The sequence below is a fragment of the Zeugodacus cucurbitae genome, chromosome 3, assembly GCF_028554725.1.
Source record: "Zeugodacus cucurbitae isolate PBARC_wt_2022May chromosome 3, idZeuCucr1.2, whole genome shotgun sequence".
NCBI classification, from domain to species: Eukaryota; Metazoa; Arthropoda; class Insecta; order Diptera; family Tephritidae; genus Zeugodacus; species Zeugodacus cucurbitae.
Genome location: NC_071668.1, coordinates 36,617,753 through 36,689,841, shown reverse-complemented (window position 1 = coordinate 36,689,841; position 72,089 = coordinate 36,617,753). Strand labels below are relative to the sequence as shown.

The 72,089-nt window shown below is 38.5% G+C and overlaps 1 pseudogene; it reads left to right on the top strand.

Moving 5' to 3' along the window:
• Positions 1–43,016: 43,016 nt before the first annotated feature.
• On the top strand, positions 43,017–44,949 carry LOC128920128 (uncharacterized; annotated as a pseudogene).
• Positions 44,950–72,089: the final 27,140 nt, after the last annotated feature.

Here is a 72,089-nt window from a genome sequence, read left to right as displayed (position 1 = left end):
TCGAGGCTGACATTGTTCGTGTTGTTGATGCTGGTTCCCAGGTATACGAAATTATCTACGACCTCGAAGTTATGACTGTCAACAGTGACGTGGGAGCCAAGACGCGAATGCGCCGACTGTTTGTTTGATGACAGGAGATATTTCGTCTTGTCCTCATTCACCTCCAGACCCATTCGCTTCGCCTCCTTATCCATGCGGGAAAAAGCAGAACAAACGGCGCGGTTGTTGCTTCCGATGATATCAATATCATCGGCGTACGCCAGGAGCTGTACACTCTTGTAGAAGATTGTACCTTCTCGGTTTAGCTCTGCAGCTCTTATAATTTTTTCCAGCATCAGGTTAAAGAAGTCGCACGATAGTGAGTCACCTTGTCTGAAATCTCGTTTGGTATCGAACGGCTCGGAGAGGTCCTTTCCAATCATGACGGAGCTTTTGGTGTTGCTCAACGTCAATTTACACAGCCGTATTAGTTTTGCGGGGATGCCAAATTCAGACATCGCGGCGTAAAGGCAACTCCTTTTCGTGCTGTCGAAAGCAGCTTTAAAATCGACAAAAAGGTGGTGTGTGTCGATCCTCTTTTCTCGGGTCTTTTCCAAGATTTGGCGCATGGTGAATATCTGGTCAGTTGTCGATTTTCCAGGTCTAAAGCCACACTGATAAGGTCCAATCAGTTTGTTGACGGTGGGCTTTAGTCTTTCACACAATACGCTCGATAGAACCTTGTATGCGATATTTAGGAGGCTGATCCCACGGTAATTGGCGCAGATTGTGGGATCTCCCTTTTTATGGATTGGGCAGAGCACACTGAGATTCCAATCGTCAGGCATGCTTTCTTCCGACCATATTCTGCAAAGAAGCTGATGCATGCACCTTATCAGTTCTTCGCCGCCGTATTTGAATTATATGAGGTACATCCGATAAATACAGTATTTGTTCAAAGTTCTGGTATACTGGAAGTAGGTGCGTTTTTAAATCTATTTGGCCTCTTTACATAAATATCATTGGGATAGCACGAAAATATTGTGAACCGACTTTCATTGAAATTGGTCGAGAAGTTTCGGAGATATGGTTTTTAGGCATAAGTGATTGGACCACGCCCATTAATTTCGAGTGCTGCCTTCTGTGCCATCTTTATAATGAGATTTAATGTTTCTGGTGTTTTTCCTTACGGAATTAAAGAATTTTTATTAATTTTCAACCTAACCTTTGTATGGGAGGTAGGCGTGGTTATAAACTATTCTCCTCCATTTATGAACCTTTTAAGGTAAAATCTAAAAGAAACGACTGTAAGAGTTTGGTTGATATGATTTTACTTCCATAGCTTTAATTATGTATTTACACACACACAAATTTCATGTCACGTTGTTTGTCCGGGATTGGCGCCTATATATCCTGACACCCTGATGACACGTATGGAAAATGGGTGAAATCGGTTCACAACCACGACTACTTTCCATTTACCTCAATTTTGTATTCCATCTCATTCCTTCACTTTATAATATATACATAACGAACCAATGAAAATAGTGTAATTAAACTTTACACAACTACTGTATGTGATCAGTATCAGATCATAACTTTTGAAAAAAATTTAGAAATCGGACTATAACTTTTCGATGCCCGAATATTGAATATGAAGAATTCAGTGTCTTAGGTTAATTTTTTACCGAAAATATCGGTAAATCTCTCAGATATCTTATTTTAATTCAGAGGGAATATTTTTCTTCTAATAATGTGTCTCTGTACCAAAAATGGTTAAAATCGGTTCCTAACTTCCCCTAGCTTGTATATACCTAATTATAGGGGTTTCAAAAATACGATGGGCCTAATAGTGAAATCGGTTCAGGAATTACCTCAGCCCTGATTTTCGTTATTTCATTGGACTTTATGCCGAATATAAAGCTATAGGCAAGCGTATTAAATGTTCGGTTGCACCCGAACTTAGCCTTTCCTTACATGTTATGTAAATATTTTAATTGTATATTTGTATGTATAATCTTATTTGATATGAATATGGAGAGAGAATATGTATGGGAAATGAGAAGAGCATGAAGGTGAGTAAGATTGCGGTATATTTTAAGTAGCGCGAGAGATATGATAATATTTAAGGGAATATATGTACATACATAAATTTCTTTAAGCACTGTATTTTTATACTCTCGCAACAAATGTTGCTAAAGAGAGTATTATAGTTTTGTTCACATAACGGTTGTTTGTAACACCCAAAACTAAACTAGTTAGATATAGGGTTATATATACCAAAGTGATCAGGGTGAAGAGTGGAGTCCAAATCCGAATGTCTGTCTGTCCGTCCGTCCGTCCGTCTGTGCAAGCTGTAACTTGAGTAAAAATTAAGATATCTTGATGAAACTTGGCACACTTATTTCTTGGCACCATAGGAAGGTTGCTTTCGAAAATGAGCAAACCCGGACCACTGCCACGCCCACAAAATGGCGAAAACCGAAAACACATAAAGTGCCATAACTAAGCCATAAATAAAGCTATGGAAATAAAATTTGGTATGAAGGGGCATATTTGGATGTAATTTTTTTGGGGAAGTGAGCGTGGCCCCGCCCCCTACTAAGTTTTTTGAACATATCTCGCAAACCAATAGAGCTATATAAACCAAACTTTCTGCAGTCGTTTTTTTAGCCACTTCCTAATGCAGTCCAAAAATGAAAGAAATCGGATCATAACCACGCCCACCTCCCATACAAAAGTTAGGTTGAAAATTACTAAAAGTGAGTTAACTCAGTAACGAAAAACGCCAGAAACATTAAATTTCACATAAGAAATGGCAGATGAAAGCTGCACTCAGATTTTTTTCCAAAGTGGAAAATGGGCGTGGCGTTGCCCACTTATGGGCCAAAAACCATATCTCAGGAACTACTCGACCGATTTCAATGAAACTTGGTTTGTAATAGTTTCCTAACATCCCAATGATATGTTGTGAAAATAGGCCAAATCGCTTCACAACCGCGCCTACTTCCTATATACCAGAACTTAGAAGACTATCTGAATCGTTTACTTTACAATATATAAAGTAAGTACTAGTGAAGATATCGGTGCAGAACTTTGCACAAATACTATGTTAATAGTGTGGCAGACCCATTCTAAAAATCGCCAAACCGGACCATAGGTTTTTAAAGCCCCATATATCGAACACGAGGACCTCTGTGCTTCTAACCTAATATTATGGTTCCCAACTTTCAATGGACTTTATACAATATATATGACGAATATGTGGGTCAAATTGTGAAGTATATAATATAAATAAAGTTAAATAAATAAATTGCGAGAGTATTAAATGTTCGGTTACACCCGAACTTAGCCCTTCCTTACTTGTTTTTATTCCTTTTTTCTTCTGCATTTGCTTAGTATTATAATACCGGTGACACACATGTGGTAAAAATACTATGATAAAAGTATTATGGTATTGTGTTTACTACGTACATTGACACACATCGATTTGTAGTAAACTGAAATACCAACTTTGTTTCACAGACATCAGATATTTAAAAAAATGTAAACAACTAAAAATTTATATATATGTAATGTAGAAAGCAATTTCTAACATTACAAAATAATGGCAAAAATATGTATTTCCTGCGTAAAAAAGAAGTAGTTGAATGTATATTAAAAGCCGGTCACATCCGGCCATAAAAATACTGCGATACATGACTGGCGGTTTGAAAAAAAAAACTTGTGAAATTTTTTTATTTTCCATTTTATTTATTTATTTTTGAAAAGTCATTTTGACAAAATATTTTAAAAAGTTTTTGTATATTAGCTCTCACCTAGGTTTCTTACCCATTTTTAGCAGTGTTCAGTGAAATCTTCTTCTTCTTGACTGGCGTAGACACCGCTTACGTGGTTATAGCCGAGTCCACAACAGCGCACCACGCATCTCTCCTTTTGGCAGTTTGGCGCCAATTAGTAATACCAAGTGGTAACCACCTGGTCCTTCCATCGGAGTGGAGGTCTCCCTCTTCCTCGGCTTCCACCAGCGGGTACTGCATCGAAAACTTTCAGAGCTGGGGCACTTTCGTCCATTCGAAAGCGTAGCCGCAGTCTTTTTATTCACTGGACTATGTCTATGTCGTCGAACAACACATACAGCTCATCATTCTGCGGTATTCACCGTTGCCAATGTTTAAGGGACCATAAATCTTCCGCAAAATCTTTCTCTCGAAAACTCCTAGTGCCGTCTCATCGGATGTTGACACCGTCCACGCTTCTGCACCATAAAGTAGGACGGGAATGATGAGAGACTTGTAGAGTTTAGTTTTTGTTCGTCGAGAGAGGACTTTACTTTTCAATTGCCTACTGAGTCCATAGTAGCGCCTGTTGGCAAGAGTGATTCTGCCTTGGGCTTTCAAGGCTGACATTATTATCGGTCTTGATGCTGGTGCCTAGGTATACGAAATTATCTACAACTTCAAAGTTATGACTGTCAACAGTGACGTGGGAGCCAAGACGCGAATGCGCTGATTGTTTGTTTGATGACAGGAGATATTTCGTCTTGCCCTCGTTCCCCACCAGACCCATTCGCTTCGCTTCCTTACCCAGACGGGAAAAAGCAGAACTAACGGCGCGGGTGTTGTTTCCAACGATATCGATATCATCGGCGTACGCCAGTAGCTGTACACTCTTATAGAAGATTGTACCTTCTCTATTTAGCCCTGCGGCTCGAACTATTTTTTCCAGCATCAGGTTAAAGAAATCACACGATAGCGATTCACCTTGCCTGAAACCTCGTTTGGTATCGAACGGCTCGGAGAGGTCCTTCCCGATCCTGACGGAGATTTTGGTGTTGCTCAACGTCAGCTTACACAGCCGTATTAGTTTTTCGGGGATACCAAATTCAGACATCGCGGCATAAAGGCAGCTCCTTTTCGTGCTGTCGAAAGCAGCTTTAAAGTCGACAAAGAGATGGTGTGTCGATCCTATTTTCACGGGTCTTCTCCAAAATTTGGCGCATGGTGAATATCTGGTCTGTTGTTGATTTTCCAGGTCTAAAGCCACGCTGATAATGTCCAATCAGTTATTTGACGGTGGGCTGCAGTCTTTCATACAGTACTCTCGATAGAACCTTATAGGCGATATTTAGAAGACTTATCCCACGGCACAGATTGTGAGATCTCCTTTTTTATGGATTGGGCAGAGCACAAGGGATTCCAATCGTCAGGCACGCGAGGTAGGCAGTCTGTTTTCGCTCCACTGTGAGACGACGATCCTCATCATACCAGCTGTTTTTTTGACTTTTCCGAAAGCCAATGGTTTCGTTTGCTGCTGTACGTAAAGAGTTTCATATGCCGTCCCACAGCTCCCTTATACCGAGATGCTGATGAGTGCTCTCAGAGAGCAGGAGTGCAAGTCGAGTAGAAAATCGTTCGGCTGTCGGTTGTGATTGCAGCTTCTCGATGTCGAACCTTCCTTGTGTTTGTTGCCCTGTGCGCTTTTTTACTCCGAGGCGGGTGCGTATTTCAGCTGCTACAAGATAGTGGTCCGAGTCGATGTTGGGACCACGAAGCGTACGCACATCAAAAACACTGGAGACATGTCGTTCATCTATCACGATATGATAGATCTGGTTGCGAGTGATTCGATCCGGGGACAGCCAAGTAGCTTGATGGATTTTATATGCTGGAATCTAGTACTACAGACGACCATATATCGGGCCCCGGCGAAGTCGATCAGCCTGAGACCGTTTGGCGATGTTTCGTCATGGAGTTTTCCGACTGTTGTGCCAAAGACACCTTCTTTACCCACCCTAACGTTGAAATCCCCAAGCACGATTTTGACATCGTGGCGGGGACAGCGCTCATAGGCACGTTCTAGGCGCTCATAGAAGGTATCTTTGATCACTTCGTCCTTCTCTTCCGTCGGGGCGTGGGCGCAAAGCAACGATATGTTGAAGAACCTCGATTTGATGCGGATTGTGGCTAGACGTTCATCCACCGGAGTGAATGCCAGGACTCGACGACGGAGTCTCTCTCCCACCACAAATCCTATACCGAGTTTGCGCTCCTTTATATTGCCGCTGTAGTAGATATCACAAGGACCCACCTTCTTCCGTCCTTGTCCCGTCCATCGCATTTCTTGGATTGCGGTGATGTCAGCCTTTACTCTTACGAGGGCATCAACCAGATGGGCAGAGGCACCTTCCCAATTAAGGGTCCGGACATTCCAGGTGCATGCCCTTAAATCATAGTCCCTTATACGTTTGCTGTGGTTGTCATCAAAAGGGGAGTGTCTCATCCGAGGCTGTTGCTTTCACAACCGCATAAGCGGGATTCGCCTTCTCACTTTATCTCGCCTCCAAACGAATGTCTGTTGGCTACACAGAGGATACTTGGTCTAAGACCGGAAGTCGTGAGCTGCTTCAGCCACATGCAAAAGAATCGTTCCTGGCCACGCCCAAGTGAATAGCAGTCAGAAACTTTCCTCACTTACGTGAACTTTTACGTATGACTCCATCCTCAGTGAAATACCACAAAAAAATGCTGATATTGTTTCCAGCAAAATAACATTCGTTGAACATGTTATAAAGAAAGAAAATAATTAAAAAGAAATCTAGTTGATATTAAAATTGCATTACAAATTACATACCATATTTATCACTGCACTCATATCCCCAAGCCACATTTCTAAGAGTTCCATTAAAATTTGGTGTTGATCTTAAATTAGTAAAATAATTAGAAACAAGTATACACATAAGTAAGGTGTTAATAATTTAAATAAATATACATACAAGGATATTTATGTGTTCGGTATAAATGGTGTATATTCATGTTTAAAAGTCCAATTTTTTCTATAAATAACAAATGTATTTCACACACTGTAACGCTATTTTTTCAAAATTTTCACTTCACATATTGAAAATAACAGTATTTTCAAATATTTGAAGTGTAAAAGAGCGTAAAATGTGTGAAATTGCTTTTTGAAAATTTTGATTTTTTGATCTTTAAAGTGGAATATCTCGAAAATTAGGCGTCTGCGGTACCTAATCGGGAGGACGTCCTCTTTCAGATTCAGATCGCGGCGCCATAGTAATCGGAATCGTGCCCAATCCATTTTTTTGCATACATATGTATATAAGAGCATCGTATTTTGTGTTCATACATGCATACTATGCGCTCCGCGGGCAATGGGCTGCCGAACACTGCTTTAGTTACTTGTAACACAAGAATTCACTAGTGCAATTCACCAATTCATACCAGCTGTACTGCAGGGCTGTTGTTGTGATGTGAAGTGATGTTGAATGTGGAATGTTTTTGCAAGTTCATACGTCATGTGAACAATAAGTGTAGATTTTATTCTTTTACACTTGTTTGTATTTTGTTCTTATTACACTGAACATTCGATATTTAACTTTGTGTGTTCCGTTTCTTTTCACTTTTTTTTTCAAACCTTTTAGATTTGCTTGCAGCTACCAATTTTTTCACTGATTGGCACTTTTTAACTTTTCGGTTTTTCTTTCTTTTACATGGACATACATATATATTTATTTTTTTTAATTATCGTGTTATTTTTCTTTTTTGGTGTTTAACTGTAGGACGAGCTTTGTTAGATGCTGTTGTGATTTGATGTCGAATGTCGAATGTTTTTGCAAGTTCATAACTCATGTGAACAATAAGTATAGATTGAGTTTTAAATGAATTTAATGATTGTTTTCCCTTTTAAACTCTTCTATAGGTGAACTTTCTGCCGAATGTTGGGAACAATGAGTACTGGCATTTATTTGTTGCCTTGATAAAACGTCTGCTACTACACTTTGGTGTACTGGTTTATAAACAAGTATTGCTCCATATTCTTCAATTAAAATTTTCCACCCATTTAGGTTATCTTTTCTGATACAGAGTAAATTAAAGATTAATTTAAAGTCCGTATAAATTGTTAAATTTGCCTTTCCGTATAAATAATTCTTTAATTTTTGTAAAGCCCATTCAATAGCTCCTCCTTTTCATTGGTTCAGTAATTTTGTTCAGTTTCATTGAGTGCATGAAAGCAATAGGTGTCTGTGTTGTGACAAACCGACTCTTATAGCGAAAATGTGTAGTCAGATCAAAGGGTTTCGTAAAGTCAGGTTGATAAACTTCTACTTGAGCTTGAAGTAGCTGTTTCATCTAATTTAACATTTTTCCGCACTTTTGTTTTAACTAATTATGCCATTGCCACCGCGCAATTGTATAGTCAAAGTTTTTATGATTGCTGCAAAAATTTTAACCAAACTTCCTAGCTAACCCTAAGAAGGATCTATGACTGTCATTCACTTGGGAGTGGCCAGGAACGATTCTTTTACATGTGGCTCAAGCAGCTCACGACTTCCGATCTTAGACCAAGTATCCTCTGGGTAGCCAACAGACATCCATTTAGAGGCGAGCTAAAGTGAGAAAGCGAAGCCCGCTTATGCGGTTGTGCGTAGGGCTTGGGACCCACCACATAAAAACGAAGTACCAATGAAAAATCTACGAAAGCCTCGGATGAGACGCCCCCCTTTTGATGACGACCCTGCAAACGTTTTAAGGATAATGATATAAGGGCATGCACCTGGAATGTCCGGACCCTTAATTGGTGCCTCTGCTCAGCTGGTTGATGTCATCGTAAGAGTAAAGGCTGACATCACCGCAATCCAAGAAATGCGATGGACGGGACAAGGACGGAAGAAGGTGGGTCCTTGTGACATCTACTACAGCGGTCATATAAAGGAGCGCAAATTCGTTGTGGGATTCGTGGTGGGAGAGAGACTCCGTCGTCGAGTCCTGGCATTCACTCCGGTGGATGAACATCTAGCCACAATCCGCATCAAAGCGAGGTTCTTAAACATATCGCTGATTTAAGCCCACGCCCCGACGGAAGAGAAGGTCGAAGAGATCAAAGATACCTTCTATGAGCGCCTAGAACGTACCTATGAGCGCTGCCCCCGCCACGATGTCAAAATCGGGCTTAGCGATTTCAACGCTAGGGTGGGTAAAGAAGGTGTCTTTGGCAAAACAGTCGGAAAATTCAGCCTCCATGACGAAACATCACCAAACGGTCTGAGGCTGATCGACTTCGCCGGGGCCCGAAATATGGCCGTCTGTAGTACTAGATTCCAGCATAAGAAAATCCATCAAGCTATTTGGCTGTCCCCGGATCGAATCACTCGCAACCAGATCGATCATGTTGTGATAGATGGACGACATGTCTCCAGTGTTTGTGATGTGCGTACGCTTCGTGGTCCCAACATCGACTCGGACCACTATCTTGTAGCAGCTAAAATACGCACCCGCCCCTGCGTAGAAAAGCGCACAGGTCAACAAACACAAGGAAGGTTCGACATCGAGAAGCTGCAATCACAACCGACAGCCGAACGATTTTCTACTTGACTTGCACTCCTGCTCTCTGAGAGCACTCATCAGCATCTCGGTATAAGCGAGCTGTGGGACGGCATATCAAACTCTTTACGTACAGCTGCAACCGAAACCATTGGTTTTCGGAAAAGTCAAAAAAACAGCTGGTATGATGAGGATTGTCGTCTCGCAGTGGAGAGAAAACAGACTGCCTACCTCGCAATGTTGCGATCGACCGCAACACGAGCGGGATGGGAAAGATACCGAGAGCTGAAGAGGGAAGCGAGACGCATTTGCAGACCAAAAAAGAAAGAGGCCGAAATGCGTGAGTATGAAGAGCTTGACAAGCTGGCCGACAGGAGGTCCGGCGACTAACGGAAGGTTTCAAGACCGGAGCACACTCCTGTAGGACCCCCAGAGGTGATCTCGTTAGTGATGACCAGAGTATACTGAGTTTGTGGAGGGAACACTTCTCCAGCCTGCTGAATGGCAGTGAAAGTACATCAACAGGAGATGGCGAACCCGATTCCCCAATCGACGACGATGGAGCAGATGTTCCATTGCCCGACCGTGAAGAAATTCGAATAGCAATTACCCGCTTGGAGAACAATAAGGCGGCGGGGCCGATGGATTACCGGCCGAGCTATTCAAATACGGCGGCGAAGAGCTGATAAGGTGCTTGCATAAGCTTCTTTGCAGAATATGGTCGGAAGAAAGCATGCCTGACGATTGGAATCTCAGTGTACTCTGCCCAATACACAAAAAGGGAGACCCCACAATTTGCTCCAATTACCGTGGGATAAGCCTCCTCAACATCGCGTATAAGGTTTTGTCGAGCGTATTGTGTGAAAGACTAAAGGCCACCGTCAACAACATGATTGGACCTTATCAGTGTAGCTTTAGACCTGGAAAATCAACAATAGACCAGATATTCACCATGCGCCAAATTTTGGAGAAGACCCGTGAAAATAGGATCGACACACACCATCTCTTTGTCGACTTTAAAGCTGCTTTCGAAAGCACGAAAAGGAGCTGCCTTTATGCCGCGATGTCTGAATTTGGTATCCCCGCAAAACTAATACGGCTGTGTAAGCTGACGTTGAGCAACACTAAAAGCTCCGTCAGGACCGGGAAGGACCTCTCCGAGCCGTTCGATACCAAACGAGGTTTCAGACAAGGTGACTCACTCTCGTGTGATTTCTTTAACCTGATGCTGGAGAAAATAATACGAGCTGCAGAGCTAAACAGAGAAGGTACAATCTTCTATAAGAGAGTACATCTACTGGCGTACGCCGATGTTATCGATATCATTGGAAACAACACCCGCGCCGTTAGTTCTGCTTTTTCCAGACTGGATAAGGCAGCGAAGCGTATGGGTCTGGTGGTGAACGAGGACAAGACGAAATATCTCCTGTCAGCAAACAAACAGTCAGTGCATTCGCGTCTTGGCTCCCACGTCACTGTTGACAGTCATAACTTTGAAGTTGTAGATAATTTCGTCTACCTGCGAACCAGCATTAACAGCAATAACAATGTCAGCCTGGAAATCCAACCACCACTCTCTCAGTATCACTCTTGCCAACAGGTGCTACTATGGACTAAGTAGGCAATTGAAAAGTAAAGTCCTCTACCGACGAACAAAAACCAAATTCTACAAGACCCTCATCATTCCCGACCTACTTTACGGTGCAGAAGCGTGGACGATGTGAACATCCGATGAGACGGCACTAGGAGTTTTCGAGAGAAAGGTTTTGCGGAAGATTTACGGTCCCTTAAACATTGGCAACGGCGAATACCGCAGAAGATGGAATGATGAGCTGTATGCGTTGTTCGACGACATAGACATAGACCAGCGAATAAAAAAACAGCGGCTACGCTGGCTAGGTCATGTTGTTCGAATGGATGAAAGTGCTCCAGCTCTGAAAGTATTCGATGCAGTACCCGTTGGTGGAAGCCGAGGAAGAGGGAGACCTCCACTCCGACGGAAGGACCAGGTGGAGATGGACCTGGCTTCGCTTGGTATAACCAATTGGTGCCAAACTGTCAGAAGGAGGGATACGTGGCGCGCTGTTTTGAACTCGGCTATAACCGAGTAAGCTGTGTCTACGCCAGTCAAGAAGAAGAAGAAGACTATGAAAGAAAGTTTTCTCTAACCACCGACGCATAAAACGTAGTTCTTAAAGCTATTTTCAGTCAACAAAGACATCGTGTCTGCTTTGCAATTAGTATTCTGAATGAGTCCTAGATAAGGCTGAATTAAGCATACTCGCTCTGCATAGCTTAGACAAACATAACTTGGAAAACTTATACCCGAGACAAGCATGTGGTAAAATACCATGATAAAAGTATTATGCTATTTTGTTTACTACGTACATTAACACATATCGATTTGTAGTAAACAAAAATACCAACTTGGTTTCACAACCATTAAATATTAAAAAAAAATGTAAACAAATTTACATATGGGTAATGGAGAAAGAAATTTTTAACCTTACAAAAAATGGCAAAAAGATGTATTTTCTGCACAAAAAACAGAAGTAGTTGAAATGTATATTAAAAGCCGGTCACATACGGCCATAAGAATACTGCGATACATGACTGGCGTTTTGGAAAAAATTATATTTTCCATTTTATTTATTTATTTTGGAATAGTTATTTTGACAAAATATTTTAAAAAGCACCAGCAAAATACTACATTGCTCACATAGTAAAGTGGTGGTATGTTTCACCAAATACATCTGGTATTCGCACGAACAATAGTATTGTTACTACAGGTGTGTCTCGGGTATTAGCTGCATTTATAACTCACACAGCGTATAGAGAACTTCAACTTCAGCTGTTTTATCTTTTTTTTAAGTGCAGATTTATCTTAATCTTAGCTTAAGTTTAACTAAAATCATCAAAATAGAACACTTTATAACTAGAATGTTGCATATAAAACAAATAAGGAAGGGTGAACCAAAAAGTTTATACTATCGCAATTTATTTGTTTAATTTTATTAATATAACATAATTTTAACCACATCTTCGTCATATATTTGGTATAAAGGCCATTGAAAGTCGAAAACCATAAGGTTATATGGGAGCTAGGTGAAGTTATGACCCATTTTGGGTTCGGAGACATATTATATGAGGTTTTCGTCTACCTGGGAACCAGCATTAACAGCAATAACAAGGATGGACTAAGTAGGCAATTGAAAAGTAAAGTCCTCTCTCGACGAACAAAAACCAAACTCTACAAGTCTCTCAGCATTCCCGTCCTACTTTACGGTGCAGAAGCGTGGACGATGTCAACATCCGATGAGACGGCACTAGGAGTTTTCGAGAGAAAGGTTTTGCGGAAGATTTATGGTCCCTTAAACATTGGCAACGGCGAATACCGCAGACGATGGAACGATGAGCTGTATGTGTTATTCGACGACATGGACATAGTCCAGCGAATAAAAAAACAGCGGCTACGCAGGCTAGGTCATGTTGTTCGAATGGATAAAAGTGCTCCAGCTCTGAAAGTATTCGACTATGGCGCTCTGTTTTGGACTCGGCTATAACCGCGTAAGCGGTGTCTACGCCAGTCAAGAAGAAGATATGAGGTACATCCGATAAATACAGTATTTGATCAAAGTTCTGTTACAATATCGTCACTAGTGCTGACTTTATATATTGTAAAGTAAACGATTCAGATTGACTTCAAAGTTCTGGTATACTGGAAGTAGGTGCGTTTTTGAATCGATTTGGCCTCTTTGCATAACTATCATTGGGATAGCACAAAAATATTGTGAACCGACTTTCATTGAAATTGGTCGAGTAGTTTCGGAGATATTGTTTTTACGCATAAGTGATTGGACCACGCCCATTAATTTCGATTGCTGCCTTATGTGCCATCTTTATAATGAGATTTAAGGTTTCTGGTGTTTTTCCTTACGGAATTAAAGAATTTTTATTAATTTTCAACCTAACCTTTGTTTGGGAGGTAGGCGTGGTTATAATCTAATCTCCTCCATTTTTGAACCTTTTAAGGTAGAATGTAAAAGAAACGACTTTAAGAGTTTGGTTGATATGATTTTACTTTCATAGCTTTAATTATGTATTTACACACACACAAATTTCATGTCACGTTGTTTGTCCGGGATTGGCGCCTATATATCCTGACACCCTGATGACACGTATGGAAAATGGGTGAAATCGGTTCACAACCACGACTACTTTCCATTTACCTCAATTTTGTATTCCATCTCATTCCTTCACTTTATAATATATACATAACGAACCAATGAAAATAGTGTAATTAAACTTTACACAACTACTGTATGTGATCAGTATCAGATCATAACTTTTGAAAAAAAATTTAGAAATCGGACTATAACTTTTCGATGCCCGAATATTGAATATGAAGAATTCAGTGTCTTAGGTTAATTTTTTACCGAAAATATCGGTAAATCTCTCAGATATCTTATTTTAATTCAGAGGGAATATTTTTCTTCTAATAATGTGTCTCTGTACCAAAAATGGTTAAAATCGGTTCCTAACTTCCCCTAGCTTGTATATACCTAATTATAGGGGTTTCAAAAATACGATGGGCCTAATAGTGAAATCGGTTCAGGAATTACCTCAGCCCTGATTTTCGTTATTTCATTGGACTTTATGCCGAATATAAAGCTATAGGCAAGCGTATTAACTGTTCGGTTGCACCCGAACTTAGCCTTTCCTTACATGTTATGTAAATATTTTAATTGTATATTTGTATGTATAATCTTATTTGATATGAATATGGAGAGAGAATATGTATGGGAAATGAGAAGAGCATGAAGGTGAGTAAGATTGCGGTATATTTTAAGTAGCGCGAGAGATATGATAATATTTAAGGGAATATATGTACATACATAAATTTCTTTAAGCACTGTATTTTTATACTCTCGCAACAAATGTTGCTAAAGAGAGTATTATAGTTTTGTTCACATAACGGTTGTTTGTAACACCCAAAACTAAACTAGTTAGATATAGGGTTATATATACCAAAGTGATCAGGGTGAAGAGTGGAGTCCAAATCCGAATGTCTGTCTGTCCGTCCGTCCGTCCGTCTGTGCAAGCTGTAACTAGAGTAAAAATTAAGATATCTTGATGAAACTTGGCACACTTATTTCTTGGCACCATAGGAAGGTTGCTTTCGAAAATGAGCAAACCCGGACCACTGCCACGCCCACAAAATGGCGAAAACCGAAAACACATAAAGTGCCATAACTAAGCCATAAATAAAGCTATGGAAATAAAATTTGGTATGAAGGGGCATATTTGGATGTAATTTTTTTGGGGAAGTGGGCGTGGCCCCGCCCCCTACTAAGTTTTTTGAACATATCTCGCAATCCAATAGAGCTATATAAACCAAACTTTCTGCAGTCGTTTTTTTAGCCACTTCCTAATGCAGTCCAAAAATGAAAGAAATCGGATCATAACCACGCCCACCTCCCATACAAAAGTTAGGTTGAAAATTACTAAAAGTGAGTTAACTCAGTAACGAAAAACGCCAGAAACATTAAATTTCACATAAGAAATGGCAGATGAAAGCTGCACTCAGATTTTTTTCCAAAGTGGAAAATGGGCGTGTCGTTGCCCACTTATGGGCCAAAAACCATATCTCAGGAACTACTCGACCGATTTCAATGAAACTTGGTTTGTAATAGTTTCCTAACATCCCAATGATATGTTGTGAAAATAGGCCAAATCGCTTCACAACCACGCCTACTTCCTATATACCAGAACTTAGAAGACTATCTGAATCGTTTACTTTACAATATATAAAGGAAGTACTAGAGAAGATATCGGTGCACAAATACTATGTTAATAGTGTGGCAGCCCCATTCTAAAAATCGCCGAAATCGGACCATAGGTTTTTAAGGCCCCATATATCGAACACGAGGACCTCGGTGCTTCTAACCTAATTTTATGGTTTCCAACTTTCAATGGACTTTACAGTATATATGACGAATATGTGGGTCAAATTGTGTATTATATAATATAAATAAAGTTAAATAAATAAATTGCGAGAGTATAAAATGTTCGGTTACACCTGAACTTAGCCCTTCCTTACTTGTTTATTTCTTTTTTCTTCTGCCTTTGCTTAGTATTATAGTACCGGTGACACACATGTGGTAAAAATACTATGATAAAAGTATTATGGTATTGTGTTTACTACTTATATTGACACACATCGATTTGTAGTAAACTGAAATACCAACTTTGTTTCACAGACATCTTCTTCTTCTTAACTGGCGTAGAAACCGCTTACGCGGTTATAGCCGAGTCCACAACAGTGCGCCACGCATCTCTCCTTTTGGCGGTTTGGCGAAAATTGGTAATACCAAGTGAAGACAGGTCCTTCTCCACCTGGTCCTTCCACCGGAGTGGAGGTCTCCCTCTTCCTCGGCTTCCACCAGCGGGTACTGCATCGAAAACTTTCAGAGCTGGGGCACTTTCATCCATTCGAACAACAAGACCCAGCCAGCGTAGCCGCTGTCTTTTTATTCGCTGGACTATGTCTATGTCGTCGAACAACACATACAGCTCATCATTCCATCTTCTGCGGTATTCGCCGTTGCCAATGTTTAAATCTTCCGCAAAACCTTTCTCTCGAAAACTCCTAGTGCCGTCTCATCGGATGTTGACACCGTCCTTCTGCACCATAAAGCAGAACGGGAATGATGAGGGACTTGTAGAGTTTAGTTTTTGTTCGTCGAGAGAGGACTTTACTTTTCAATTGCCTACTCAGTCCATAGTAGCACCTATTGGCAAGAGTGATTCTGCGTTGGATTTCAAGGCTGACATTATTATCGGTGTTAATGTTGGTTCCTAGGTATACGAAATTATCTACAACTTCAAAGTTATGACTGTCAACAGTGACGTGGGAGCCAAGACGCAAATGCGCTGACTGTTTGTTTGATGACAGGAGATATTTCGTCTTGTCCTCGTTCACCACCAGTAGCTGTACACTCTTGTAGAAGATTGTACCTTCTCTATTTAGCTCTGCAGCTCTTATAATTTTCTCCAGCATCAAGTTAAAGAAGTCGCACGATAGCGAGTCACCTTGTCTGAAACCTCGTTTGGTATCGAACGGCTCGGAGAGGTCCTTCCCGATCCTGACGGAGCTTTTGGTGTTGCTCAACGTCAACTTACACAGCCGTATTAGTTTTGCGGGGATACCAAATTCAGACATCGCGGCATAAAGGCAGCTCCTTTTCGTGCTGTCGAAAGCAGCTTTAAAGTCGACAAATAGATGGTGTGTGTCGATCCTTTTTTCACGGGTCATCTCCAAGATTTGGCGCATGGTGAATATCTGAATTCACAGACATCAGACATCATATATATTTTCTGCCCAAAAAAACAGAAGTAGTTGAAATGTATATTAAAAGCCGGTCACATATGGCCACAAAAATACTGCGATACATGACTGGCGTTTTGAAAACAATGTTTGTTTTCCATTTTTTTTTTTTTGAAAAAATATTTTAAAAAGTTTTTGTATATAAGCTCTACCCTAGGTTTCTTATCAATTTTTAGCTGTGTTCAGTGAAATACCACAAAGAATGCTGATATTGTTACCAGCAAAATACTACATTGCTCACATGGTAATGTGCTGGTATGTGTCACCAAATACATCTGGTATTCGTACGAACAATAGTATTGTTACTACATGTGTGTCTCGGGTATTAGCTGCATTTATAACTCACACAGCGTATAGAGAACTTCAACTTCAGCTGTTTATTATTAAGGTTTCTGGAAGTGCTGCCATAAGTGCAGATTTATCTTAATCTTAGCTTAAGTTTAATTAAAATCATCAAAATTGAACACTTTATGACTAGAATGTTGCATACAAAACAAATAAGGACGGGTGAACCAAACAGTTTATACTATCGCAATTTATTTGTTTAATTTTAACCACATATTCGTCATATATTTGGTATAAAGGCCATTGAAAGTTGAAAACCATAAGTTTATATGTGTGCTAGGTGAAGTTATGACCCATTTTTGGCACGGAGACATATTATTCGATATATAATATGAGGTACATCCGATAAATACAGTATTTGTTCAAAGTTCTGTTACGATATCGTCACTAGTGCTGACTTTATATATTGTAAAGTAAACGATTCAGATTGACTTCAAAGTTGTGGTATACTGGAATTAGGTGCGTTTTTGAATTGATTTGGCCTCTTTGCATAAATATCATTGGGATACCAGGAAAATATTGTGAACCGAATTTCATTGAAATTGGTCGAGTAGTTTCGGAGATATGGTTTTTACGCATAAGTGGGTGGACCACGCCCATTAAATTTCGAGTGGTACCTTCTGTGCCATCTTTATAATGAGATTTAAGGTTTCTGGTGTTTTTCCTTACGGAATTAAAGAATTTTTATTAATTTTCAACCTAACCTTTGTATGGGAGGTAGGCGTGGTTATAATCTAATCTCTTCCATTTTTGGACCTTTTAAGGTAAAACCTAAAATAAACGACTCTAAGATTTTAGTTGATATGATTTTTCTTTTATAACTTTATTTATGGCATTTTATGTATTTTCAAATTTCGCCATTTTGTGGGCGTGGAAGTGGTCGGATTCACCTATCTTGGAAAGCAACCTTCCTTCGGTGCCAAGAAACACATGTACCAAGCTTTATCAAGATATTTTAATGTTTACTCCTTTTACAGCTTGCATAGTGGGACGGACGGACAGACAGGTAAAAAAAATTGCAGCCGGCCAATCAAATAAATTATATCAAAATAAATTTTAGAATCAATTTTAAATTACATAAATTCATTAAATAAGTTTTTTGTGGATTAGTGGATTTTTTTATTACATTTTTTAATGTGAAAAATTCTTGCGCAAAGAGACGGTAAATTTGAAAATTATTTATATTTATTATTACAACATAATTTGTTAAACTTTGTATGTTTTAATTTTATATTGAAGTAGTGGTCGGCACTGATTAGCAAATTTGTGCCGACTCACATCACACGTACGCTCGCGCTCTATCGTTCACAGAGTTTTCAATCGTCGGGCCACACCAATTTAAATTTGAAAAATGTCTACTGTGCCATCTTTATAATGAAATTTAAAGTTTCTGTCTGAATTAAAGAATTTTTAGTAATTTCGAGCATACCCTTTTGTATGGGATGTAGTGATGGTTATAATCAAGTCTCCTCCATGTTCGGACTGTATAAAGTACTGTATAACGGTCTCGCAACAAAGTTATTACGAGAGTAGTAATCAATCATCAACAAGTAAGCAGGTACCGGCAAGCGAGCAAACAGCGAAGAAAAACATAACGCAAGGTGAGAATGCACATACAAAAAAAAGGTCCATCTGTTCAGATTGGCATTGTCCGCTACGTCAATATTAAAAGGAAATTAAGTCCAGTGAGGTCAACGGTCAATCCTAAAAAGTTTCAAGGCGGCACGCCAATCAAGAATAAACCTGAAGTTTTAAATGGCAACAGATTTGCCTTACTAAGCAATGGTTCTGATGATAATGCGAAGGGTACCACCACAGTCGCTTATGCCAAACCGCCCCCAATATATTTGCGCGAGCGTAGCTATAATACTCTTGTTGCTAAATTAAGCGAAATTGTAGGTACAAAAAACTTTCACATAGTGCCTTTAAAAAAGGCAATATAGATGAAACGTGAAAATACAGACGTACACTGAGAAAAGTTTTATGGATGTTGTAAAGTTTTTGTCAGATAACCACAAATATTTTTATTCCTATCAGCTGAAGTGCTCAAAGGGCCTAGCTGTAGTAATTAAAGGTATAGAGTCTTCCGTAGACTCTAATGAAATCAAAGAAGCTCTTGAGGAATGTAGCTTTGAAGTTAAAACTGACGTAAACATCCTTAATAGAAATAAAGAACCGCAACCCATGTTTAGAATTGAATTGATGCCGAAGTCTAACCAGTTTAAAATGAAGAAGTGCATCCAATATATAATTTAAAATATTTGCTGCACCGTAGGGTAACCGTAGAAGAACCACATAAAAGAAACGGTCCGGTACAATGCACCAACTGCCATGAGTATGGGCATACCAAATCATATTGCACTCTACGCAGTGTTTGTGTGGTATGTGGTGATTTACATCCCACTTCAAAATGTATTCTCAAGAAAGAGGATTTAAACAAAAAATGCAGCAATTGTAGAGGAAGTCACACTGCCAACTACAGGGGTTGTACTGTTTATAAAGGTTTGAAATCGAAGTTGTCACAGGGAATTCAAGCACGACGTAACCAAATGCTACATACTCCCCATAATGAAATCAAAGATATCACAGACCATAATCCTCAACCCGGTATACTTAAAAAAATTGTTGTACAAGAGAGCTATGCCAATGTTGTAAAAGGCAACAATGTACAAATGCAACTACCGCAAAATCCACCAAATGCAGGTATTGAAACCATGATTATAAATCTTACAAAATATGATACAAGATTTAATAAAATCACAAAACCAAATGATGCAAACTTTATTAAGTAGAAAATGAGCATACTAAATATCTGTATATGGAATGCTAATGGTATTAACCAGCATAAATTGGAACTTATTAGGTTTCTGTCTGAAAAAAAAGATGTAATGCTCATATCAGAGACTCATCTAACAAACAAAAACAATTTCAAAATACCGGGATTTAGACTGTATGTTACAAATCACCCGGATGGAAAAGCACACGGTGGAACGGCAGTGTTGGTTAGAAATCGGTTAAACCACTATGCTCGGGAGTCCTATGCTACAGCCTAGTTACAAGCTACAACAATATCCTTAGAAAATCGGTGTTGTGATTTAAATCTAACGGCTATATACTGCCCACCTCGTTTTAAAATTACAGATAGCGCATTTAAAGACTTTTTTGGAACGCTAGGTCATAGATTTCTAGCAGGTGGAGATTATAATGCAAAACACATGTACTGGGGTTCACGTCTTATTAATCCGAAAGGACGCCAGCTGTACCAAACCATTATGAACCACAATAACATTGATATAATATCTCCTGGCAAGCCCACATACTGGCCCAGTGATCGCAACAAAATACCAGATTTAATTGATTTCGCTGTAACCAAAAATATAGATAGATCGCTTGTGACAGTTGTGACGTTGAGACTAATAAAGTTGTGTGAACAACCCATATTCGTTGAGCCAAAAGTGGGTCTAACATCTCACAAAACGAACTGGTTAAAATATAAAAAATATGTGAGTAGCCACATTAATATTGATTTAAAAATAGATACAGAAAGAGATATTGATAAAAGCATAAGAGAATTTAATGATGTAATATCAAATGCAGCTGTCATAGAAACACCAAACAGAAATAATAAAACAATTAGCCGAAGAAAAATCACTAATAATGAAATAGAAAAGCTTGTAAATGAAAAAAGGTGAGCTAGACGTGAATGGCAGTTAAATCGCTCCCCTTCTACTCAGCTTCAATTAAAATATGCTGTACGAAAACTAAAAAGAGCGCTTAAACGTGAGGAAGAATACCACACTCACAATTATATAAAGAAACTGTGTCCAAACTCAAACAAACGAAATTCTCTTTGGAAAGCCCAAAAGTCAATGAAGCCTCCAGTCGACTCCAACTTGCCTATAAGAGGCTTCGGTGGAAACTGCGCACGAAGCGACGAGGATAAGGCAAATTCTTTTGCAAATCACCTAGAAAAGGTATTTCAACCTAATTGCCCAAAGAACAGCTTTAAGCTGCCAATCATCTCCAATAGCGCTAACGAGTCGCTTGGGTTTATTCAAACGTCATCTTCTGAAATTATCAAAATCATAAAAGAGCTGAATCTAAAAAAGTCGGCAGGACACGATAAAATTACTCAAAAAATGCAAATTGAGTAACCAAATAATGCTTTTACAGTGCTCTCCTTGCTCTTTAACGCTATTCTCAGTTTCGGGTGAATACAGCCGGTCTTCATACAGACCAATCAGTCTTCTACCCTGTCTTTCTAAAATATTTGAAAAGGTGTTACTATCAAAGATGTCTCCTTTCCTCCATGAAAATAATGTAATACCAACGCACCAATTCGGTTTTCGTGCAAAACATGGCACTGTAGAACAAGTAAATAGAATTACTAACGAAATCAGAAGGGCGTTCGAGTATAGAGAGTACTGTTCTGCTATATTTCTAGATATGGCTCAGGCGTTCGTTAAAGTGTGGAATTACGGGCTTTTATATAAGATTAAAAACAGCTTACCACTCGAAATGCATAAAACCTTGGAGTCTTATTTAAAAAATAGAAAATTTACTGTCAAAGTAGGAGACTTCATATCTGAAGAACGATCAATAAGAGCTGGTGTACCGCAGGGCAGTGTTTTACGGCCAACTCTGTGCATCATATATACTGCTGATCTTCCAACAGCTAGTAATGTTTTGACATCAACTTTTGGGGATGACACAGCTTTAGTGAGCCGAAACAAATGCCCAATTATAGCATCAAGAGTATTAGAAAAGCATTTGATTTTTGTCGAAGAATGGCTAGCCAACTGGCGTATAAATGTAAATGAACAAAAGTGCAAGCATGTTACATTTTCCCTAAGACCAAAAACGTGCCCGGCAGTTAAAATGAACAATATTTTAGTACTCCAAGCGACTGAAGTAACATATCTTGGTATTCATTTGGATAGAAGGCTCACGTGGAGAAAACACATATCGAGCAAAATAACCTGCATGAAGAAAAGAGCTGCAAATTTAAATTGGCTTCTAAACAAAAAATCAAAACTTAGCCTAGACAACAAAGTTCTGTTATATAACGCGATCATAAAGCCGATTTGGATGTACTGTGAGGTACGACCTGTGCAACCAATATCGACATAATTCAGAGATTTCAATCAAAAATGCTTAGAACAATCACGTGCTCACCATGGTACATGCGTAATGATATTATCCATAAAGATCTTAGAATTCTCATGGTAAAGAAAGAAATAGAGAACAGCAGACACAAATATTTATCCAAACTCCGAGATCACCCAAACCCATTGCACAGTGGTTGCGCCCATAGGACAAAATTCAAAAATTTCATAACAACAAAAATTTGCTAAAAGTTACCAAATCGTCTCTAAAATGTCCAAGCTTCTTCATGGCAAAACGGTTTTTACTGCAAATCTAACGGGACATTCTAAAAATAGAATGCAAAATGTGATCAACTGTTCAATTTTGCAGAGAAACTGTGCTAAGTTAGCTTTTTGTGAAAACAAAATTGAATTTCAAAGTGGTCAAACGTTTGCTAGAGAGGTCCGAATTTGATTATTTAAAATGAATTTTATTGTTGCAGGTATTTACTTTAATAAATTCATCTTGTGAAATTAATTTTATTGATTTATTATTTGTTGTGTACTTTTGATTGATTATACTTTTTTTGTGTATTTTTTAACGTAATTTTCATGTTTAAATAGACATTTAGTTATGTTACCCCACGATCCCCCCTTTATAAGTGTTATCAGTGTATTTGTCAATGTTTTAAGGTACTATAAATGTTAGGTGTAGCTGCCGATATTTGCCCATATGTTTATATTCGTGAATAAACTTAAGCTGTCGTCTTACTGTTGCTCAAATTTGGTTTGGTAGAACAAAGCATTAAAAACAAAGGCTACGCAGTAGAGATGAGAAAACTTAACATTTGTATTGGTTACATTTGCAAAAAAAATATTGCTTATTGGACTAAATACAATCGTTGTAAGATTTCAATTGTTCCGTGGTCCCGCCGTAGGCCAAAAATCAAAAAATCCATCTATCGATTTTTTTGAAAAAATGTAAACCGATGGCCTCTAAATTGTCCAAACTTCTTCATCAAAAATCTAACGGTACTTTCTAAAAATAGAGTTAAACGCATGAACAACTGTATTTTTTTAAAGCACATCAGACATTTTTTTTTAAATTCGCAGCAACAACGCACTTCAAATTGTTCTGGTAATTGTTCAAGTTAACGAATCAAGATTATTTTAATGGCTTTTGAAGCTAGAGGTATTTATTTTAACTTGTGAAATTAATTAAGACTAACGTGATTTGTATTTTTTGTGAAATTAGTGTTTTATATCACCTATTTTTTGAACCTTTTTTCTGCGTCTTCAATGTGTTTACATAAAGTTTTTGTTGTGTTCCCCGCGATCCCCCGTTAGATTTATTTTACATTATCTTTACCAAAGTCTTAAGGTAATAAAAGTGTTAAAGTTAGGTGCGGAAATTTGCAGATGTAGAAGTAATCGTCAAAATAATAATGGCCTTTGAATTAACTATTTTTAAGTTCAAACTCATTATAATTGGATTAAAAAAGCTTGGAAAGAAGGATAAATCATCTTTATTTCAATCTATGTACGGTCTACTAGAGGATGCATTATAAGTTTTTGTTCTAATTATAATGGCTGTAGAATGGCAGTGAAAAAATGAACTGTATTAAATTGGTTGATAATTTGCTTTTTTTCCTACATGATTTGTTTATATGATATTATTCTTACAGGTTGAATGTGGGGGTTGGATGGGGGAAACTATAACGACAAATCATGTTCAGCTTGTTAAAGTGTGGAATTACGGGCTTTTATATAAGATTAAAAACAGCTTACCACTCGAAATGCATAAAACCTTGGAGTCTTATTTAAAAAATAGAAAATTTACTGTCAAAGTAGGAGACTTCATATCTGAAGAACGATCAATAAGAGCTGGTGTACCGCAGGGCAGTGTTTTACGGCCAACTCTGTGCATCATATATACTGCTGATCTTCCAACAGCTAGTAATGTTTTGACATCAACTTTTGGGGATGACACAGCTTTAGTGAGCCGAAACAAATGCCCAATTATAGCATCAAGAGTATTAGAAAAGCATTTGATTTTTGTCGAAGAATGGCTAGCCAACTGGCGTATAAATGTAAATGAACAAAAGTGCAAGCATGTTACATTTTCCCTAAGACCAAAAACGTGCCCGGCAGTTAAAATGAACAATATTTTAGTACTCCAAGCGACTGAAGTAACATATCTTGGTATTCATTTGGATAGAAGGCTCACGTGGAGAAAACACATATCGAGCAAAATAACCTGCATGAAGAAAAGAGCTGCAAATTTAAATTGGCTTCTAAACAAAAAATCAAAACTTAGCCTAGACAACAAAGTTCTGTTATATAACGCGATCATAAAGCCGATTTGGATGTACTGTGAGGTACGACCTGTGCAACCAATATCGACATAATTCAGAGATTTCAATCAAAAATGCTTAGAACAATCACGTGCTCACCATGGTACATGCGTAATGATATTATCCATAAAGATCTTAGAATTCTCATGGTAAAGAAAGAAATAGAGAACAGCAGACACAAATATTTATCCAAACTCCGAGATCACCCAAACCCATTGCACAGTGGTTGCGCCCATAGGACAAAATTCAAAAATTTCATAACAACAAAAATTTGCTAAAAGTTACCAAATCGTCTCTAAAATGTCCAAGCTTCTTCATGGCAAAACGGTTTTTACTGCAAATCTAACGGGACATTCTAAAAATAGAATGCAAAATGTGATCAACTGTTCAATTTTGCAGAGAAACTGTGCTAAGTTAGCTTTTTGTGAAAACAAAATTGAATTTCAAAGTGGTCAAACGTTTGCTAGAGAGGTCCGAATTTGATTATTTAAAATGAATTTTATTGTTGCAGGTATTTACTTTAATAAATTCATCTTGTGAAATTAATTTTATTGATTTATTATTTGTTGTGTACTTTTGATTGATTATACTTTTTTTGTGTATTTTTTAACGTAATTTTCATGTTTAAATAGACATTTAGTTATGTTACCCCACGATCCCCCCTTTATAAGTGTTATCAGTGTATTTGTCAATGTTTTAAGGTACTATAAATGTTAGGTGTAGCTGCCGATATTTGCCCATATGTTTATATTCGTGAATAAACTTAAGCTGTCGTCTTACTGTTGCTCAAATTTGGTTTGGTAGAACAAAGCATTAAAAACAAAGGCTACGCAGTAGAGATGAGAAAACTTAACATTTGTATTGGTTACATTTGCAAAAAAAATATTGCTTATTGGACTAAATACAATCGTTGTAAGATTTCAATTGTTCCGTGGTCCCGCCGTAGGCCAAAAATCAAAAAATCCATCTATCGATTTTTTTGAAAAAATGTAAACCGATGGCCTCTAAATTGTCCAAACTTCTTCATCAAAAATCTAACGGTACTTTCTAAAAATAGAGTTAAACGCATGAACAACTGTATTTTTTTAAAGCACATCAGACATTTTTTTTTAAATTCGCAGCAACAACGCACTTCAAATTGTTCTGGTAATTGTTCAAGTTAACGAATCAAGATTATTTTAATGGCTTTTGAAGCTAGAGGTATTTATTTTAACTTGTGAAATTAATTAAGACTAACGTGATTTGTATTTTTTGTGAAATTAGTGTTTTATATCACCTATTTTTTGAACCTTTTTTCTGCGTCTTCAATGTGTTTACATAAAGTTTTTGTTGTGTTCCCCGCGATCCCCCGTTAGATTTATTTTACATTATCTTTACCAAAGTCTTAAGGTAATAAAAGTGTTAAAGTTAGGTGCGGAAATTTGCAGATGTAGAAGTAATCGTCAAAATAATAATGGCCTTTGAATTAACTATTTTTAAGTTCAAACTCATTATAATTGGATTAAAAAAGCTTGGAAAGAAGGATAAATCATCTTTATTTCAATCTATGTACGGTCTACTAGAGGATGCATTATAAGTTTTTGTTCTAATTATAATGGCTGTAGAATGGCAGTGAAAAAATGAACTGTATTAAATTGGTTGATAATTTGCTTTTTTTCCTACATGATTTGTTTATATGATATTATTCTTACAGGTTGAATGTGGGGGTTGGATGGGGGAAACTATAACGACAAATCATGTTCAGCTTGTTTATCGCTTTCTTAAATGTTTTTACAAAGCCTTACTGAAAGTTTTGACTCTCCGACCATGACCATGAGAAGTATTTTTGCCCATGATTGCCATATAATGGCAATTACAGTTCTTTGGGAGCTATAGGACCTAGTAGTCCGATGGGTCCAATTTTTTTACTATATATTTTAAATAGTTTTCTAGATTTTTGGTGAAAATTTCAAAGCGATATCTCAACGGGAAGTATTTATGACCGCACCTTCATACAAGCCCAACCACTGTGCATTGACTTACGCTTTAGTACATTCTTGCAACCAATCACGTCTAAAAAGAAGAGATATGCCAGCACACTGAAGAGCAATGTTTCACCAAAACAACTCAATCACTTGGTTGAGCTTGTCTAGTTTTAATTATAATTAAGATTTTATAACTTATTGTTAGGCTTCAATAAATAAACAAATATTGAAAAAAATAATAATAACTAAGCCAATCCATCTATCGATTTTTTTGACAAAATGTAAACCGATGGCCTCTAAATTGTCCAAACTTCTTGTTTTCAAACCGGGTTTTCCCAAAAATCTAACGGTACTTTCTAAAAATAGAGTTAAACGTATGAGCAACTGTATTTTTTTTAAACACATCAGACATTTTTTTTTAAATTCGCAGCAACAACGCACTTCAAATTGTTCTGGTAATTGTTCAAGTTAACGAATCAAGATTATTTTAATGGCTTTTGAAGCTAGAGGTATTTATTTTAACTTGTGAAATTAATTAAGACTAACGTGATTTGTATTTTGTGAAATTAGTGTTTTATATCACCTATTTTTTGAACCTTTTTTCTGCGTCTTCAATGTGTTTACTTAAAGTTTTTGTTGTGTTCCCCGCGATTCCCCGTTAGGTTTATTTTACATTATCTTTACCAGAGTCTTAAGGTAATAAAAGTGTTAAAGTTAGGTGCGGAAATTTGCAGATGTAGAAGTAATCGTCAAAATAATAATGGCCTTTGAATTAACTATTTTTAAGTTCAAACTCATTATAATTGGATTAAAAAAGCTTGGAAAGAAGGATAAATCATCTTTATTTCAATCTATGTACGGTCTACTAGAGGATGCATTATAAGTTTTTGTTCTAATTATAATGGCTGTAGAATGGCAGTGAAAAAATGAACTGTATTAAATTGGTTGATAATTTGCTTTTTTTCCTACATGATTTGTTTATATGATATTATTCTTACAGGTTGAATGTGGGGGTTGGATGGGGGAAACTATAACGACAAATCATGTTCAGCTTGTTAAAGTGTGGAATTACGGGCTTTTATATAAGATTAAAAACAGCTTACCACTCGAAATGCATAAAACCTTGGAGTCTTATTTAAAAAATAGAAAATTTACTGTCAAAGTAGGAGACTTCATATCTGAAGAACGATCAATAAGAGCTGGTGTACCGCAGGGCAGTGTTTTACGGCCAACTCTGTGCATCATATATACTGCTGATCTTCCAACAGCTAGTAATGTTTTGACATCAACTTTTGGGGATGACACAGCTTTAGTGAGCCGAAACAAATGCCCAATTATAGCATCAAGAGTATTAGAAAAGCATTTGATTTTTGTCGAAGAATGGCTAGCCAACTGGCGTATAAATGTAAATGAACAAAAGTGCAAGCATGTTACATTTTCCCTAAGACCAAAAACGTGCCCGGCAGTTAAAATGAACAATATTTTAGTACTCCAAGCGACTGAAGTAACATATCTTGGTATTCATTTGGATAGAAGGCTCACGTGGAGAAAACACATATCGAGCAAAATAACCTGCATGAAGAAAAGAGCTGCAAATTTAAATTGGCTTCTAAACAAAAAATCAAAACTTAGCCTAGACAACAAAGTTCTGTTATATAACGCGATCATAAAGCCGATTTGGATGTACTGTGAGGTACGACCTGTGCAACCAATATCGACATAATTCAGAGATTTCAATCAAAAATGCTTAGAACAATCACGTGCTCACCATGGTACATGCGTAATGATATTATCCATAAAGATCTTAGAATTCTCATGGTAAAGAAAGAAATAGAGAACAGCAGACACAAATATTTATCCAAACTCCGAGATCACCCAAACCCATTGCACAGTGGTTGCGCCCATAGGACAAAATTCAAAAATTTCATAACAACAAAAATTTGCTAAAAGTTACCAAATCGTCTCTAAAATGTCCAAGCTTCTTCATGGCAAAACGGTTTTTACTGCAAATCTAACGGGACATTCTAAAAATAGAATGCAAAATGTGATCAACTGTTCAATTTTGCAGAGAAACTGTGCTAAGTTAGCTTTTTGTGAAAACAAAATTGAATTTCAAAGTGGTCAAACGTTTGCTAGAGAGGTCCGAATTTGATTATTTAAAATGAATTTTATTGTTGCAGGTATTTACTTTAATAAATTCATCTTGTGAAATTAATTTTATTGATTTATTATTTGTTGTGTACTTTTGATTGATTATACTTTTTTTGTGTATTTTTTAACGTAATTTTCATGTTTAAATAGACATTTAGTTATGTTACCCCACGATCCCCCCTTTATAAGTGTTATCAGTGTATTTGTCAATGTTTTAAGGTACTATAAATGTTAGGTGTAGCTGCCGATATTTGCCCATATGTTTATATTCGTGAATAAACTTAAGCTGTCGTCTTACTGTTGCTCAAATTTGGTTTGGTAGAACAAAGCATTAAAAACAAAGGCTACGCAGTAGAGATGAGAAAACTTAACATTTGTATTGGTTACATTTGCAAAAAAAATATTGCTTATTGGACTAAATACAATCGTTGTAAGATTTCAATTGTTCCGTGGTCCCGCCGTAGGCCAAAAATCAAAAAATCCATCTATCGATTTTTTTGAAAAAATGTAAACCGATGGCCTCTAAATTGTCCAAACTTCTTCATCAAAAATCTAACGGTACTTTCTAAAAATAGAGTTAAACGCATGAACAACTGTATTTTTTTAAAGCACATCAGACATTTTTTTTTAAATTCGCAGCAACAACGCACTTCAAATTGTTCTGGTAATTGTTCAAGTTAACGAATCAAGATTATTTTAATGGCTTTTGAAGCTAGAGGTATTTATTTTAACTTGTGAAATTAATTAAGACTAACGTGATTTGTATTTTTTGTGAAATTAGTGTTTTATATCACCTATTTTTTGAACCTTTTTTCTGCGTCTTCAATGTGTTTACATAAAGTTTTTGTTGTGTTCCCCGCGATCCCCCGTTAGATTTATTTTACATTATCTTTACCAAAGTCTTAAGGTAATAAAAGTGTTAAAGTTAGGTGCGGAAATTTGCAGATGTAGAAGTAATCGTCAAAATAATAATGGCCTTTGAATTAACTATTTTTAAGTTCAAACTCATTATAATTGGATTAAAAAAGCTTGGAAAGAAGGATAAATCATCTTTATTTCAATCTATGTACGGTCTACTAGAGGATGCATTATAAGTTTTTGTTCTAATTATAATGGCTGTAGAATGGCAGTGAAAAAATGAACTGTATTAAATTGGTTGATAATTTGCTTTTTTTCCTACATGATTTGTTTATATGATATTATTCTTACAGGTTGAATGTGGGGGTTGGATGGGGGAAACTATAACGACAAATCATGTTCAGCTTGTTTATCGCTTTCTTAAATGTTTTTACAAAGCCTTACTGAAAGTTTTGACTCTCCGACCATGACCATGAGAAGTATTTTTGCCCATGATTGCCATATAATGGCAATTACAGTTCTTTGGGAGCTATAGGACCTAGTAGTCCGATGGGTCCAATTTTTTTACTATATATTTTAAATAGTTTTCTAGATTTTTGGTGAAAATTTCAAAGCGATATCTCAACGGGAAGTATTTATGACCGCACCTTCATACAAGCCCAACCACTGTGCATTGACTTACGCTTTAGTACATTCTTGCAACCAATCACGTCTAAAAAGAAGAGATATGCCAGCACACTGAAGAGCAATGTTTCACCAAAACAACTCAATCACTTGGTTGAGCTTGTCTAGTTTTAATTATAATTAAGATTTTATAACTTATTGTTAGGCTTCAATAAATAAACAAATATTGAAAAAAATAATAATAACTAAGCCAATCCATCTATCGATTTTTTTGACAAAATGTAAACCGATGGCCTCTAAATTGTCCAAACTTCTTGTTTTCAAACCGGGTTTTCCCAAAAATCTAACGGTACTTTCTAAAAATAGAGTTAAACGTATGAGCAACTGTATTTTTTTTAAACACATCAGACATTTTTTTTTAAATTCGCAGCAACAACGCACTTCAAATTGTTCTGGTAATTGTTCAAGTTAACGAATCAAGATTATTTTAATGGCTTTTGAAGCTAGAGGTATTTATTTTAACTTGTGAAATTAATTAAGACTAACGTGATTTGTATTTTGTGAAATTAGTGTTTTATATCACCTATTTTTTGAACCTTTTTTCTGCGTCTTCAATGTGTTTACTTAAAGTTTTTGTTGTGTTCCCCGCGATTCCCCGTTAGGTTTATTTTACATTATCTTTACCAGAGTCTTAAGGTAATAAAAGTGTTAAAGTTAGGTGCGGAAATTTGCAGATGTAGAAGTAATCGTCAAAATAATAATGGCCTTTGAATTAACTATTTTTAAGTTCAAACTCATTATATGTATGTGTATGTGATTGGCGTTGCAACCGTTTAGCCGGTTATAGCCGAATCGACGATAGTGCGCCACCTCTCTCTCTCCTTCGCAGTTCGGCGCTAGTTGGAGATCCCAAGTGTAACCAGGTCGCTCTCCACCTGGTCCCTCCAACGGAGTGGAGGCCTTCCCCTTCCTCGGCTTCCTCCGGCGGGTACTGCATCGAACACTTTCAGGGCTGGAGTGTTTTCGTCCATTTGGACAACATGACCTAGCCAGCGTAGCCGCTGTCTTTTTATTCGCTGAACTATGTCAATGTCGTCGTATAACTCGTACAGCTCATGTTCCATCGTCTGCGGTATTCGCCGTTGCCAATGTTCTTAGGACCATAAATCTTGCGCAAAATTTTCCTCTCGAAAACTCCTAGTGTCGTCTCATCTGATGTTGACATCGTCCAAGCTTCTGCACCGTAGAGCAGGACGGGAATGATAAGCGACTTGTAGAGCTCGATTTTGGTTCGTCAAGAGAGGACTTTACTGTTCAATTGCCTACTCAGTCCAAAGAAGCACCTGTTGGCAAGTGTTATTCTGCGCTGGATTTCGAGGCTGACATTGTTCGTATTGTTGATGCTGGTTCCCAGGTATACGAAATTATCTACGACCTCGAAGTTATGACTGTCAACAGTGACGTGGGAGCCAAGACGCGAATACGCCGACTGTTTGCTTGATGACAGGAGATATTTTGTCTTGTCCTAATTCACCTCCAGACCCATTCGCTTCGCCTCCTTATCCATCTTCGCCTCCTTATGAGTCACCTTGTCTGAAACCTCGTTTGGTATCGAACGGCTCGGAGAGGTCCTTCCCAATCATGACGGAGCTTTTGGTGTTGCTCAGCGTCAATTTACACAGCCGTATTAGTTTTGCGGGGATACCAAATTCAGACATCGCGGCGTAAAGGCAGCTCCTTTTCGTGCTGTCGAAAGCAGCTTTAAAATCGACAAAAAGGTGGTGTGTGTCGATCCTCTTTTCACGGGTCTTCTCCAAAATTTGGCGCATGGTGAATATCTGGTCAGTTGTCGATTTTCCAGGTCTAAAGCCACACTGATAAGGTCCAATCAGTTTGTTGACGGTGGGCTTTAGTCTTTCACACAATACGCTCGACAAAACCTTATATGCGATATTGAGGAGACTTATACCACGGTAATTGGCGCAAATTGTGGGGTCTCCCTTTTTATGGATTGGGCAGAGCACACTGAGATTCCAATCGTCAGGCATGCTTTCTTCCGACCATATTCTGCAAAGAATATATATATTCATATTCAGTTCTTCGCCGCCGTATTTGAATAGTTCTGCCGGTAATCTATAGGCCCCCGCTGCTTTGTTGCTCTTCAAGCGGGTAATTGCTATTCGAATTTCTTCATGGTAGGGTAATGGAACATCTGTTCCATCGTCATCGATTGGGGGGTCGGGTTCGCCATCTCCTGGTCTTGTACTCTCACTGCCATTCAGCAGGTCGGAGAAGTGTTCCCTCCATAATCCCAGTATGCCCTGGACATCGGTTACCAGATTACCACCTTGGTCTCTACATGAGGATGCTCCGGTCTTGAAACCTTCGTTAAGTCGCTTCATTTTTTCATAAAATTTTCGAGCATTCCCTCTGTCTGCCAGCTTCTCAAGCTCTTCGAACTCACGCATTTCGGCCTCTTTCTTTTTTTGTCTGCATATGCGTCTCGCTTCCCTCTTCAGCTCTCGGTATCTATCCCATCCCGCACGTGTTGTGGTCGTTTGCAACGTTGCGAGGTAGGCAGTCTGTTTTCTCTCCGCTTCGAGACGGCACTCCTCATCGTACCAGCTTGTTTTTTGTCGTTGCCGATAACCAATTGTTTCGGCTGCAGCGGTACGCAGTGAGTTTGAGATGCCGTTCCACAGTTCCCTTATACCGAGATGCTGATGAGTGCTCTCAGAGAGCAGGAGTGCAAGTCGAGTAGAGTATTTCGTGGCTGTCGGTTGCGATTGCAGCTTTTCGACGTCGAACCTTCCTTGTGTTTGTTGACGGGCATTCTTTGCTGCACAGAGGCGGGTGCGTATCTTCGCTGCGACCAGATAATGGTCCGAGTCTATATTTGGTCCTCGGAGCGTACGCACGTCTAAAACACAGGAGACATGTCTTCCGTCTATTACAACGTGATCGGTTGGTTCCGCGTGTTTCGATCAGGAGACAGCCAAGTAGCTTGATGTATTTTCTAATGTTGGAATTTGGTACTACAGACGACCATATTTCGGGCCCCAGCGAAGTCGATCAGCCTCAGGCCGTTTGGCGATGTTTCGTCATGGAGGCTGAATTTTCCGACTGTTGTGCCAAAGACACCTTCTTTACCCACCCTGGCGTTAAAATCGCCAAGCACGACTTTTACAACGTGGCGGGGGCAGCGCTCATAGGTACGTTCTAGGCGCTCATAGAAAGCATCTTTGGTCACATCGTCCTTCTCTTCCGTTGGGGCGTGGGCGCAAATCAGCGATATGTTGAAGAACCTCGCTTTGATGCGGATTGTGGCAAGACGTTCATCCACCGGGGTGAATGCCAGGACTCTGCGACGGAGTCTCTCTCCCACCACAAATCCAACACCAAATTTGCGCTCCTTTATATGGCCGCTGTAGTAGATGTCACAAGGACCCACCTTCTTCCATCCTTGTCCCGTCCATCGCACTTCTTGGATGGCGGTGATGTCAGCCTTGAGTCGTATGAGGACATCAACCAGCTGGGCAGAGGCACCTTCCCAATTAAGGGTCCGGACATTCCAGGTGCATGCCCTTATATCATTATCCTTAAAACGTTTGCAGGGTCGTCATCAAAAGGGGGGCGTCTCATCCGAGGCTTTCGTAGATTTTTCATTGGTACTTCGTTTTTATGTGGTGGGTCCCAAGCCCTACGCACAACCGCATAAGCGGGCTTCGCTTTCTCACTTTAGCTCGCCTTCAAACGGATGTCTGTTGGCTACCCAGAGGATACTTGGTCTAAAACCGGAAGTCGTGAGCTGCTTGAACCATGTGGAGAAGAATCGTTTCTGGCCACTCCCAAGTGAATGACAATCAAAAATTTTCCTCACTTGCGTGAACTTCTACACCTGATCCCATCCTCCATTACTCCTCATCCTCCAAACTCATTATAATTGGACTAAAAAAGCTTGGAAAGAAGGATAAACCATCTTTATTTAAATCTATGTACGGTCTACTAGAGGATGCATTATAAGTTTTTGTTCTAATTATAATGGCTGTAGAATGGCAGTGAAAAAATGAACTGTATTAAATTGGTTGATAATTTGCTTTTTTCCTACATGATTTGTTTATATGATATTATTCTTACAGGTTGAATGTGGGGGTTGGATGGGGGAAACTATAACGACAAATCATGTTCAGCTTGTTTATCGCTTTCTTAAATGTTTTTACAAAGCCTTACTGAAAGTTTTGACGCTCCGACCATGACCATGAGAAGTATTTTTGCCCATGATTGCCATATAATAGCAATTACAGTTCTTTGGGAGCTATAGGACCTAGTAGTCCGATGGGTCCAATTTTTTTACTATATATTTTAAATAATTTTCTAGATTTTTGGTGAAAATTTCAAAGCGATATCTCAACGGGAAGTATTTATGACCGCACCGTCATACAAGCCCAACCACTGTGCATTGGCTAACGCTCTAGTACATTCTTCCAACCAATCACGTCTAAAAAGAAGAGATATGCCAGCACACTGAAGAGCAATGTTTCACCAAAACAACTCAATCACTTGGTTGAGCTTGTCTAGTTTTAATTATAATTAAGATTTTATAACTTATTGTTAGGCTTCAAAGAGCAGATTGAATAAATAAACAAATATTGAAAAAAAATAATAATAATAACTAAGCCAAAAATACAGTTATGAAAGTAAAATTTGGTACAGATGATCACATTAGGGAGGTGCATATTTGGGTATATTTTTTTGGGGAAGTGGGCGTGGCCCCGCCCCCAAATCGGTTCATTGTTTATATCTTGTAAACCAGCTACATTCCAAAAATGAAATAAATTGGATAATAACCACGCCATACAAGGGTAATGGTGAAAATTACCAAAAGTGCGTTATCTCACTAACGAATAATATCAAAAACCCTAAATTTTGCAAAAGAAATGGCAGAAGGAAGCTGTACTCAGATTTTTTACAAAATGGAAAATGGGCGTGGCTTCGCCCACTTATGCGTCAAAAACCATATCTCAGGAACTACTCGACCGATTTCAATGAAATTCGGTACAAAATATTTTCGTGATACCCCGATAACACGGATGAAAAATGGGCGAAATCGGTTCACAAGCACGCCTACTTCCCATATAAATAATCTCCATCTTTCAAATCCATCTGATTCGTTCACTTTATAATATACATATATATTAGGAATCAATGAAGATAGGGGAATAAAACTTTACACAAATACTGTGGCTTAACTTGTGGAAAAATTTTCGAAGTCGGACTATAATTTTTCAAGTCCCTGGATATCGAACATGAAGAACTCAGTGAATAAAGCTAATTTTACACCGAAAATATGGGTAAAACTCTCAGATGTCTTAATTTAATTCAGAGAGAATCTTTTTCTTATAATAGTTTGTCTTTGTACCAAAAATGGTTAAAATTGGGTCATAACTTTTCCTAGATCCCATATTCCAAATTAGAGGTTTTTCAAAAATACGATGGGCTTTATAAATCGTTTAATATCCGATATATCCTAGCAAATTTAAGTGATTGTATAGTATTCGATAAATTTTATCTTGTTGGTGAAAATGAGTAAAACAGTCCTCATATATTAAAATTAAGTGAGTGTATAGTCTTCGATAAATTTTATCTTGCTGGTGAAAATGAGTAACATCGGTTCAGGAATTACCTCAGCCCTCATATTCTATATATGATGATTTTCGTTATTCATTGGACTTTATACCGAATATATGGGTCGAATTGTGTTGTCTTTATAAAATTACATCAATAAATTGCGAGAGTATAAATTGTTCGGTTGCACACTTTTCATAGCCTTTCCTTACTTCTTAACTTATTTTTTATTTTTTTTTTGCATTTGTCCGGTTTTGCGTATCTACAATACAATCTGATATTAATAATTGTAACCTTGACGAAATTTTATTAAGATATCTAGATTTCAATTCAAATTATCATTTGACTGAAAGGCCGAGTGGACAGACGGATGGACATTACGAATAAAATTTTAAATATAAACTATCCTATCTTTTAAGTTGAACCAAACTGCAGGCGGTCCTATCATTAAAATCAGTTCAGTAGTTTAGGCGCCAATACCGGACAAACTACGTGACATGAAATTTTTCTGTGTGTACGCGTATTTGGTATTATATGACGAGAGTGCGAAATAGTTGTAATAAATATTTATTATGAATATTCATATGTGTTTTTTTAGTATATATTTTAATTGTACATATATTTGTATGTATAATCTTGTTTAATATGTATATGAAGAGAGAATATGTATGGGAAATGAGAAGAGCATAAAGATGAGTAAGATTGCGGTATCTTTTAAGTAGCACGAGAGATATGATAATATTTAAATTAAAAAATTAAATTTCTATAAGCACTGTATTTTTATACTCTCGCAACAAATGTTGCTAAAGAGAGTATTATAGTTTTGTTCACATAACGGTTGTTTGTAACACCCAAAACTAAACGAGTCAGATATAGGGTTATATATACCAAAGTGATCAGGGTGAAGAGTGGAGTTCAAATCCGAATGTCTGTCTGTCCGTCCGTCCGTCCGTCTGTGCAAGCTGTAACTTGAGTAAAAACTACGATATCTTGATGAAACTTGGCACACTTATTTCTTGGCACCATAGGAAGGTTGCTTTCGAAAATGATTTCGATAATGCAAAATCGGACCACTGCCACGCCCACAAAATGGCGAAAACCGAAAACACATAAAGTGCCATAACTAAGTCATAAATAAAGCTATAGAAATAAAATTTGGTATGAAGGATCGCACTATGAAGGGGTATATTTGGATGTAATTTTTTTAGGGAAGTGGGCGTGGCCCCGCCCCCTACTAAGTTTTTTAAACATATCTCGCAAGCCAATAAAGCTATATAAACCAAACTTTCTGCAGTCGTTTTTTGGACTTTATACAATATATATGACGAATATGTGGGTTAAGTTGTGTATTATATAATATAAATAAAGTTAAATAAATAAATTGCGAGAGTATAAAATGTACGGTTACACTCAAACTTAGCCCTTCCTTACTTGTTTATTTATTTTTTCTTCTGACTAAGCAATAGTATTATAAGCTATCCGGGTTTTTGCTTAGTTGCTATAGACTTTGCAAGTATGTAATATTTGACTTATGTAAAATCTTATTTTCATGGTGTGTTTCGGGAGACGAACTAAGCATATAAGCAGGTAGTATTTTTTTGTATCTAAAGTATATTAGAAAATTTGAAACCGTTACGCGACCAAGTTTTACCTCAAACGAGCGTATACTTTTGTTGCGACTACGTATGTATATACATATATGTATATGTATACTAGACCTGGCGCAGCTTATATGGTTTTTTTTTGAATTTTGAGTACGGGGATTGGTCAAATATGCGATTCGATGTAATAATTCATGTGGTAAATTTTTAACTCAATCAGAGTGTGCCAACCTGTGCCATAATGAGGTCAAAGTTCAAAATAAAGAAAAACACTTGGTTTTTTTTTTACTGTTATCTGTTTATTTATTATATATAGAATGTAATGACCTCATTTTTCCTCAGTATTTTGCCCAGTAATTTTTTCTATATGTCCAATAATGATAAGAAAATTTATAAATATTAGAAAAGAGTAATTTAGTAAAAATTCCATAGAACTAAGGCGGGCCACTGACTACACAAATTATCTGCACAAGACTGTTGTTGGAATTGAGTGGAATTGCGTTCACTGAGTTCACAACAACAAATTTCTCGAATTTGCGCAGATAATGTAGTCAGTGGCCCGCCTAACGGTAAATTCATACATTACGGTTCACATACGCCAATGTTGATAATTAGACAGACTGAGACGTGCAAATAGATATGTTAATATTTTGTCATTGCGATATTGACAGTGGTTAAGAAAGGGTCTTTATTAAAATAATTAAAAATAGTAAAAGTTATACTGCAATATCGTGATGGCTGTAAATAATTTTGTTACTCTTAGATCTGCTGACACAAACGTATATTTGATAGGAAAATGTGAAAAAAATATACTTGGAAGCAAGTTACCGTCAAAACTACAAGTGCTGAAATGTTTTTTTTTTACTACGTGCGGTGTGAAAAGAAAACAATTAAGGAAAGTGCTTAATTGGCTTCGAAGGAAATATTGTCTTTTTGTTAAAGAGCACGTATTCCAACGTTAAACAAAAGAACATGTGACGATAAATTGGTGAAATTATATGAAGAGTGGAGAACAGTACAGAAATTTTGTACATCTTCGTTTCCTAGTTCTTGTAAAAAGGAAAATGATTTCAATGATAATTTGAACAATTTATTCGATATTGCACATGCTGATGCTTTAGAAATGATAGCTATTCCTGAGGACTGAGACTTTTTAATTAAACAAAGAGAGCCAGGTCGTGTTGGGAGCATGATTTCTATAGATCAATGTCTCGCAAATAAAGAAAAACGGAAAGCACAAAGGTTAGAAGAAGAAAATCGACACAGAGCAAAGTATCAAAGATTGGAAAGCACTCAAGGTATTTATTTAGTTCTGCTGAAACAAATAATATGTAAGTTTCTCTTTCAACTAATTTTTTTAGAGTTGAGTGTAGACTATGATGTAAGTGATGAAAGTAAATGTGTGTCTGAAAAATCTGTAGAGCAGTTGATGATCGTATCAAACACCAACGAGCTGAAAAAAACTTGGAAAAAAAAGCTTCATAGATGATAGAATGCTTGCTTGCATGGATGCTAAAGCTTTGGGTCACAATATTGAAGATCTGGTTATTAATTGTACAAGTTTGAGAAAACAGCGCAAGGAATATCGTCGGCGTCATGGTACAGAAATTATTGAGAATTTCAAGGTATAAAAGTTAATTTTGGATTTGTTATGAATACTCCTCAGAGCGAAAATTTTTCATATCCCTGATTCATTTGTGTTACACTGGGATGGTAAACTACTTCCTGCAATGACTGGAGAGGAAAAAGTAGAACGCCTAGCTATTGTTTTAACGGCAGATAATATAGAAAAATTAATTTCCATTCCAATTATTGAATGTGGAACTGGTGAAGCAATCGCCCAGTCCATATATAATTACTTAGAAAAAATGAATATGATAAATTCGGTGGAAATGTAAAAAAAAAAATAAATAAATAGACTTTTAAACGGTTACAAAAAAAAACGGGTACTAAACGTTAATATACGGTGTATCGAAATACCGATATCAAAAAATTACAGTTTGGTTACAAATATCCATATCTGTCTGTATATATACGCAAATTGAAAATTGCCTTCTGTTTATCCTTGTGTACATACATAAACTCAAAAAAAAAAATTCCAAGTATCCACTTGCAATATTTATCCAGCAATACCCCTTCGGTCTCTCTGAGCACCAAGCAGGATTGCATAAAGCACATAAATAAAAGGCATATCAAAAATCAAGATAGAAAAACCCCGAAACAAAAGAAAATATAATAATAAACATACATACATACATACATACATGCTCACTTACAAAAATTGAAACTATTATATACCACATCATATTGTCAACACTACAAGACATCATACTTACATAGAATATATTTACATACGTATATATCACATTAAACGCAGACGTACATTACCTGCAAACTATAAAACCCTAAACAAAATACAATTTTATATACTTCTATATTTTTATATACTTATTCCTTTTATATACTTATCACCCGTGAAATAAACCGAGTTTGTAAACTTATAACTATTCGTTATTAATCACTTTCGGTTAGTAATCACAAGGTGAGTACGGTGAAAGTAAATACATCTTCAGTGTCAATTACTATATCGTACGCTGCCAGAAGGCGTGCCCATATTTCGTGGACACTTTCGAGTTTTATTTTTAAAACTGATTCCGTGATCTCAGCAATAAGGGAAGCTTTGAATTGTGTGCAATAACTTATAAAAGTATCACTTTCAGTGATGAATCTTGATAGTAAATGATCTTTAGATCTTTTTTGTTTTACACTCTGCTTTGAGCGTGTAGCTTCTGCAGGTGTGCCTTGTTTATCGTCATCAGCCATTTTTGGGATTCTTAAAAATTGAGTAGCTTTTGATTCTTTGGAATTTGTGCTCATTTAAAAAGTGTTAAATGTGAAAATATTTTTTCAGTGAAAGCTGATACGGGTAGATTACCGAAAACTGTTTTTAGTAAATAAGTTTAATAAAACAACGGGGTTAGTCGCTACGACCACATCAATATTCCCGAAACATCAAATCCCGAAAAAAGGGAAGAACAACTATGTTGCTCTAAAGCAGCAAAAATTCAAGCGCTTCATTCAGAAAATGAAAGCCAAATTCTTTTTTCCACTGCGGTCATCACCATTGAACATAAAGGTGATTTATTCAAAAACTAAGAGCACTAATAGATCAAGGCTCTCAAAGATCCTTTATATCTTCAAAGGCTCAAAATCGACTCAAACTGCCAACAAAGCATTCTAATTTCCAAATTTCGGAAATGGGCGGAAGAGTAGTCCAAACCTCAAATAAAATCTGTCCCATTACCCTTATCTCCCCACTCACGGATAAGCGCATTCAAGCAGAAGCTATAGTCTTACCGCAACTTACAAACATGCTTCCTAGCTACCAAATAAAGAGCAAGCAATTGGATAAGATTTCACATCTGAATCTAGCAGATCCCAACTGCAGCACCCCAGCTCCAATAGATATACTATTAGGAAGCGACCTTATGCCACAAATTATACTAGAAGGTGTTGAAAAAATATCAAACACCCTTCTAGCACAAAATACTATATTCGGTTGGATACTAAGTGGACCAGTAACCGAAACAGTTACCACTTTGACAACTCAAGTTGAAGAAATATCCAATGAATACCTTAATACACAATTAAGGAAATTTTGGGAGTTAGAAGAACTCCCTCCCATATCGATTACAACACCAGAAGATCAGTATTGTGAAGACTTTTACAAACTACTAGATCAGGAAATGGTCGATACGTCGTACGACTACCACGAAAACAAGAATACCCTGATACACTCGTCTTAGGTCGCTCCCGCATCTCTGCCATACAGCAGTTTCTAAGCATGGAAAAAAACCTACTTAGAAAAGGTGAGCTCAAAAAAGAATATGATGGGGTCTTACAAGAATATCTCCATTTAGATCACATGGAGGAAGTAGGCCCATGCGAAAGGCCATCATTAACGGCAAATACAACTCATTCTACTTGCCACATCATGCAGTAGTGAAGCCAGACAAAAAAACAACAAATGTTAGAGTTGTTTTCAATGCCTCAAGGGCCACCAGCTCGGGGAATTCCCTCAATGATATTCTATTCACAGGACCCACACTCCAACCTGATTTAATGCTCCTCATATTAAATTGGCGTATATACAAATACGTATTCAATGGGGACGTCGAGAAAATGTATCGACAAATAGTCATACATAAAGATGATCAAGATTTTCAGCGAATTATTTTCCGAATATCTCCTAACAGCCCACTACGCGGCTTTAAATTAAAAACAGTTACCTTTGGTGTAAATTGTGCCCCATACCTAGCCATTCGTACACTACACGAATTGGCAGAAGACACAAAGTCAGAATTTCCTCTGGCAACACAAGTGTTAAAAACACAAACATATGTGGACGATATCCTGTCTGGAAGCCACAGTCTTCCACAAGCATACGAGTCCTTATCACAAGTTATAAGTGCCCTTACCACCGCAGGGTTCCCCTTAAAAAAGATAACAGTTAATCACCCAAATATATTAAAAAATATACCAAAAGGCAATTTGTTGGATACTAATTTTCTCATATTCAAAAAGGAAAGTACAACAAAAACACTAGGTATCCAATGGAATGCGATATCTGACCAGTTTTCATACACTACAGGGTCTATATCCATTATCCGGCATAACAAAAAGACAAATTCTATCCTCCGTGGCAAAACTTTTCGACCCCGCAGGATGGCTATCGCCAATTATGATACAAGCGAAAATCTTGATTCAAGAATTATAGCTAGACGGAACCGATTGGGACGAACAAGTGAAACCGCTTCGCTTAGAAAAATGGTCCCAGTTTGCTAATAATCTGAACGATATTTCTCAAAAACAAATACCACGGTGGGTACACTATTCCCCCGAATACATGGTCGAACTACACGGCTTCTGTGACGCTTCTGAAAAGGCATATTGCGCCACTATATATGTGCGCTCCCAAAGCGATACCGCAACTACAAGTCAACTACTGGTGGCAAAAGCAAAAGTTGCTCCTCTAAAAACGCTAAGTCTACCACGACTTGAACTCTGTGGCGCACTACTACTAGCTAAATTAGCTTCCATGGTGCAGACCCACTTAAACGTGGCCAAATACAAATTATATCCCTGGTCCGATTCTGAAATAGTTCTGGCCTGGTTAGAAAAACCACCACACGCGTGGAAAACATATATTTCTATTCGAACGTCTCAAATACTGGACCTGGTAGGATCAGCGACTTGGCGACACGTAGCCAGTGCTGACAATCCTGCCGATCTAGGTACAAGAGGATGCAAACCGCTTCATCTCGCCACCACCACTCTCTGGTGGAATGGCCACCGATGGTTAATAGAATCTCACGATTCTTGGCCACAATCGCTAATGCACAACATAATTGCCCCTGAAAGTCGAAAAATCGCCACTTATCACATTACACCGGATGATGCCGACATCCTTGAACGATTTTCATCGTTCCCCCGAGCACTCAGAGTAGTCGCCTATATGATCAAATTCATAGAGCTACTGAAATTTAAGGTAAAGTTAGCAACTTGCCGCCAATGCGATACACTGACGCACCAAGACTTACAAAAAGCAAAGGTCGCTCTTATCGCATCAACCCAAACGCGCTACTTCAGCCACGACATATTATTACTAAGAGAATCGAAGCCGGTTGATAAAAGGAGCTCACTCTTAGTATTAAACCCATTTCTAGACACGAAAGGTCTGCTTCGTGCGAATGGTCGGCTTGCTAATTCAAGCCTTACATATAACGAACGCCATCCCATAATTATACCAGAGAAATCCCCTTTTGCCATATTGTTAATTAATTACATCCACATACTCATGCTTCATGCCGAACATCGTCTCGTGCAACAGATGGTTCGCCAAGAGTACTTTGTTCCCCGTCTTAAGCCCCAAATCAAGAAGTGCATTTTCATGTGTAAGATATGCACTATGCACAAGCAGAAAATGCGAACGCAGATTATGGCGGCACTTCCACCTGAACGCTGCAACTTCGCTCTGCCTTTCACCACTACAGGTGTCGACTTTGCTGGCCCTTTTCAAATATGGCTGTCTTTGTCTGTTTTACGACAATCAGTGCACCTTGAGCTGTGTACCAATCTGACGAAGGAGGCTTTTCTCGCGGCATTTGCTCGCTTTGTCGGAAGACGTTCCATCAAAAATCATGAGCGATAATGGTAAAACCTTCATTGGGGCTCAAAGAGCCACAGAAAAACAGTTTGTGGATTTCACAAAACAAATCTCACCTGACATTGTACAAAAATATGCTCCCCAAGGCATCAATTGGCAGTTTATCCCCCCAAGCGCTCCACACATGGGTGGTCTATGGGAAGCAGCCGTAAAAAGCTTCAAATCTCATTTCAAGAACCTAGCTGGCACTTACAAATTTAATTATGAAGAATTTACGGCATTGTTGACAAGAATTGAAGCCGTCCTCAACTCGCGGCCTCTCGCTACCATCTCGCAAGATCCATCAGATTTTACAGCCCTCACACCAGGGCATTTTCTTAAAGGAGCGCCCATACTGGCCACACCTGAGCCAGGCGTGGAGCCGCTTTCCTTATTAAATAGATGGGAAAGAATCAAAATCCTCCATCATGATTTCAGCCGTCGATGGAAAGAAGATTATTTAAAGGACCTCCACAGAAGGTACCGGTGGAAAACACCAGAAATGCGCCAAAGCTTGGAGATTGTGTCTTAATTAATGATGATTGTCTCCCCCCAACCGAATTGCGGCTTGGCCGCATAGAGAAGCTTTACCACGGCTCCGACGGTCATATTCGCGTAGTCGATCTTCGTACGCAAAACGGAACACAAACTAGCCTGCTCGTTAAACTATGCTTTCTGCCGACAGCCGATAATATAATAACCTAAAACGAAAACAATAAACCCGTATAATAAATCATGAATAATTAATGAAACTATCAAAACAAATTATAAATGGTCGATCCACATGACGGCCAACGCATACTACATAACGTTGCACAAACTAACATATCGATATTTACAATACGCACATAATATTAGTACTATTTTGACAGGTAAATATGGATAGTGATATGCCCACAACACCAACGCCAGCCGTTCAGTCAACTATTCACGTAACACGCCCGGGGCCCGCTCCACCTCCTCGAAACCCTGCGGTCATAGCGCCCACAACCGCTGCCCGTGCATCACGCGCGAACCCGACGCCGGTACCAGCAGATCCACCACGCCTCCGATGCCCGCTTTGCCGTCGCCCACACAGGTTGCCACACTGCAGCATCTTCAAGAAGATGCTACCGCCGTTACGACAACAGATCGCCCAGACACATGGCCACTGCCTGAATTGCTTGGCGACTACCCACTCCACGCCGTTCTTGCGGACGCATCAGACCCTCCTACATCGAGATGGCGGACAACCACCTGCCCCCCGCAACCGTGGTACAAACCGACGCCCGCTGTCGAACCATGTTGCACGAAGGCAACCACGGCATTCACATAGTCGACGCCCGCTCTATGACACATTCACACGCCGCCGTCCACACAGGTCGCCGTCCCGCCGGTCCACTGGGCTCAGCAATGTGGTGGCTACTTTACAGCAACTACAACGACTACTAGGCTAATTATTCGCCTAGGGGGGCCGGGATGTCTAAATGAGTCTTAGCCCCCTCAACCCAACACACCATCACACCACATTTTCACTCATCCACACAACACTGACACCGCACATTCACCACACTCCCCACATCATCAAATCACCACTTAACATCGACATCAATATACCACGCCTACACCACACACAAGAACACCACCCCAAAAGGAACAAAAAGAAGGAGGAGCGATTGCGCTGATTGCCCTTTTTGCCTAGCTCACAGGCCAGCCGAGTTCAGTCAAAGACACATCGTGCCGTCCGTGGTCGCAGTTTATACTTACCATTTTTATATACTTACCTTTTATAAACCGAATTTGTGAACTTAAACAAAATACAATTTTATATACTTCTATATTTTTATATACTTATTCCTTTTATATACTTATCACCCGTGAAATAAACCGAGTTTGTAAACTTATAACTATTCGTTATTAATCACTTTCGATTAGTAATTCACCTTGTGATTACGGTGAAAGTAAATACAGTATGCTTTGACACGACAGCTACAAACACTGGTAAACGTAACGGTGCTGGAACAAAAATTGAAACGTAGCTTGTTGTGGTTGCCATGCAGGCATCATATTGCAGAAATCATACTACGAGCTGTATTTGAAATATATTTTGGAAAATCTTGTTGCCCGGAAGTTGCCAAATTTGAACGTTTTTCGCGGGAATGGAACACTTTCAATTTAAAAGATCTTCCAATTGGAATCAAGGATGAAGAAGTGCGACGTGCTATAAATGCAGATGAATGTGAAGCCAATAAAGAATTTTGCATAAAAAATATAGCAAAAGACCACATTCGCCATGATTACAAAGAGCTATTGCAACTCATGTTTATTTTCTTAGGTGGCAGCATCCCGAACTTTTCCTTTCATGCACCTGGCGCGACGTCTATGCCAGGTTTATGTCAAAAGCGATATATGCCTTAAAAATGTTTGCTTTGCAAAAACAATTTAAAATGTCTTCCAGCCATTTGAATGGATGCCGCAATGTGTGTATTTTCCTGGTGCGTCTTTATATTCCGTATTGGTTTCGAACTACTAATGCAGTTGAAGCACCAAATTTGGATTTGCAGCTGGTAAAAAACATTGCCGGTTATTACGACCCAAAAATATCTCTAGCCTTATTAGATAAAATGAAAAACCACTTATGGTAACTGTCCGAGGAAGCCGTTGGTCTCGCCTTTTTCGATTCTAAAATGGACTTAAATGTGAAAAGAAAGATGGTTGAAGCACTAGCATTAGAAAAAGAGTTTGAAAGCAGTGACGACAATGGCGTTTATCTGCATAAAAATGAAAATGCCAGCATTGAAGAAATGAAAGCATTCATAAGTAAAGATTTAAGTTGTTTTGTAACGCAAAGAACTAGAAATATCTTTTCACGATTGGAAATAGACGTAAAATTTTTCAACTTCGATCCCTCAAACTGGTGCGAAAATGCAGAATATTTAAAAGGTGTTCAAATCCTCAAAAACGTCACTGCTGTTAATGATTCTGCTGAGAGGAAAGTAAAACTAATAACAGATTTTAACCGGTCTTTAACTCAGAAAATCATAAACAATACTTGCTTCATATTGTCGAGAACTACAGGCAAAAGTTCCCTTCATATACTAAAACTTCGCTTTTGTAATATTCTTGAGACATATATTAATGAATGAAATGCAAATTGTGGAAAAATTGCGTCGTTTTATTTTTTCTTTAATAAATAAAGAGATAACAGTAAAAAAACCAAGTGTTTTTCTATATTTTGAACTTTGACCTCATTATGGCACAGGTTGGCACACTCTGATTGAGTTAAAAATTTACCACATGAATTATTACATCGAATCGCATATTTGACCAATCCCCGTACTCAAAATTCCAAAAAAAAATAACGCCAGGTCTAATGTATACATATATTTTGCACGCTGTTTAAGTTTAGTATTCTGCTTTTGTTTTTTTATTTATAATAAAGGGTGTCGTGTTCCCAAGGACAACAGCGCACAGTGTAAGATTTAGTCAATCTAGCATCTCAAAATTAATTTTTATATGAAGTTGTAGAGATATGAACTTGAAATTTGGCACGCTCGTTAAGGAGACTATAAGCTTCAATATGGTGAGAGACAACTAGTTCCAACTAGTGTCAAAAGGGACTAGTTCCGAACTATCCTCAAAAACTCTAGAAGATCATTTTGTGATTTTATAGGTTCAAAGAAGCAACTAGTATGTTGGCCATGTCACCTGTCAGTCAGAGACACCTAAAATATTAAAAACACTGTAATTTTGAAATCTAAGTCGGTAAAGGTGAATGAATTAGCTCTTGTAGGGTGCGATGGAACTAGTGAATACTGCTTTCAAAGGTGGATTATTCGTCTGATGGATGTGGAATTCAATATGTCATCACAGTGGTTTACCAGTCAATTACATTTAAATGAGTTACCACTACGTCAACTTGTATTACATGTAGACGGAAAAACTACAGGACCTACATGAATTTACCGTTATACCTCCAATATTACCTGAAACTACTGGGGAAGAGCTTACTACCGACCAAAAGTATTTATTTATTTAAAGAATAAAAAATAAATAAATTCAAACTGTATTCGCTCTGGCAACCTGGCATAAGGTTTTTCACTATACCCTGCAGTTTTTCGAGATTTAAAAATGTTAGAAGATATAAAAAATTCCAGCCGGCCAATCGCATAAGTGATAGCAGAATATATCTTTTATTCAAATTGTATTTGAAATTTTAGAATCAATTTTAAATTACATAAATTCCTTAAATAGGTTCTTTAAGCAGATCATTACAAATACAAAGTATTGTTTGTGTGACACAAATAACATACACATCGTACCTTTTAGATAACTTTTGGTTTTTTATTACACTTAAAGTTATACAAGTATTTACGTTATAAATAAATAGGGAAACTCCAAGTTTATTCCGCAAAATTGCAACGACTGACCTTGCGAATTATTGAGGGTCACTAAAAAGCCAGACGCACCGGAAATTGTGAAGGCTTAAATCGAATGTATTTCCCTTGATGATGTTGGCGTCGATGACGATATTAATTAGCTTCTTCACAGCCGAACATGTTCCATTGCAAAGTCGAAGTTGATTCTGTTACGTAGCATGATAACACCTGATCCTACGTCTATTGGAAATTATGTGGTGGTAGGCCAGGCAATTCCAATGATTAAAAAATTCTGTGGGACTCTGTTTGGTATTTAGATCATCGACATCTTTGTTTTTGCCGCCAATATTGCTCGTTCACTCAGCCAATTATGGTTTTTTATATTGTTGTTTTATGTGAGGAACATCATGCTGAATAAGCTGCTCTGTCTGTGAAGTGACAGAAATCCTTTGGAAGTGTTATTAATCCGTCGCGGTGTCTTCTGCGACCTTAACATTTCCAATATCTAGCAACTGCTTTGCGCAATACCAGTTTGATCTTGTTGCAAAAACACTAGTGAGGAGATATTATATATATTAAACAATCTTAATTCTAATTAAAACTAGACAAGCTCAACCAATTGATTGAGTTGTTTTGGTGAAACGTTGCAGAACTTTGTTGTCTAGGCTAAGTTTTGAATTTTTATTTAAAAGCCAATTTAAATGTGCTGCTCTTATCTTCATGCAGGTTATTTTGCTCGATATGTGTTTTCTCCACGTGAGCCTTCTATCCAAGTGAATACCAAGATATGTTACTTCATTCGCTTGGGGTAATAAAATATTGTTCATTTTAACTGCCGGGCACGTTTTCGTTCATTTACATTTATACGCCAGTTTGCTAGCCATTCTTCGACAAAAATCAATGGCCTCCTAATACATTTGATGCTATAATTGGGCATTTGTTTCGGCTCACTAAAGCTGTGTCATCCGCAAAAGTTGATGTCAAAATATTACTAGCTGTTGGAAGGTCTGCTGTATATATTATGTATAGAGTTGGCCCTAAAACACTGCCCTGAGGTACACCAGCTCTTATTGGTCGTTCTTCCGATATGAAGTCTCCTACTTTGACAGTAAACTTTCTATTTTTTGAATAAGACTCCAAGGTTTTATGCATTTCGAGAGGTAAGCTTTTTTTAATCTTATATAAAAGCCCGTCATGCCAAACTTTATCGAACGCCTGAGCCACATCTAGAAATATAGCAGAACAGTACTCTCTATACTCGAACGCCCTTCTGATTTCGTTAGTAATTCTATTTACTTGTTCTACAGTGCCATGTTTTGCACGAAACCCGAATTGATGCGTTGGTATTACATTATTTTCATGGAGGAAAGGAGACATCTTTGATAATAATTTTTCAAATATTTTAGAAAGACAGGGTAGAAAACTGATTGGTTTGTATGAAGACGGCTGTGTCAAGTCTTTACCTGGTTTCTCTATCATGATGATCTGCGACTTTTTCCATGAACTTGGATAGTACCCGAAACTGAAAATAGCGTTAAAGAGCAAGGAGAGCACTGTTAAAGCAATATTTGGTAACTCAATTAGCATTTTTGGAGTAATTTTATCGTGTCCTGCCGACTTTTTTGGATTCAGCTCTTTTATGATTTTAATAATTTCAGAAGATGACGTTTGAATAGACCCAAGCGACTCGTTAGCGCTATTGGAGATGATTGGCAGCTTAAAGCTGTTCTTTGGGCAATTAGGTTGAAATACCTTTTCTAGGTGATTTGCAAAACAATTTGCCTTATCCTCGTCACTTCGTGCCCAGTTTCCACCCAAGCCTCTTATAGGCAGGTTGGAGTCGACTGGAGGCTTCATTGACTTTTGGGCTTTCCAAAGTGAATTTCGTTTGTTTGAATTCGGACACAGTTTCTCTATATAATTGTGAGTGTGGTATTCTTCCTCACGTTGAAGCGCTGTTTTTAGTTTTCGTACAGCATATTTTTGTTGCAACAGAGTAGAAGGGGAGCGATTTAACTGCCATTCACGTCTAGCTCGCCTTTTTTCATTTACAAGCTTTTCTATTTCATTATTAGTGATTTTTCTTCGGCTAATCGGTTTATTGTTTCTTTTTGGTGTTGCTATGACAGCTGCATTTGATATTACATCATTAAATTCTCTTATACCTTCATCAATATCTCTTTCTGTATCCATTTTTACGTCAATATTAATGTGAAACGATTCTTCTCCACATGGTTCAAGCAGCTCACGACTTCCGGTTTTAGACTAAGTATCCTCTGGGTAGCCAACAGACATCCGTTTGAAGGCGAGCTAAAGTGAGAAGGCGAAGCCCGCTTATGCGGTTGTGCGTAGGGTTTGGGACCCACCACATAAAAACACCCCCCAATGAAAAATCTACGAAAGCCTCGGATGGGACACCCCCCTTTTGATGACGACCCCTGCAAACGTTTTAAGGATAATGATATAAGGGCATGCACCTGGAATGTCCGGACCCTTAATTGGGAAGGTGCCTCTGCCCAGCTGGTTGATGTCCTCATACGACTCAAGGCTGACATCACCGCCATCCAAGAAGTGCGATGGACGGGACAAGGACGGAAGAAGGTGGGTCCTTGTGACATCTACTACAGCGGCCATATAAAGGAGCGCAAATTTGGTGTTGGATTTGTGGTGGGAGAGAGACTCCGTCGCAGAGTCCTGGCATTCACCCCGGTGGATGAACGTCTTGCCACAATCCGCATCAAAGCGAGGTTCTTCAACATATCGCTGATTTGCGCCCACGCCCCAACGGAAGAGAAGGACGATGTGACCAAAGATGCTTTTTATGAGCGCCTAGAACGCACCTATGAGCGCTGCCCCCGCCACGATGTAAAAGTCGTGCTTGGCGATTTTAACGCTAGGGTGGGTAAAGAAGGTGTCTTTGGCACAACAGTCGGAAAATTCAGCCTCCATGACGAAACATCGCCAAACGGCCTGAGGCTGATCGACTTCGCTGGGGCCCGAAATATGGTCGTCTGTAGTACCAGATTCCAGCATAAGAAAATACATCAAGCTACTTGGCTGTCTCCTGATCGAAACACGCGGAACCAAATCGATCACGTTGTGATAGACGGAAGACATGTCTCCTGTGTTTTAGACGTGCGTACGCTCCGAGGACCAAATATAGACTCGGACCATTATCTGGTCGCAGCGAAGATACGCACCCGCCTCTGTTCAGCAAAGAATGCCCGTCAACAAACACAAGGAAGGTTCGACGTCGAAAAGCTGCAATCGCAACAGACAGCCACGAAATACTCTACTCGACTTGCACTCCTGCTCTCTGAGAGCACTCATCAGCATCTCGGTATAAGGGAACTGTGGAACGGCATCTCAAACTCACTGCGTACCGCTGCAGCCGAAACAATTGGTTTTCGGCAACGACAAAAAACAAGCTGGTACGATGAGGAGTGCCGTCTCGCAGCGGAGAGAAAACAGACTGCCTACCTCGCAACATTGCAAACGACCACAACACGTGCGGGATGGGATAGATACCGAGAGCTGAAGAGGGAAGCGAGACGCATTTGCAGACAAAAAAAGAAAGAGGCCGAAATGCGTGAGTACGAAGAGCTTGAGAAGCTGGCAGACAGAGGGAATGCTCGAAAATTTTATGAAAAAATGAAGCGACTTAACGAAGGTTTCAAGACCGGAGCATCCTCATGCAGAGATCAAGGTGGTAATCTGGTAACCGATGTCCAGGGCATACTGGGATTATGGAGGGAACACGTCTCCGACCTGCTGAATGGCAGTGAGAGTACAACACCAGGAGATGGCGAACCCGATCCCCCAATCGATGACGATGGAACAGATGTTCCATTACCCGACCATGAAGAAATTCGAATAGCAATTACCCGCTTGAAGAACAACAAAGCAGCGGGGGCCGACAGATTACCGGCAGAACTATTCAAATACGGCGGCGAAGAACTGATAAGGTGCATGCATCAGCTTCTTTGCAGAATATGGTCGGAAGAAAGCATGCCTGACGATTGGAATCTTAGTGTGCTCTGCCCAATCCATAAAAAGGGAGACCCCACAATTTGCGCCAATTACCGTGGTATAAGTCTCCTCAATATCGCATATAAGGTTTTGTCGAGCCTATTGTGTGAAAGACTAAAGCCCACCGTCAACGAACTGATTGGACCTTATCAGTGTGGCTTTAGACCTGGAAAATCGACAACTGACCAGATATTCACCATGAGCCAAATCTTGGAGAAGACCCGTGAAAAGAGGATCGACACACACCACCTTTTTGTCGATTTTAAAGCTGCTTTCGACAGCACGAAAAAGAGTTGCCTTTACGCCGCGATGTCTGAATTTGGTATCCCCGCAAAACTAATACGGCTGTGTAAATTGACGTTGAGCAATACCAAAAGCTCCGTCATGATTGGGAAGGACCTCTCCGAGCCGTTCGATACCAAACGAGGTTTCAGACAAGGTGACTCACTATCGTGCGACTTCTTTAACCTGATGCTGGAAAAAATTATAAGAGCTGCAGAGCTAAACCGAGAAGGAACAATCTTCTACAAGAGTGTACAGCTCCTGGCATACGCCGATGATATTGATATCATCGGAAGCAACAACCGCGCTGTTTGTTCTGCTTTTTCCCGCATGGATAAGGAGGCGAAGCGAATGGGCCTGGAGGTGAATGAGGACAAGACGAAATATCTCCTGTCATCAAACAAACAGTCGGCGCATTCGCGTCTTGGCTCCCACGTCACTGTTGACAGTCATAACTTCGAGGTCGTAGATAATTTCGTATACCTGGGAACCAGCATCAACAATACGAACAATGTCAGCCTCGAAATCCAGCGCAGAATAACACTTGCCAACAGGTGCTTCTTTGGACTGAGTAGGCAATTGAACAGTAAAGTCCTCTCTTGACGAACCAAAATCAAGCTCTACAAGTCGCTTATCATTCCCGTCCTGCGCTACGGTGCAGAAGCTTGAACGATGTCAACATCAGATGAGACGACACTAGGAGTTTTCGAGAGGAAAATTTTGCGCAAGATTTATGGTCCTAAGAACATTGGCAACGGCGAATACCGCAGGCGATGGAACGTTGAGCTGTACGAGTTATACGACGACATTGACATAGTTCAGCGAATAAAAAGACAGCGGCTACGCTGGCTAGGTCATGTTGTCCGAATGGACGAAAACACTCCAGCCCTGAAAGTGTTCGATGCAGTACCCGCCGGAGGAAGCCGAGGAAGGGGAAGGCCTCCACTCCGTTGGAGGGACCAGGTGGAGAGCGACCTGGTTATACTTGGGATCTCCAACTGGCGCAGAACTGCGAAGGAGAGAGAGAGATGGCGCACTATCGTCGATTCGGCTATAACCGGCTAAACGGTTGCAACGCCAATCACATACATCACATATTCACATATTTTTTATATTTTAACCAGTTCGTTTTGTGAGATGATAGACCCTCTTTTGGCTCAACGAAAATGGGTTGTTCACACAACTTTATTAGTACAGGTGAATGATCAGAAGATAAGTCTGTACATGTATCAACTGTCACAAGCGATCTATCTATATTTTTGGTTACAGCGGAATCAATTAAATCTGGTATTTCCATGCGATCAGTGGGCCAGTATGTGGGCTTGCCTAGAGATATTATATCAAAGTTATTGTGGTTCATAATGGTTTGGTACAACTGGCGTCCTTTCGGATTAATAAGACGTGACCCCCAGTACACATGTTTTGCATTATAATCTCCACCTGCTAGAAATCTATGACCTAGCGTTCCAAAAAAGTCTTTAAATTCGCTATCTGTAATTTTAAAACGAGGTGGGCAGTATATAGCCGTTAGATTTAAATCCCAACCCCGATTCTTTAACGATATTGTTGTAGCTTGCAACTGGGCTGTAGCATGAGATTCCAGAGTATAGTGGTTTAACCGATTTCTAACCAACACTGCCGTTCCGCCATGTGCTTTTCCATCCGGGTGATTTGTAACATACAGTCTAAATCCCGGTATTTTAAAATTGGTTTTGTTTGTCAGATGAGTCTCTGATATTAGCATTACATCTATATTTTTTTCAGACAGAAATTTAATAATCTCTAATTTATGTTGGTTAACACCGTTAGCATTCCATATACAAATGTTCAGTATGCTCATTTTTTACTTAATAAAGTTTGCAGCATTTGGTTTTGCGATTTTATTAAATCTTGTATCTTATTTTGCATAGTAGACATAAATTGCGCATACATTGCGTAAGATTTATAATCATGGTTTCAATACCACCATTTGGGGGATTTTGCGGTGGTTGCATTTGTACATTGTTGCCTTTTACAACATTGGCATAGCTCCCTAGTACAGTATTATTTTTAATATTACCAGATTTTTGAATATGGTCTGTGATATCTCTAATGTCATTACGAGGAGAATGTAACATTTGGCTACGTCGTGCTTGAATTCCCTGTGAAAACTTCGATTTTAAATCTTTATAAACAGGACAACCCCTGTAGTTGGCAGTGTGACTTCCTCCACAATTGCTGCATTTTTTATTTAAATCCTCTTTCTTGAGGGTACATTTTGATGTGGGATGTAAATCACCACATAGCACACAAACACTGCGTAGAGTGCAATATGATTTGGTATGCCCATACTCTTGGCAGTTGGTGCATTGTACTGTCCCGTTTCTTTTGTGTGGTTCTTCTACGGTTACCCTACGGTGCAGCAAATATTTTAAATTATATATTGGATGCACTTCGTTCTTTTTAAGCTGATTAGAATTCGGCATCAATTCAATTCTAAACATGGGTTGTGGTACTTTATTTCTGTTAAAGATGTTTACCACAGTTTTAACTTCAAAGCCACATTCATTCAGAGCTTCTTTGATTTCACGGAAGACTCTATTCCTTGAATTGCGAATCAAGCAGCAACGAAGCGTTGATGGGTGCTGTAGAAAGACGGTATGTGAGTGAGCACAGGAGACAAATTTTCCAAATAGAACTGCAAAATCGTAGGCAGAAAACTAGTGAGGAAGAATTTGCTACGGAGGTTAAAAGGCTAGCTCACTTGGCTCATGCGCATAAGTCGGAAGAGTACATAGAGTATATAAATATCCAGAGTTTCGTTCATGGTATCTTCTTCTTCTTGACTGGCGTAGACAACGCTGACGCGGTTATAACCGAGTCCACAACAGCGCGCTACACATCTCTCCTTTGCCAGTTTGGTGCCAATTGGTTATACCAAGCAAAGCCAGGTTCCCCTCCACCTGGTCCTTACATCGGAGTTGAGGTCTTCCTCTTCCTCGGCTTCCACTAGCGGGTACCGCATCGAACACTTTCAGAGCTGCAGCACTCTCGTCCATTCGAACAACATGACATAGCCAGCGTAGCCGCAGTCTTTTTATTCCCTGGACTATGTCTATATCGTCGAATAAGCTCATAATTCCATCTTCTGCGGTATTCACCGTTGCCAATGTTTAAGGGACCATAAATCTTACGCAAACCAAAACTCCTAGTGCCGTCTCATCGGATGTTGACATCGTCCACGCTTCTGCACCGTAAAGTAGGACGGGAATGATGAGAGACTTGTAGAGTGTAGTTTATGTTCGTCGAGAGAGGACTTTACTTTTCAATTGCCTACTCAGTCCATAGTAGCACCTGTTGGCAAGAGTGATTCTGCGTTGGATTTCCAGGCTGACATTGTTATTGCTGTTAATGTTGGTTTCCAGATAAACGAAATTATCTACAACTTCAAAGTTATGACTGTCAACAGTGACGTGGGAGCCAAGACACGAATGAGCTGATTGTTTGTTTGACGACAGGAGATATTTCGACTTGTCCTCGTTCATCACCAGACCTATATGCTTCGCTTCCTTATCCAGTCTGGAAAAAGCAGAACTAACTGCGGAAAAAGCGGCAATATTGCACGTAATTGTAAGATGGAATCTAATCTGTCCACTAATCAAGTTTGTCGCAAAAGCAAAGCTCAAGAAGATCACCCAACTCAGAAAAACAGTCAATCGTTAAACTAAAGCGAGCCAATCGAAAGGGTCGCGTGCTGGCTCCCCCAAGTGAATGCCCTATATTATCTGTCTCTCAAATAAATAGAAATACGGACAACGTTACTGTTAGTGGATGTGTGGACGGTAGAAAGCGCATACTGACTGTGGATACGGGCGCAACACACTCCATAATTCGATCGGATCTGGTCAACAAGGAAGTAAGATCCCTAGCTGGGGCACAGTTACGCACTACAACTGGAGATGACGCTCAAGTTCTCGGGGAAGTAACGTGCGAAATTGTTATAGAAAAGATAGCCGTGTTACATAATTTTATAGATAACTGGAGTAAAAACGTGGGTAAAAACGATACTTCGAACGAGATTAACGCTAGGACCGAGGAATTAGAGGTAGGCCATAAAAAGAAGGCCAAACAACTTTTTCTCAGATACTCCACCATATTTGATAAAGACGAATCTAAACCAAAATTGTGTAACATTTCATCAACACCGGAGATGCAAGACCAATCCGCTAGGCTCCGCAGCGTTCCATTAGCCAAACGTGAAGTTGTAAGCCAGACCATGAGTGAAATGAGCGATAGTGGCATAATTGAACCATCATCAAGTCCATGGAATTCACCTGTTGTACTTGTGAAGAAGAGAGATGACCACATGAGATTCTGTGTGGACTATAGAAAGTTGAATGATGTCACGAAGAAAGACAGTTATCCATTACCTAGAATAGATGACACTCTAGACTCGCTATCAGGCACGAATTGGTTTTCAACACTCGATTTGAAAAGTGGCTCTTGGCAAGTGGAGGTAAACGAAGAAGACAAAGAAAAGACGGTTTTCAGCGTTGGAGATGGTCTATGGCAATTCACTGTAATGCCCTTTTGGTTTTGTAACGCTCCTGCCACTTTTGAGAGACTTATGGACCAAGTGTTAAAAAAATTGCACTGGAAGACATGTTTGGTGTACCTAGACGTTATCATCGTGTTTGGTAAAAGCTTTAAGGAGCGTCTCAAAAATTTGGAAGAGGTTTCCCAACGGTTTAAAACTGAGCCCAAAGAAGTGTTCTCTGTTCAAGAAGGAAGTGAGCTATTTAGGACACAAGGTGACAACGAAAGGATTTTGTACAGCTCAAAAAAAAGACAGAGGCTGTGAAAGATTGGCCAAGACCTCAAAATTTACACGAGTTGCGGAGTTTCCTTGGACTGTGTACCTATTACCGACGATTCGTTCCAAATTTTGCCAGCGTAGCTAGTAGCCTGAATGAACTCACGAAGAAGAACAAAGCCTTTGAATGGAATGAAGAACAGGAACTGGCCTTCCAAACTCTGAAGGAGAGATTATGTACTGCGCCAATGTTGGCATATCCAGTTCCGAGTAAGGACAGATCACCAGCATAAGAAAATGCATCAAGCTACTTGGCTGTCTCCTAATCGAAACACGCGTAACCAAATCGATCACATTGTGATAGACGGAAGACATGTCTCCTGTGTTTTAGACGTGCGTACGCTCCGATGACCAAATATAGACTCGGACCATTATCTGGTTGGAGCGAAGATACGCACCCGCCTCTGTGCAGCAAGGAAAGCCCGTCAACAAACACAAAGAAGGTTCGACGTCGAAAAGCTGCAATCGCAACAGACAGCCGCGAAATACTCTACTCGACTTGCACTCCTACTCTCTGACAGCACTCATCAGCATCTCGGTATAATTCAACTGTGGAACGCATCTCAAACTCAATGCGTACCGCTGCAGCCGAAACTATTGGATTTCGGTAACGACAAAAAACAAGCTGGTACGATGAGGATTGCCGTCTCGCAACGTTGCAAACGACCACAACACGTGCGGTATGGGATATATACCGAGAGTTGAGGAGGGAAGCGAGACGCATATGCAGACAAAAAAAGAAAGAGGCCGAAATGCGTGAGTACGAAGAGCTTGAGAAGCTGGCAGACAAAGGTAATGCTCGAACATTTTATGAAAAAATGAAGCGACTCAACGAAGGTTTCAAGATCGGGGCATCCTCATGTAGAGACCAAGGTGGTAATCTGGTAACCGATGTCTAGGGCATACTGGGAACACTTCTCCAACCTGGTGAATGGCAGTGAAAGTCCAACACCAGGAGATGGCGAACCCGATTCTCCAATCGATGACGATAGAACAGATGTTTCATTACCCGACCATGAAGAAATTCGAATAGCAATTACCTGCCTGAAGAACAAGAAAGTGGCGGGAGCAGATAGATTACCGGCCGTGCTATTCAAATACGGAGGCGAAGAACTGATAAGGTGCATGCATCAGATGATTGGAATCTCAGTGTGCTCTGCCCAATCCAGAAAAAAGGAGAATCCACAATCTGTGCCAATTACCGTGGGATACGCCTCCTAAATGTCGCCTATAAGGTTCTATCAAGCGTACTGTGTGAAACACTAAAGCCCACCGTCAACAAACTGATTGGACCTTATCAGTGTGGCTTTAGACCTGGAAAATCCACAATAGACCAGATATTCACCATGCGCCAAATCTTGGAGAAAAGAGGATCGACACATTTTAAAGCTGCTTTCGACAGCACCTTTACGCCGCGTTGTCTGAATTTGATATCCCCGCAAAACTAGTGAAAGTTGACGTTGAGCCACACCGTCATGATTGGGAAGGACCTCTCCCAGAACTTCGATACCAAACGAGGTTTCAGACAAAGTGACTCACTATCGTATGACATCTTTAACTTGATGATGGAAAAAATTATACGAGCTGCAGAGCTAAATAGAGAAGGTACAATTTTTTTATAAGAGTGTACAGCTACTGGAGTACGCCGATGTTATCGATATCATTGGAAACAACACCCGCGACAACATTCGCGTCTTGGCTCCCACGGCACTGTTGACAGTCATAACTTCGAATTCGTAGATAATTTCGTATACCTGGGAACCAGTATCAACAACACCAACAATGTCAGCCACGAAATCCAGCGCAGAATCACTCTTGCTAACTGGTGCTACTTTGGACTGAGTAAGCAATTGAAAAGTAAAGTCCTCTCTCGGCGAACCAAAATCAAACTCTACAAACTCGATAATCATTCCCGTCCTGCTTTATGGTGCAGAAGCTTGGACGATGTCAACATCAGATGTGACGACACTAGGAGTTTTCGAGAGAAAAATTTTGCGAAAGATGTATGGTCCTCAGAACATTAGCAACGGCGAATACCGCAAACCATGGAACGATGAGCTGTAGTTCAGCTAATAAAAAGACAGCGGCTACGCTGGCTAGTTACTGTTGTCTGAATGTACGAAAACACTCCAGCTCTGAAAGTGTTCGATGCAGTACACGCCGGAGGAAGCCGAGGAAGGGGAAGGCCTCCACTCCGTTGGAGGGACCAGGTGGAGAGCGACCTGGTTACACTTGGAATCTCCAACTGGCGGCGATCTGCGAATAAAAAGAGGCTCGCTCTCATCGATTCGGCTATAAACGGCTAAACGGTTCAACGCCAATCACATGCATACAAACATTGTTCAAGAGCTGAGTCCAAAGAAGACATTATAGATGTCCTATTAATGACAATAACTTCGACAGAAGGCTGGGATCCAAAGGTATTATGAAAATGTCAGCAAGAAGATCCAGATTTGGAACTGGGAATGCATGGAGTGGAGCTGAACAAGCGTCCAACGAGAGAAGAAATGGCTGCAGAAAGTCCAGTTGCAAAGTCATATTGGGCACAGTGGAACAGTTTAAAGTTGGTATCTGGTTGCTTGCATCGAGTATGGGAAAGCGAAGATGGACAAATTTCCCGAACTCTTATAATCGTTCCGAAAGTAAGAATTCCCGATGTTCTCAAGGAGATGCATAATATTTTATTGAGTTGGTTGTCGGCAATCAGTCACGGAGTGGATTGATAATTATGCTGAGTGCATTACAGCAAAAGGGCGAAATCCAGGAGTCACGGCCAGATGAAGAAGTACAATTCGGGTGCCCTATTTGAACGAATTGACATGGATGTAGCTGGTCCGTTTCCCACCAGTAAATTAGGAAACAAATATGTTGTGGTAGTTATAGATTACTTCAGCAAATGTCCAGAAGTATACCCAATTCCTAATCAAGAAGCTGAAACTGTAGCGAATGTATTCATCAATAATTGGGTAACAAGGTATGGTGTTAAACTAGAATTACATTCTGACCAAGGAACGAATTTCTAATCAGTCCTAATCCAGGAAATGTGCCAGAAATTGGGTATACGGAAAACTCGTACAACAACCGTACATCCACAGTCCGATGGTATGGTAGAACGCTTTAATGGAACTTAGGTAGAACAGCTAAAGAAAGTGGTAGACAATTATCAAAATAATTGGGATACCCATATAGCCTTACTCCTAACGGCTTACGGCCTAAACGGGGCAGACTCCAGCAAAGATAATCTTTGGTAATCATCTTCGGTTACCGATTGATTTAAAGTTTGGAATGAACGCAAATGGTGGAAAGAATGCTAGAGAAGCCAACAGAGTCTAGAAGACGAAATGAGAGAAATTCATGCGGTTACAAATCATGAGCGATAAAATGAAGGCAAAATACGACGAGGCAATGAACTCCGAAGGATTTGTGGAAGATTGGGTATAACAACACCCAATAAACAACAATGAAAGAAAGGACTGTCTCCTAAATTTTAATGCAGTTGGGAAGGACCATACCAAGTTGTTAAACGGATAAATTATGTAGTGTATCACATACGGACCATTGGAAGACCTAGGAATAAAATGAAGGTGGTTCACCTAGAAGGACTTGCAGCATTTGGTTCTGGAAGTATGTCTAATCGGGACGATCAGACTTAAGTGGAAGGCAGTGCGAGGAATATGTATGCTAGAATAAACTAGAATCGATAACGTGACAGATTTATTCAGACAACACACTGTAATAACATTTGAAATCTAAATCGGAAAATGGGAGTGAATTAGCTGTAGTCGGGTGCGAAGGAACTGTAGTGAATGGTTTCAAAGGTGGATTATTCGTCTGATGGATGTGGAATTCAATATGCCATCACAGTGATTTACCAGTCAATTACATTTAAATGAGTTACCACTACATTAACTTGTACTACATGTAGACGGAAAAACTACAGGACCTACATGAATTTACCGTTATACCTCCAATATTACCTGAAATTACTGGGGAAGAGCTTTGAACCGACCGGTATTTATACGACATAATGACGGCTATCAGTACATTATATTATTCTACTATCGGGTCTGGTATCGGATACCAGACGAGGTTTCAGACAAGGGGACTCACTCTCGTGTGATTTCTTTAACCTGATGCTGGAGAAAATAATACGAGCTGCAGAGCTAAACAGAGAAGGTACAATCTTCTATAAGAGTGTACAGCTACTGGCGTACGCCGATGATATCGACAGGGATAAAGGGATGTCCAACTTATTCCAGCGTGAGAGCGCCTCAAAATAAGCGTTTTTTATAACAATTTACATTATTGCCAGACCAGACAAAATACAAATTTTTGGGCATTTAAATTAAAATACCCAACATTTATTACGGTTAAAACAAATTTTATACTGAATTTTTAATATAAAAATTACATATTTAAATTTCTTTTAGCGATATTAAGGTACGTTAAAATTGCTTGTTTTCGAACTTTCAGTAATAAATAAGGAAAATTATCACTTGTCAACTGACAATTGATAATTTTTTTACAATTTTCCATGAAAAATTAATTTCCCTATGCTGCATATCATAAAAAATTTCTTTACCCTCTTTTAAATTTCGCGTTTATATTTATATTTATTGTTTTAAGCTCTTATAAGTAATCTTTCACGGCGTTCAAAAATGTCTCTGTCGTATAATTTTTTTAGCAACATTTCAATATGGCCGTTCCAGTTTCCCAATTGCGAAACGTCAAAACCTACTGATTCCAGTCAACTGTCAAAGATTGGTAGGTTTTGACGTTTGTCCGTGCGCTCTCACTTCCAATGAAAATAGAGTTGGACATCTCTTTATCTCTGATATCGATATCATTGGAAACAACACCCGCGCCGTTAGTTCTGCTTTCTCCAGACTGGATAAGGAAGCGAAACGTATGGGTCTGGTGGTGAACGAGGACAAGACGAAATATCTCCTGTCGTCAAACAAACAGTCAGCGCATTCGCGTCTTGGCTCCCACGTCACTGTTGACAGTCATAACTTTGAAGTTGTAGATAATTTCGTCTACCTGGGAACCAGCATTAACAGCAATAACAATGTCAGCCTGGAAATCCAACGCAGAATCACTCTTGCCAACAGGTGCTACTATGGACTAAGTAGGCAATTGAAAAGTAAAGTCCTCTCTCGACGAACAAAAACCAAACTCTACAAGTCTCTCATCATTCCCGTCCTACTTTACGGTGCAGAAGCGTGGACGATGTCAACATCCGATGAGACGGCACTAGGAGTTTTCGAGAGAAAGGTTTTGCGGAAGATTTATGGTCCCTTAAGAATTGGCAACGGCGAATACCGCAGACGATGGAACGATGAGCTGTATGTGTTATTCGACGACATAGACATAGTCCAGCGAATAAAAAAACAGCGGCTACGCTGGCTAGGACATGTTGTTCGAATGGATGAAGGTGCTCCAGCTCTGAAAGTATTCGATGCAGTACCCGCTGGTGGAAGCAGAGGAAGAGGGAGACCTCCACTCCGATAGAAGGACCAGGTGGAGAGGGACCTGGCTTCGCTTGGAATAACCAATTGGCGCCAAACTGCCAAAAGGAGAGATGCGTGGCGCGCTGTTTTGGACTCGGCTATAACCGCGTAAGCGGTGTCTACGCCAGTCAAGAAGAAGAAGATTTATAAATTCAACAGTTTTTTTTAATAAGTTCAGCTGAAAGTTCGCGCCTTTATTACCAACACAAATAATTTTTAAGCGAATATATGGAATAAGCTAAGTCCGTTTTATTCGTCTATGATTTACATAGCTTGTGATGGTCGAATAAAACACGCCTAAAGTAAAAGTGGAACAATAAACCAAAATTTCAAATGAATATTTTGTGTAGCTCTCCTATGGAGCATACACAGGCTGTAGACGAGTTTTCATTGAGTAAATTAGATTTCGTAGTTGCTGGATATTTTGCGAACCTCTTCCGATATTATGATTTTCAGCTCTGCTCGATTTATTAAACCCCGTTTATATACTTTTTTTAATAAACCCATAAATTTTCGATCGGGTTCATGTCTGGACTCTGGGCATGAGTTCCCGTAGCTCTCCCACAATTAACCTTATGTTTTGGGTCATTATAGTGGTCCAATTTAAATTTCGGTTTGTTGTCTTCAAAAAAACTAAACATTTGCGCACTGCTTAACAAATAGGTTTTTAAAATGCGAACCCCTGTGAAATACATCCTCTTACCATGAAAGACAGTTTACCACAATTAACAATTATAATAATGTTTCGATTTTCCAACGCTTTTTAAGGCTTTCTCCAAACCTTATTTGATCCTTCATTATAGTATAGCATCACTTTAAGCGGCCAATACACTACATGCTGGCGCAATCAAATGATGGTGTCAACAAGCTTGAAGCATACACTACCCCAGCATGTTGGAACAATATTCATTTTTTACAAATTGTACATGGAAAAGTCGTTATGGATAGAGACAAATAATTAGTGAGGATACGTTTATTTCTTAACAACTATTTCCGTCTTAGCCTAAGGATCTATTTTTTTTTAATTTTTCAATCATTATCTTATAGCACTTGTATTTTATTTCGCGGCCAAAATTTTCCTCACTAAGAATTTCCCATAAGTATTGATTCATATAAATCAATAAATTCTCCCAAATATTCTTGAAAATTCCAATTAAATACCGTAAATACCAGCGTGTTTGTGCAATCAGAAAAATATCAAAATCGGTTTGGTTTTGCTCCAGCTACTGTGCAATCACACCACAAGTCACGACCAATCAGCTGGCACCATTAGGTGATTGTATGCTGGTGTAGTGTATTGGGCGCTCAAATCTCGTAAGAGAATATGACATCATCCCAGCTTTTCAAAATATAACGTAGTGAACAATAACCGACATTCAATATTCTTAACGGATAGCAGTGGCTTCTTCCTTGCAACACGTTATGTAAACTCATTCCGGTTATGAAGCTGTGTTACAGTTTCGTGGGGAACAGTCACACTACATTCATTCTGGAGATTAGTTGCAAGGGCCCTAGTCGAAATTCGCTGGTTCTTATATATTTTTCTTAAAACTATTCGCTCCACCCGATAAAATATTTTACGCGACCGGCCAATCGAATGTTTTGCTTCCTTGTATGCACGTTTTAAAATATAATAAATTGTTTGTCTACTTAAACAAAGCATTACCCTCCAGATTACCTCCACTGGAGTTCACTCATGAATTTAACGCGGCTATGACATTGGCGGTAACCAGTTAACACTACTCAGTAGTGATTTCATCACCTATGTATATTTCACTAGCTACCCTTCAGTTCGGCTCATTAGTGAAACACTAGTGAGTTCACTACTTACTGGTAACCACCACTGGTTACCCACCATAATACCGGCAATGCAATTCACTCATGAATTTAACACGGCGATGTCATTGGCGGTAACCGATTAACACTATTCACGAGTGATTTCACCGCCTATACTTCACTAGCTACTTCACCACATATCACTGACTATATATCATTAGTTACCACACAACTTATCGACTATTAAATTTCACTACTTTCTTCACTACCTCTCAACCTAGCAAGTTTATTCCAAACGTAATTAAACACAAATTTTATTTAAATTTTATATAATTAACAATATTAATTTTTATTTAAAATTTCTTTGTTTACAATTATATTTACCATCTGAACAACAAAGTCGGTTAATATCATTCAAAATTTTTGTGCACTTCGGCTGGATTCAAAAGCGACTTCGTTGAACATGTGATAAAGGAAGAAAATAATTAACAAGAAATCTAGTTGGTATTAAAACTGTATTACAAATTACATACCATATTTATCACTGCACTTATATCCCCAAGCCACATTTCTAAGAGTTCCATTAAAATTTGGTGTTGATCTTAAATGAGTAAAATAATTCGAAACAAGTATGCATATAAGTAAGGTGTTAATAATTTAAATAAATGTACATACAAGGATATTTATGCTTTCATAAATACGTGCAAACACTTCCAAACAAAGCATACAATTATACAGTTCTTACCTCTTTCCATTGTGCAGGGCAATCCATTTTTTTGCATACATATAAAATATTTATGTTGTTTTTGTTTTTATTCACTATTATTTCATTTAATTATTCACCTTTTAATAACACTTAATAAACAATAAACATATTAGAACCCGCGACGCGAGATCAATTGTACAATCAGAGAACAACTATTATGCGAAGTATACTTTCGCACATATCTCTGAATATATTTCACTAGCTACCTCACTACATCTATTCGGTTGTAATTAACTATCTTTTTCATTACCTACCCTTATTTCAGTGGATACCATAAATAATAAGGAAACCCATTTATTTAAATGACAATAAGTAAAATAAAATGAATTATTATTATTATTTGTTGTTTAAAATTGTTCAAATATCATTGAACATGCATTCTTTTATACCTTAGCTACATATAAAAACATAAATTTGTATACATAAATAAACACATAAACATATATGCATTAATATGCAACAAGCATACATTATATGTTGCACGCATACATGCAACACACATCCATTTATATGAGGCACACATGCATCTATATGCAACACGCATGCACTCAACTATTAATAAACAAACATATTTATATGTATGCACAAGATAACCTATTGGTTATAAAAATACATTTGGGCAATTGCTTGTGTGCATTTGAAATAACCCCTTATCGTGCAACATATAAAATATACATATAGACATACACACATACACATATAATTAGTTTCTTAAGATATATTCAAAAATTGTATTTAAGCAGTGACAAAATTAAAATAAAACTAGAATGAAATAATTTCTCAATAAGGCTAGACTATCACTTATTTTCCCCCACCAGCGCACTAAGGGGTATTTGATGCAAAAAACCGGTCAAAAGTGGTTTTACTAAACTTTGCCAAATGGTATTTACGCCGCATGTTTTACTATTTACAATAACCGCTTCAACCTGCGCAACCCTCCCCCGCCCGCTTTTTACCTCGTTCTCGCCACGGATCCAGCCGGAACCCAATCATTGAGTGTAACGCGTGTCTCTGTTCTCGGCATTCTCGATTATTTACATAATTTCCTTTGGTTGATACGGCTGCGTGTGGAGATTTACTTGGAAATTCTTTATTGAATATGGAAGTAAAAGGTATGTACTTATGATTAAGACGTATAACAGTCAATTTATTTTTAAATTTAAGCATTTAAACTGATGTTGTTAGTTGCTTTTGCAAGAATGTAGTATTTTTACAAAAAAAAGTATAACATTATTGTTTTTGTTTATTTGTCGGGATTTGTCGCGCCAGAATTCTGGTACGGAAATGTAATTTGGACTTTCTTCTATCCGAAACAGAAGTAAAATTGTCCCCCAACCCACCCCATTTTTATAGGTATTTTTTTAAAGTGCACGGTGTAATTCTATACTGTTCAGATTTCTGAACAGTCATTATCGCTAACACATAAAAATACAGTTGTAATTATAAATATGTATGTACAAATACTCATTTCAATCATCATTGTAACAAATATTCATTTCGGGTATTGTTTTATGCTACATAATATGGGTTGTTTTCAAGGTCACATGCACATTTGTATTCAATTACCTACTTTAACTGACGCCGAGAAGCAGATCCTTCTTTTGATATCAAAATGGGGGTGCGATGGATCCCACCAAACTCCATTTAAGCAAAAATTTGAAAATCTTTCTGGTGACGATTCAAGTATATTTGTGAGCTCGATTGTTCCAGTGAGGTTGGTTGTTACCTTCAATGGTGAAACAACAAAAACCATTTGGCAAAACCCTACGCCCTCTTCGGTGAGATTCTGCAGGCCTATTAGAGCTCAATTTACTCACGAAACAAAAGATGTAACAAAACAAGAAATAGAATACATCGAAAATCAAGCCAGAAATCTGGAAGATACAAGAGACAGTGAAACATCAGCGCACATCAATCATAAAATATTACTGACAATGGTAGACGGGAAAGTTTGTAACGCTGCAACGGATACAACCTCTACTATGCGATGTTATGTATGCGGTCAGACTTCAAAAGATTTTAATAAATTAAAAAAAGGTGTCATAAATCAAGAGGCTTTAAAGTTTGGCCTCTCAGTACTCCACGCCCGAATACGGTTTTTTGAGTTGTTGTTGCACTTAGCATATAAAGAACCCATAAAGAATTGGCAAGCCCGTACAGCAGAAGACAAAAAGATTATTAAGGAAACAAAAGAGACAATACAAAAATGTTTTAAAGATGAAATGGGTCTACTGGTTGATGTTCCTAAACGTGGTTTTGGAAACAGTAATGACGGGAATACATCTAGGAGATTTTTCGAAAATGCAGAATGCTCTTCTCGCATCACCGGCATCAACATCGAAGTAATCAAAAGATTTAAAGTTATTCTTGAAATAATATCAAGTGGTCATGAGATTGATCCTCAAAAATTCGATGATTATGCCCAAGACACGGCAAAATTGTATGTGGAAATGTACGGTTGGTATCCAATGTCGCCAACTGTCCACAAAATCCTCATACACGGAGCGCAGGTGCTGCAAGAGGCAATTCTTCCAATTGGACAATTATCCGAGGAGGCAGCTGAGGCCCGAAATAAACATATCAGAAAATATCGGGTAGATTTTGCCCGAAAGTTTTCGAGGATCGAGTGTAACAGAGATGTTTTGAACAGACTGCTTTTAACATCCGATCCACTTATCAGCTGCAATCGTCCAAAGAATAAGAAGAAACTCATGCCATTTTCCGAGGAAGCAAAATCAATTTTAACTGCAGCAACACCTAATCTCAATAGGTCAGACGAGAATACTGTCGAGGAAGAGGATTCTGATGTAATCAGCGAAGTAAATTATCCTGAAACCGATTAATTTTTTTTAAATTATATTATTTTATTTTCAGTATTTTTTTTCTATTCTAATCATGTATTTTTATTAATAAATGCTATATATTGATTCAATATTGTTTTTTATTATATTTAAAGATAATATAAGTCCCTAAATAATTATGACCGGTTTTTTGCATCAAATACCCCTTAGTGCAGCGGTAAGAAATATTTGACACAGCTAGTCTTAACAAAATTTTTATTTACCATTTGTATTGTAGTCTTGAAAAGCGTCGGCCAATGGGATTATTTACTACTTCTACTAGTTTGGAAATATGTACTTTTTCTGAAAAAGGAAGAATGTTATTAAAAATTAATAAAATTACATTACGAATTTTATATTCCCACAGACACTAATACGCGAAGCTTAGGCTGTTGAGTAGTTTAAGGCAGTAGTCTGCTTTACAGGCTTCAAAAAATCGTGGTGGTTACCGGTAGGTAGTGAACTCACTAGTGTCTATTATCACGCTTTACGTTTACAACGGCAATATAGTAATAAAATGCAAAATATTACAATTACTACTAACACTAAGGATATACATATGTCCGCTATGATTTCTTAAACTTAACTCACTTAGTTTTAGTTCATTATTGCTGATCTTCTCAATGCTTTATTCTGCTGAGCTTTATTCTGCTGAGAGTTGTTATATGGTCTTCTGCTATTTCCTTAATAGTTGTCCCGATCGGGTCCAGCTTCGTATTGATATTTTTAATTTTAAATATTTGCTGTCCGATTTAGGGGATGTCAGCATTGATTGATTGTGCTGGTATATTCACCATCTGCGTTCTTCCCTCTGAACTTAGTTGGTGTCCCCGCTTTTTAATAACGCTGCCGGAGAAGGAAAATGCCAGGTTATTTACTCATAGGCGTGCATATTATTTTCAACTTCTTGACCTCCAGTTACAGATTTCTTTTTGAACCTCTTGTACGTCCACTTCTGATGTTTCAGCTATTTCAGTTGGCTTTTCCTTAGTAGTATGGTGTTCAGGACTCTCTTCTTTTCCAATTTTATTTTCACCATTTCGTAAGTCGCCAGATTTTGTTTCTATCGTATCTTTCTCTTGTTCTTCTTACGGCGATAAGTAATTTTTGGTCCTTAGGTGATCAAGGAAGAACATTCAAGGAGGCACCTTTGGTGGTCACTGACGGACGGATCGGATGCACTAGGTGGATGGAATCGTATTTATATATGTTAGTGCTGCCGAGCACCAATTTTTTTAATTTTTTTTATTTTGAGGCGCTGGAGAGGATCGGGTGTGTCCGGGTGGTGGCTCAAACGGTTTGGGCCACCTAGTAGGTTCCATTGGGTACCATTTGAAATCCAGATGTCTCTCTCCGTCCGTCTATCCGTGCAACGGATAACTTGAATAAAAACTAAGACAACTTGGTATAAATGTTCCTTGGAATCGTGGAAGCGTTGCTATTGAAAATGGGCGAAATCGTACCTATAAAGTGTCATAACTAAGCCATAAATAAAGTTATAAAAATTAAATTTGGAGAAAGGATCACCCTAGGAAGGGACATATTTGTATCTTTTTTCTAAAAGTGGCCGTAGTCCGGCTCTTACATATCTCGTTAACAACAAAAGCTATATCATCTAAACTCTCCAGAGTCATTTCCTTAGGCATTACAGCCTAAAAATGCATAATTTAGCCTACCTCCCATGCAATGGTTATGTTGAAAACTACTAAAAATGTTTTAATTCAGTAAGGAAAACCACCAGAACCACCAGCTATACAAATTTTAACAAAATTCCTTTCATAACATTTCCTTGACATCCAATAGCACACTTTGAAAATGGGAATTATGCACCATTGAAGATATCGAAACGAAACAGTGCATTAATATTATGTTTCTTGTATATATTCATATATATATATATATATTTGGCGTAGAAACCGCTTAAGCGATTATAGCCGAATCCACCAGAGTGCGCCACTCGTTCCTCCTTTCTGCTTTTTGGCGCCAACTGGAAACACCAAGTGAAGCCAGGTCACTTTGCACTTGGTCTTTCCACCGGAGTGGAGGTCGTCCTCTTCCGCGGCTTCCTCCAGCGAGTACTGCATCGAACACTTTCAGAGCTGGAGTGTTTTCATCCATTCGTACAACATGACCTAGCCAGCGTAGCCGCTGTCTTTTTATTCGCTGAACTATGTCAATGTCGTCGTATAAATCGTACAGCTCATCGTTCCATCGTCTGCGGTAATCAAAAGGGGGTTTCCTTCCGAGGCTCTGATTGTTTTTTCATTGGGGAGGTTTTTTTATGTGGTGGGTCTCAAACCCTACGCACAACCGCAGAAGCAGGCTTCGCCTTCCCACTTTTGCTCGCCTTCAAACGGATGTCTGTTGGCTACCCAGGGGATACTTGGTCTAAAACCGGAAGTCGTGAGCTGTTTGAGTCATATGTAAAAGAATCGTTCCTGGCCACTCCCAAGTGAATGGCAATCAGAAATTTTCCTCACTTGCGTGAACTTCTACATATGACCCCATCCCCTATTCAGATATTCGAAATAAATTCAGAGGATATGTGTTCGAATATTATTGAACATGCTTACTTGTTTAGTGTCAGAAAAGCAAAGATACTATAAAACATTAAAATCTTAAATAATAATTTCTTTCCCTCGGCAATATGTTCAAATACCATTGAACATGCATACTTACAGGAAAGCCGAGGTACTATGAAACATAAATTTCTATACATTTCATTATTTCTATAAGGAGATAAAGCTTCCAGGGCCAAAGTTAATGGTCAAAATGACGTTAAGACATTTCCCTGTACAAGTTCTTTTTGGTTCACTGTACGTATAAACATACACACATAAACATATAATTAGTTAGTTAAGACTTATTAAAAAATTGTATATAAGAAATGACAATTTGAAATTAATGAAATTAAAATCAGAATGAAAAAAGTCCTCACTCAATGCAAGTCAAAATGGTGTCAATACTTCCTGTAACCACTATAAACCTATTATACGGAAACTTACGGTGGACTTTATAACTTATACTAGCTAATATTATAAGGAAAAGATTTGATTGTTGTTTGCATTGGCTTTGAATATGAATCTTTACTATCTGTGAAGAATATAGGCTAAATTAAATTTTCAAAAAAGTTAGGGATGCATACTAAAACTCCAATAATGTAACACAAGGGGCCCTATTCTGTAACTCGATTCGAAAATGAATTTTCTCGAATTCGTATGTTTTGAATTCTGCAACTCAATTTTCGCATTTTCAATCCTACTTTCGAATAGTGAATCCGAATAACGAATATTTGCAATTATGTAGTTCGAATTTAATTGTTAAATGTACTCGAATTTCGTATAAAATTTTCGATAGCTTATGAGTTGTAGAAAAAGTATGTTTTGAAAAATGTAATTATTTTAATAAGTTTTATTACATGGATAAAACTATGGATAAGAAGTTTAAATGCAATATTATTTTTAATAGGGACTCGGTTAACAAAAGTTATTAACACAAAATAAAACAAATTTGAAATAAAGGTGAAATTATTAAAGTTATTAACACAAAATAAAACAAATTTGAAATAAAGGTGAAATTTATGCAATCACATCCAAATTTTGTCAGAGGCTTAAAGCTTTTCTTGTGAGTTCATAAGCTATACATTGCAAGACATAATGAAAGGCTTCCTTGGAAAGTCTAAAGTAATGTATGAAGCTATAATCCCAAATGCAAACAGTTTATAACCGAACATAATGCATATGCACATAACAAATAACCAATTTGGCGATAATTCCATAATATTAGATTTATTTCTAAAAGATCTTCTCGCAATCCTTTCCTCAATAATTTCCTAGTTCTCCACCTAAAATGCAACGAACTCCTCTACAATGCAACGGAATCCATATTTTTCATATAAATTTAAACTTATATCATTTTATTTTGACATTTAGCATTCGAAAATACTGGCACAGGGTGGTACAACTTTCGCATATTTATAAACTTAATTCGATTTTTTTACAGAATGATAAAACACATTCGAGTCGAATATTAAATACGAATAGAATTTACTTTCGAATCGAGATACAGAATAGGGCTTAAGGTGCGAAAAAATTATAAAAAAATGTTATTAAATTATAATTTAGAATAATGTTCAATCAAATAAAAAAATACATTAAC